Source organism: Glycine max, chromosome 15 (genome assembly GCF_000004515.6).
Source record: "Glycine max cultivar Williams 82 chromosome 15, Glycine_max_v4.0, whole genome shotgun sequence".
Taxonomy (NCBI): Eukaryota; Viridiplantae; Streptophyta; class Magnoliopsida; order Fabales; family Fabaceae; genus Glycine; species Glycine max.
In genome coordinates this window covers 53,330,081-53,402,169 of record NC_038251.2, presented here as the reverse complement: position 1 = coordinate 53,402,169, position 72,089 = coordinate 53,330,081, and the positions used below count along the sequence as shown (strand labels likewise).

At 32.9% G+C, this 72,089-nt stretch overlaps 4 protein-coding genes across 4 annotated transcripts in view; all 4 read left to right on the top strand.

Moving 5' to 3' along the window:
• Positions 1-1,890: 1,890 nt before the first annotated feature.
• LOC100796446 (polygalacturonase) lies at positions 1,891-6,853 on the top strand. Its single transcript, XM_003545937.4, has 9 exons — positions 1,891-2,227; positions 2,327-2,452; positions 2,560-2,727; positions 3,123-3,143; positions 3,479-3,686; positions 3,774-3,855; positions 4,092-4,200; positions 5,898-6,014; positions 6,400-6,853. Exons 1-9 carry the CDS (start codon positions 1,973-1,975, stop codon positions 6,631-6,633), a joined length of 1,320 nt encoding a protein of 439 aa, XP_003545985.2. The 5' UTR covers positions 1,891-1,972; the 3' UTR covers positions 6,634-6,853.
• A 30,423-nt stretch (positions 6,854-37,276) lies between these two features.
• On the top strand, positions 37,277-38,951 carry LOC100101869 (xylulose 5-phosphate/phosphate translocator, chloroplastic). Its single transcript, XM_003545936.5, has one exon. It carries the CDS (start codon positions 37,527-37,529, stop codon positions 38,781-38,783), a length of 1,257 nt encoding a protein of 418 aa, XP_003545984.2. The 5' UTR covers positions 37,277-37,526; the 3' UTR covers positions 38,784-38,951.
• Positions 38,952-40,608: 1,657 nt separating this feature from the next.
• LOC100794341 (BRISC and BRCA1-A complex member 2) lies at positions 40,609-59,756 on the top strand. The gene is made up of 12 exons (XM_014767799.3): positions 40,609-40,643; positions 45,518-46,024; positions 52,665-52,755; positions 55,393-55,428; positions 55,546-55,644; positions 55,727-55,857; positions 55,966-56,014; positions 56,138-56,227; positions 56,314-56,367; positions 58,656-58,721; positions 59,238-59,335; positions 59,413-59,756. Exons 1-12 carry the CDS (start codon positions 40,609-40,611, stop codon positions 59,474-59,476), a joined length of 1,320 nt encoding a protein of 439 aa, XP_014623285.1. The 3' UTR covers positions 59,477-59,756.
• Positions 59,757-63,197: 3,441 nt separating this feature from the next.
• Positions 63,198-72,089, top strand: part of LOC100793104 (cellulose synthase A catalytic subunit 3 [UDP-forming]) — an 8,935-nt gene continuing 43 nt past the window's right edge. Inside the window, exons 1-15 of the mRNA XM_003546840.5 lie at positions 63,198-63,739; positions 64,019-64,252; positions 64,384-64,579; positions 65,322-65,539; positions 65,688-65,799; positions 65,915-66,092; positions 66,437-66,703; positions 66,833-67,178; positions 67,290-67,427; positions 67,796-67,921; positions 68,006-68,218; positions 68,384-68,648; positions 69,366-69,568; positions 70,267-70,617; positions 71,183-72,089. The exon at positions 71,183-72,089 is cut by the window's right edge and continues 43 nt beyond it. Of these exons, the coding sequence (XP_003546888.1) occupies positions 64,229-64,252; positions 64,384-64,579; positions 65,322-65,539; positions 65,688-65,799; positions 65,915-66,092; positions 66,437-66,703; positions 66,833-67,178; positions 67,290-67,427; positions 67,796-67,921; positions 68,006-68,218; positions 68,384-68,648; positions 69,366-69,568; positions 70,267-70,617; positions 71,183-71,767 (3,222 nt within the window). The 5' untranslated portion in view covers positions 63,198-63,739; positions 64,019-64,228 and the 3' untranslated portion in view covers positions 71,768-72,089. The remainder of the gene's footprint in view (positions 63,740-64,018; positions 64,253-64,383; positions 64,580-65,321; positions 65,540-65,687; positions 65,800-65,914; positions 66,093-66,436; positions 66,704-66,832; positions 67,179-67,289; positions 67,428-67,795; positions 67,922-68,005; positions 68,219-68,383; positions 68,649-69,365; positions 69,569-70,266; positions 70,618-71,182) is intronic.

The window sequence follows — 72,089 nt, the reverse complement described above, 5'->3', positions numbered from 1 at the left end:
TTACCCACTCTACTTATAACTTATAACATAGGAGTTGATTTGAATTCTTATTCTTAGAAGGGAAATAATTGCTATACATATTTCCTCGCTTATGCAGGCACATACATGTCTGTGTTTCTTTGTTAAATATGTCCGATAAACCTTTATATTTAATAAAAATCATACCTTTTTTTCTTTTTGGTTAAAGGATATTTAGGTTTATTTAATAATTTTAATTAATTTTAAAATTCCAATTAACATTTATTATAGTGAGTTTTACAACTCATCACTAAAATAATATTATATTAATTAAACCAATTTTATTTTTTTTAAATAGAACTTTGAATATTTATTTTTCATTAAATATTTTCAATTTCTTGTATTTTATTTGTATTTTTAACATGTACACAATGCAGAATATTTTTTTAAAGACAAAATAGGGAAACTTGCAGTTAGAAAGCTATTGACATTAGTATATTTAAATTCCCGGATTAGGAAATTCAAAAAAGAAAAAAAAATCGGATTAGGGTCTTTTTTTTAGTTCGACTCAGGAAATAGTTTGAATTCACCCTTCTTGAGTTCCAATCTCGGATTAGAGTCTTTTAATTTCTTGTGTTTTATTTTTAATTATTTATATCTGTACAATGTAAAAAATATTTGTTAGTATATTTAAATTCTTGGATTAAATAATCTACGGGCTGAGTTAACATAGTCATATAAGATTTTATTATTTATTATGTTTACACCTAAAATAATAAAAAAGTTTGTGTTCGATTTTTTTTGGACCAATGTCAACTATCTATGATACAAGACAACAAAAATCTAAGATTACGCAGTCCAAAAAATATAATAAAAAATCTTGGATTATGGTCTCTCTCTCTCTTTTTTTCCAGTTCCACTCAATAAATAGTTTGAACTCACCCTTCTTGAGTTGCTATCTTTTTTGTCTCAGTACTTGAGTTCCTATTTAATATTTGATATCATTTCCAAAATATTTTTTTCATATCATCATCCAATAGTATATTGATAAATGATTAAAATATCAAATTTTATAATACTTGTAATAGTTTAAACTAAACTTTATGTCACTTATATTTTTGTTTTCGGTTATATAGCCAGAGGCATAAGATTTTAAAAACATTACTATATCATATTTTATTTTTTAAGCTTAGAAAGTGATAAAAAAAATTCGTTACAAATAAAAGTGATAATTTTTTAAAATATAAAAAGGAAAGCAAGTACAATAAGAGATTTGGAATTTTTTTTGTCAAAAAAACAGAGATCTGGAATTTATAATATGAATGTTGTTGAATACTGAATAGGAAAAAAATACTAAACAAATCTCTTGAATTTATTTATTATTTTCTTAATCTCCACCATTTTTTGGTCAATTTTCGATCTGAATAAATGAATGACTGAATTGGATGTTATCCAATTTGACCCTTTTTCTTTTGTTTTGTGGAAAAAAAAAAAACAAGAAAAAAAATCAGATTTTCCGGGGGAGCAAGCAGGGTATCCTGTACATCTTTTTTTTTTCTTACCATATTATAGATGCGGAATATTCAATAACTTACTAATTTTTTCGTATTTGACAACAATAAATTTAATATTGCTTGCTAATCTGGTCTTAGCAGCCAATCTGAACATACTTGATGAATAGCAATGTGCAGCACAAAATGTTTGATTGTTGGTAAACAAGCACAAAGCACCCGAAAAATAACTAACTAAGATTTGATTTTTCTTTAAGAAAAATGCATTCAATCCAAATTCTGGTAACACCCCAGTATTGGTTTCGTCTCAGTCTCTAGCATCCTCTAAGGACACATTGCTTCTATCTTACAATAAATTTTTCTCTCTCTAGAAAATCAGTTCTAACTTCCCTATAAATACATAACTCTTCCTTTGGCATTTACCACATATCTTTCTACCATCCTTACAACTTTTTCTCCCTTTCATTCAGTTTGTTTTATTGCCGGCCGTAAAGTGAAAACATATGAGAATGTCTCCACAAAGTGTAGCTCTTCCATTTTTCATCACCATGTTTGTCTCATTTGGGGTTTGTTTTGGCTCTTTCCTAGAGGACACATATCATCTTACTAATTATCAACGTTACTCCATGAAGCCAAATAATGAACATTTTGGTATCATGACAAGGGCTTATGGATCTACCCCATCTACAAGGTCTCAAAGAAGGATTAATATTGATGACTATGGAGCCAAAGCTAGTGATGGAAGAGATGACACTGAGGTAATTAACGTACAGTTTAACATGATTATTAATGATATTTAATTCTATTCAGTTATAATTTATAAATCTCTCACTTAATTTTCCTTTTCTTTTTGTTAGGCATTTGAGAAGGCATGGGATGAGGCATGTTCTACAGGGGGAATTCTTGTAGTTCCTGAAGAAAAGATATATCACTTAAAGCCAATAACTTTTTCAGGACCTTGCCTAACCAATACTGCCTTCAGGGTGAGATCAACATTTTCAACCAATGACTAGTTAGAAATTGGTTAGAAATTAGTCAGAGATTAGCTGATTTTATTTTACCCACAATTTGCTTTCATCATGTTAATTAGGTCTATGGAACAATCAAAGCATGGCCTAAAATGTCAACATACCAAAATGATAGACTACACTGGATTAAGTTTGAAAATGTCACAAATCTCAGAGTTGATGGGGGTGGCACTATCAATGGCAATGGGAGAAAATGGTGGGAAAACTCTTGCAAAAGGAATGAAAACCTTGTAAGTTATTCAATTTGACTCTAATTGACTCAAATTCCTGCTCCATTCACATTGTCGTTTACATTATTTTTTATAACCACCACAATTATAGGTTTTAGCTCTCCGATGCTATAAACTTTCGTCAATTGAGCCTAGATTGTCCCAAATAATTCATCTTGTACTATTGTCAACCGAGTCACATTCATTAGATTTATATTCTCATATAAATCAATGAATATTAGATATTTGGATAACCATTTATTATTATTATTCAATTCAGAAGTTTGAATTTTAATGAACCAATATTTAATTATTCTATATCTATATTTTTGTTCTCATTTTTTTTTATTCCAACTTTTTGTTTTTGTGATTTTCGATACTGACCATGATTTCTTTACTCTCCTTTTGTTTCACAGCCATGCAAACCTGCGCCAACTGTAAGTTAATTTTCTTCTTCATAACATGATGTTTCATTGTAATACAATAACAATCTTACACGTTGATGCACAGTGCTCTATTTTTATTTATGAAGCACCGACACTGACACGGACACCGGACACGACACGAACACAGACACTGACACAGACACGTGAACACCTGTCAAATACATCAAATTCAACCCGGACACGGGTGTCGGTATCGTGTCGGTGTCGGTGTCAGTGTCGTGTCGAACACCGGACACGACAAGAGACTGAGGTGTCCGTACTTCATAGAATTTTCTATACTGACTATTTTTTTTCTTTAATTTCTGGAAAAAAAAATTGTTGCATAGGCTGTGACTTTCTATCAATGCAACAACTTGAGAGTGACAAACCTGAGGTTCAAAAATGCACAGCAAATGCATATAAGGTTTCAAAAATGCAACAATGTTACAGCTTCGAATTTGATCGTGAGAGCACCGGGGAACAGCCCCAACACTGATGGAATTCACGTCACAGAGACACGAAATATTCTCATAAGCAATAGTATCATTGGGACAGGTGAAAACCAAAACCAACACAAAATTAGAAAAAAATCACTTGAATTTTAAATTTTCTAATTTGCTTTTCTCACTGTTTTTAATGAAGGTGATGACTGTATTTCCATAGTAAGTGGGTCCCAAAATGTACGAGCCATAGATGTCAAGTGTGGACCAGGGCATGGAATCAGGTTTGTAATTATACCGCAAACATGTTAAAATAAAAAAATTTGATTGGCACAAGTAAAATAAAAAGTATGTTGGCGAATAGGTAAAGCGTATATGCAACGACAAATGTCATATAATTATATATTGTTATGAATGTTAAGTTTGATGTTTTTTATAATAATTACATTAACATTATATTAATATAGAAATTAAATTTAGTCAATTTTACATTGATTGCTGATGTTTTATTATGTTGCAGCATTGGAAGTTTAGGAGCTGGTGACTCTAAAGCTCAAGTGTCCAACGTGTTAGTGAACAGAGCCACCTTTACAGGAACGACTAATGGAGTTAGAATAAAGACTTGGCAGGTAATTAATTGTGTTTGACTTTGCTTCTAAACAGCACAATTGGTGTTACTAAGTCCTATTAATTTTGAGATTACAAAGTTCAAACAAGACCTTCAAGAAAAAATTGATAAATCTTGACGTCAATTAAGAGCTAATGAGTAATGATCACACATTGCCAAATTTTAGGCTCAATAAGACTAGTGCGTTAGGAAGTTGACCAATGTTATTGGTAATTGGATACATGGAGCAATAGTGCACCCAAGGTTTGCAAATTCCATTACTTTTTTTTTCTAACCACCTTAATTATGACATTTAGGTTTTTTGGTGGAATTCAAGATATTCTCATTAGTTTTCGATTATAAAGCCGATCATATATGAAATTAATCTTTGATTTAAAATTTAGTCACAAATTTAAATTTTTTCTCACAAACTCAATATATGTTAACAATTGAGTTACATCCATTTCATAAATTCCACCACTTAGTTAGCTTACTTTTCTGCTACCAGGGGATGTTTCATGTTTTTCTTTTTTTTTTTATGGTTGGTTATTATCAGCTCTAAGTTCTAACTGACCAAACATTGACCTGCAATATTTTCAACTAACTGGGTTCGGCAACTTTATACAGTCCACCAATTCCTAACCTTCTTCCCACAAGTCAACAGCTTTTTATTTGAAAATTTTTGTACTTCAACTTTCTTATATCCTTCCTCTTAACTAATTCCAACCAACCGTTTTTTTTTTTTTTCATTTGTGTTTTGTGGAATGGGATGACAATTACTGTGGGAAAGTTCTTTATGGTCTATAATGCCAGAAAAGAGAAACATTTTATATGGTGTAATGCTTAAATTAAAGCATTGAATATAATTTATGATTTTATGCTTCATATAAGCGGTTCTTTCTTACATTGATGGTGCGTAAGGTTATTTTGCATGACGGATTTATATAATTTCATTGAATTCTTCATCCTTATATGGTTTAAAAGTTTTTTTTTTCAATTTATATATCATTCCTCACTTTTTTCTAAAAGGCTAAAGTATAATTTTTATTAACAATCAATAACTTGAGTAAAACCACAAAAGTGGCCTACCAAGCAAACAATTTTATAGTTAATACATCAAAATCTCATATTCTTGGTAAACAATTTGACCAGAGCATATAACACCATTCTCTGAACCAATTAATGACCCTTTTGCTGATCAAATTCGTGAAAATATCTGCATAAATATCACAGAATCCTTCCGAGGAATATGACGAACTGCATATATATAGCCATCAATTGCATTCCATATCCAAATAAATCGTTCCTTACTTTGTTTTGAGGAGGAAAATCACTCCTTGTTAACGGGTGATTAACGTTATACGATAAGGACTTTCTTGAAAACTTATTGTAGTATATGGATTTATTGACCAATTGTGATCTGTCAAATAGATCATCAGTTTATCTTAAATTTCAAATAGCTCCATCTAGTTTAACAGAATTTTAATAATCACTGGCTAATGAGGAAGGACAAATTAAAAAATAGTAAATTAAAAATATCAAATTATATTGACTTATATATAAAAAAAAATTAAAGGGACTTTCAAAGTAATATAACAAAACAATTGAGAGATTCTTCATAATATACAACAAAATAATAATTAGTTACAATGAAAAATGTTTTTCTTTTAATTTAATTTTGGTGTCTTACATATTTTTCTTTCTATCACAACACTGCAGGGAGGTTCTGGCTATGCGAAAAATGTAAAATTTGTGAATATAACAATGCGAAATGTGACGAATCCCATAATTGTTGATCAAAACTACTGTGACCAGGACAAGCCATGCCATGAGAAGGTGACTTCTAAAGCTCTCAATCTACAAAGATAGAAATTGTTTATATTGTTATAAGGCACAAACACTTTTTTATTTCTTACAATTTAAACTTTTTTTTATTTTTATCCTTGAAAAAAATTAGTTTTAATCCTTGCAAATTATATTTATTTTATTTTTTTATTCTTAAAATGGTTCAGATAATACTTTTAACAATGAAAAAACATACTAATTATTTTAAGGACAAAAAATAAAATTAACATAATTTGACAAAAATAAAAAAAAAATTATAAGGAGGAAAAATAAAAAAGATGTTAAATTTTAAGAACTAAAAAGTATTTAAATCGGATTATAATTTATAGTACTGAATAAAATTGTCGTGATGACAACCATTTTGGTCAAATGTCAGGACTCAGCAGTGAAATTGAGCAACATTGTATACCAAAACATCAGAGGAACAAGTGCTTCAGAAGTGGCAATCAAGTTTGACTGCAGCAAAACTGTTCCATGCAAAGGAATATACTTGCAAGATGTGATTTTAACACCAGAAGACCATGGTGGTGGTGGTAGTAGCACCATTGCTACATGTGAAAATGTTAGATATGTCCATCGGGGAAAGTTTTTTCCTCCATGCTCTACTTGATCAAAAAAGGAAAAAATATATATAAATGTTATTACGATATGTCAGTAGGGTAAAGTTATTAGAATTGTAAATAATAATAATATATACCAAATCAGTTTTTTTTTTTTTTCGGAACTAGCTAGCTAGGCACAAAGGCATTTACATGGCAGTCCAAAAGTAATTGAAAGCATCATTGTAATATTTAATATTTCGTTTTAGTGAATTTTAAACATTTCGTGTTGCTTTTAGTTCCCATGTTTGCTTTGCAGTTAATGGAGGGCCCGAGGGGGAAAGAAGTAAAATGCTGTGGAAAAGTAGGCATAAAACAGAGATGAAAGCGATGCTCAAAATACAGTAATAATTTTCTTGGGTATTGCCGAAACATAACCAAATCATAATCACTAAATCAAGGAATTTGTGATGATCTCTGACGAGTTTTTTTGTCAGAACTATAAATTCATTGATGCGCACAAGAAGTGCAAAAAATGAAATTACAAAGTCAGCAAAAACCCCACTTTCCTAAAAGCAAGAATATTTTTTTATTTAGCAAAAAGGGGTTGAGCTGAGACAAAGAAGTTGCAATCATCCCAACTACATTGGCAGTACTACAACAACCCACAAACAGCACCACCCGATTCCATTCAAATAACGAAAAATAGATAAGAGGCCATGGGGGCAGAACCAAACCCAGGCAAACAAAAGGAGGACTAGCTAAATCTGTAACAGGAAAGATCCTGCTTGAAGGAGGACTTGTTGTCTATGAAAACTTTCACTAGTAGGGATCATCATGATTTGGAACAATCGATATGTTTGTGTCTTTTTCGTCAAAATTCTATGGTAGAGGTTTTCTTTTAACCGACTCATAATTTCTTCCATCATGTGTGGCGGTTAAGATTTTCTTGCATGTCTTTTTCGAGCATTGTTTGAAGGACTCTTGCCGGTGAACCCTCTTGCTATGACATATATCACCTCGTGCTTTTGTTGAGGAGAATTTGGCCTTCTCTCTAGAGAATTCAACTTGTGCCTCAACTCGGATCCATCAGAATGTACAGTTTGCACATGATTTTCCACTACTCTCTCTGGTGTCCTATGCCAAAACCTTAGAGATTGTTCTCTAGAACATCCTCTTCTTTGGTGCCAATAAGGATTTTTTGACCTTTCGCGTTGCTCATCGTGAGGCGACCGATCATATCAAGGTCTGAAGTTACCTCCCCATCCTTGCACATATCTATCCAATTTTCCCTGGGCAAATGAGGATTTTGAAAACATTTTTAAACTAAAAGTAATCATCAGTGTCATGTCTAGTTGCTCAATGATAGCAGCAATATTTTGACTAATCTTTTCCGCCATTTCCAGCCTTCAATGGTTCAAGAACATTAAGACCAACATCCTTCAATTCCTCATTCATGATTTCATTCAATATTCTTCCTTGAGACACATCCAAGAAAGTGTACTCCTTGTATTTCGACCTGACTTTGTAAGTCGATTTGTCATCCAACTTAAACAGTTTGTCACTTTTTGCCTGCGTCGTGCCTATTTTTGCATTATGATTTTTGGCCATTTTTAATTTTTCGGTCTCTAGGACATTTTCATACTTGATGTACTTTTTCGCTTTTATCAAGAGCTCCTCCAAGGTTTTAAGTGGTGTTTTTGAAATGGATATGAAGAAAGGAGATCCTTCCCTCACACTGTCCTTAGACAACATCAGTACAACTCCTGGCTGTAGGTTGTCCACAGCTCTTGCTTCTTTATTAAATCATGAGATGTATCCTCTGAGCGGTTCCTCTGGCCTTTCAAATTAGTTTTAGGTTGACCTTTGTCTTTGGACTTTCTTTACTAAAGTTGCAAAGGTAGACCTAAATTTCCCCCTAAAAGCTAGTCATGAATCGATGGATCTCTACGAAAGAGATTGAAACCACTTTAGCATTGTAGATTTTAGCGACAGCAGGAATGTGCATCACATTATTGAGGTTGGAGCTACTTTGTACGACAATGCCGACTTGAATGCCAACAAGTGATCGTTCGGATCGAACTATCTGTCATACAATTCCATAGCCGAAGGTTGTATAAATTGTTTTGGGATCTAGAGCTCCACTAAGTGTTTTGAAAACGGTATGTTGAAAGGGATAACTTCAACATAATCCACCTCTTCCTCCACATTTGTGGCGATAGTGATCGGAGATTCTCTCTTTCTAGACTTCGATGGAATTTGTGATTTTGATATGCTCAACTCGTTTTTTGTATGTTTTATCTTCACCAACGAGTTTCCTTCATCTTGTACTACCTTCAAATGTTCATTTTGTTCAACATCCTTTTTTGTTCATTGATTTGCAACCAGTTTTTTGAACGTTATTTTCTCCTCCATCCTTGGAGAGGTCGTGGTTTTTGTCACAGGTGAAGAGTGTGTTACTGCTACTATGCTCATCATAACAAAGATCCACAAACTATTGATCCTTTCATACTAGAGAATCAACGTTTCGCACAAGCAATGTCATTGTTATGATGTAAGGCACAGAGTGTGATTTGGCTTGTGCAATGTGAAGTAGGTTGAGAGAAAAGGAGAGAACCAGAGAGAGAAGTTAGAGAGAGTTTAGAGAAAGAGATCTTTGACGTCTCATAGTATTGAGTTATGTTGTGTCTCTTTTTTGTGATTACATAATGTCTAATTATAGTGTTTACCTTCGTAGTGTTATCAGTCACGTGACTTATCATAAGTATTTGAATCAAATATCTTATTCTAAAGGTTACATCAAGCTTGCCCAAAGTCGATTGGCCACTAGGGTGCCTCTTTCTTCAGTTGGTTGCTTGAATTTATACCAGATTTATAATCTTTAAGTCGTTTGTGTTAGACCAGTGACTTCAATAACTTAAGAGGGATAGACTTAGAATGCAGAAGAAACAACAATCAATTTAATAATGTTATTTAAACATGCAAGACAAAATTGATTGCAACAAAATAAATGAGATAAGGGAAGAGAGAATGCAAACACAGTTTTATACTGGTTCGGTAAAGTTTGTGCCTACGTTTAGTACTCAAGCAACCCACTTGAGATTTTTCACTCCCTTTGTAAAAATTCGTTTACAAAGTCTAAACCATATAGGGACAACCCATCCCTTGTGTTCAAGAATCCTTGATCCTCATTCCCTTACAATTGAAGTTCATGGAGAAACTCTTAATGGATTTGCAAGTGTTTGCCCAAAAGTTTCTTTTGAGAGAGCATTTGGCAATGAAGTTCTCTTGGAATATCTCTCTCTTACATTTTGTGTCCCAAGTCACTTATTTATAGGCCTTTGATGACCATTCAAAAATCTCTTGAACAGATGTGACTCTCAGGAGTTATTTTCTGAAGAGTTGTGACTTTTGGGAGTTATTTTCTGAATTTTTGAATTCTTGACTTGAATCAAACTTGAGAAGCACTTATCTTTGGCATCATCAAAATCATGTATACATGCATTCACATTCTCCCCCTTTTTGATGATGACAATCAAGTGATTTCTTTTTGACATCATCAAAACAATACATGATCCACATTCTCTCCCTTTTTAATGATGACGCTCATTATCCAAGGCTTGATCTTTTTTACATCATCAAAATCTTCATGATTTATAGTTTGTCATGTGTTAGGTTGCATGTCGCATGTTCATAACGTGTAAGGTTTATATTTACCTAGAACAGTTAGTCAATAAAACGTCAGTAATTGACATAGTATATGAGAAGATATACTTTTCAAAATTAAAGAGAACAGCAAAAATTGATACATTCTTGATGTACAAAACAAAAACAAAAAGCGTTTTCTTAGTTATTGTTTCAGCACGATAGGAGTGAACCATATGCCTGCGTCCATGAAAAGAAGGGATGAGATTGGTAGAATAAAATGGGGAAGTTGGCGGCAATAATTTTGGTTGAGGCAGAGGCGTTTCTGAAAAGCGATGAAACAAGGTAAGAAGATAGATTGTTTTGGACCTAAGGGAATGGGATTTGCGTGTGCTATTGGGGGTTGAAAATAGAAGTAACATACTAACATATTAGCCGTGACCTACAAAACTTGCCGTAATGTGCTTTTGAAATAGGAAACTAAGCGTATACAGGAATGGGCCTTAGCTTTCTTCCCAGTTTCAATTATCTCTCACAAGAAAGCTACCACGTTTATATCCTTAATTAACCTCAAACTCAACTGAACCATTCATTTGCAATTAATGTTAACTGGTATTGTTGTTGGGGCTTGAAAAAAGTTCTGTGTCATTTTCTTGTGTTAAAAAAGATTCAAGCAATTTTTGGAGGTCACATCCAATTTTCCATTCTCAAGTTAATAAACTCTATGTACGGTATTAGTTTAGCTTTCATATATAATATAAAAGAATTTTTCATTCTTAAGTTAATAGACTCTAACGTACGTATATTTTATATTTTGATTACTACCTAAACTCAATGTGTCATTCTCTCCTCATTTTTAATTTAAATTAAAAATGTTAATTTATTTATATATATATTATAATCTAATTGTTTTCATATTTTTTGTTTTTTTATATATTATAATCTGAATTTTCATAAATTAATTAAACTTGTTTTGCAATTGATTCTTAAGTTATCAAACATAATATTATGTAAATTTAAAATATTTTTCATTAAATTAATAATGAATGAAAAGCTGAAAGAAAAATATCTTGTTTTCTACCCTTTAAATAAAGGGATCAATATGTTAAAATGTGAACTTTTAATTTATTGTTGCTCCCTGGATCGTGCTATTTAAGTTTCTCTTGGTCATTATTGTCAAATATGCATATTTTTCTTTATGTTATTTAAAATAAAAAATTCTAAACTAGTGTAATACAAGAAATTTTCTGGAATTTAATCACTAGTTCCTAATTTGATTTATGGGCCTTTTCATCAATATTTGCAAAATTTGGCTTCAAAGGATCTCTCAAGAATGGCTGAGCCAATAAAGGAGCTAGATAATTTGTTGAGTCAAGTTCATTTCATTAGCTTGGTTCTTATATTTTAGTTCTTATTTTTCTAAATAATTTGCTTAACTTTTACTTGCTTTTCAGATAGCTGCTGGTTTGCCTTTAGATTTTGTGCAAATCCTCATTATTTTGAGCTTGATAATGTTAGGTAAGTAGTAATGAGTTTCACTTTAGGCATTTCATGTTGCTTTTCTCCCTTCCATTATATAATGAAGCAATTTTTAAAAGTTCAATTAAAAGAAAGCACATCCAAAAACTATGTTTTTATTCTTTTGTTTAAGTCTTCTATATATAAAGGGTTCTCTTTGGATATAAATATAGAAAATAAAGGTTAGGTTAAATATGTTTTTACTCCCTATAAATATAGAAATTTTTGGTTTTATCCTTTAATTTTCTTTTTGGAGAATGATAAAAAGAAATATTAATGAAGTGATAATACTATTTGTATTTTTAATGAAGATAAGTTAGTCAAATGTGTATTGTTATTGATACTATTTTATAATTTTTTTTATCCTTATGAGTGAATAACCTTGAACAATGTATATTTTGAATGAAAGAGAATAGTTGTTATGTCTCATAGGTTATTTGTCAATTTTCAATTTTGAGGTCTTTCTAATATGTTATACCTTACAGTTTGATCATTATCATTTAAATTTGTTTCTAGATTAATATTATGAGAGTGTAAGTAATGTGATATTGTAATGAAAATAATATTTTTAAATATTTTAATTTAAAATTAATATATTTTTTATAAATTGATTCTAGTTGGTTTATTGTAAAACAGATAAAATATTTAAAAAATTTACATAAAACAATATCGGTTGGTTTAAAATCGATGTAGAAAGTGTCCTTAGAATATTGATTTTGCAAAAAATTGATGTTGTAAATGCACTTTCTACATCGGTTTTTTCAAACCTGATGTAGAAAGCGTTTCAGAATATCCAATTTAACATTGGGTTTTTTAGAACGGATATTGTTATACACCATAAAACATCGGTTTTGATAAAAAATGTTTTACAGTTTTTGCTTTTTTTTATATATATATTTCTTACTATATGACATCAGTTTTGGTAATAAACGATTTCATGTAGTATATGTTAACATTAGTTTTTTTTTTAAAAAATGATTTGATAATGTTAGCGTCGATAGTTTCAACATCGGTCAAAAACTGATGCTAAAAGTTGAAAACAACCGATGTTGAAAGCCTATTTTCTAGTAGTGCCAATAACTATAATTCAGTTGAAAATACATGCAAAATTTGTGAGAAAGAACTTGTGTTTGATCATGTAAAATACATTCTTGGAGAGGGATCAGAAACTTTAAATATGACTAAATTCCAAACCAAAGATTAGTATCATTGTCAGGTCAAAGGGCTAGAGCTTGTTGGGAACCTCGGGGTCCCACTAAGGAGGCAAAAATCCTAATTAAAGTGGTTATAAAAAAAAGTGATCTTTTGTGTACAATTCTTACATCTATGTGGGGTTTCAGACTCACAAATTTAAGATAAGTAATCTATTTAAACAAAAATGCATTGTAGATACTCTTATGTGCTTTATTGATTGATCTTGATGAACATATTTTGAGTTTTAGATTGAATTAAGCTTAATTACATTTTCCAGCATAAAATAAATTCGATTTTTTATTTTATTTTAGACCTAACTTGAGTTCTTGATCAACCAACAAGTTGATTCGAATAAAACTAGATTCAGATTATTTAAGTAAGGTTTCAAGTTTAACTCTTGTGCATGAAAAAATATAATTATAAAAAGAAATCTCACTAAAGTGGTTAAATATATTTTTTAATAAAAATTAATCATCAATAAAATTAATAAATACTTTACTTCAATAACAAATAAATAAAAACTAAACTAAAAGTTCAGTTCTAGACACTAATGAATGTGAATTTCACCTTGTAAGAAAGATTAAAGGGAGCTAAAAAGAACTATCATGTAGTGTCCCAAAGCTGGATTGGACAATAGGCTTAGACATTGACCCATATTTAGACTCACGTGCCGAGACTGTTTTGGATATAAAATATATATTTCTCGACTTAATCCAAGTTAAATGAATTAAGTGACCGTTTATTTACGGATAAAAAAAAATTAGTCCTGGGATTACATTAGTAAATAAATTAATATCACGATTGTTATGAAATAATAAAATAATTAATTTTGAGTATATTTTATTGTTGTAAAAGACATAATCTTATGTTTAACAAATATTTAATCTCATGTTCAACAAATATTCTTGGAGAGAATAAAAAAAAAATATTTTCATGTGACGAAAGTTTCTTTTCGGGAGTAAAAATTCAGATAAACCCTCCTTGTTATTACACTACCCTCTCAATGCTCCTTCATGTTAAGCAATATAATTTTTTTTCTTTTTCACAAATTTTATTCCTGCATGCTGTGCCAATTTCATTCACCTTATCGCCAATTTAATTCCCTCTCAATGCTCCTTGGTGAGTATCTTTCCATGTTATATGTGGTTGGGGAATTACTGAATTGTTCCTGTCATTGGGAATGTATTTTGGAATTGCCTGTGTTATGCAAAGAGCGGAACATATGTGTACCCTTGCTACATGTTTTTCCAATTTTTGGCATCTCTTGTGCATATCATGTGTTGTTTATAAATAAAAGTTTTTAGCCTAAAATAAGGATATGAACTATCTTATGTTGGGAGTGGATGAACTTAATATACCCAAATGTTTTGGAGAAAATTGGTACATGACAAACTCTAGTGGCTTATAGCTCAGGGGATAAATGCCAACAAGTTTGTTTTAACGGGTTGATTTGTGTAGCTATGAAAAGTTTTATTTCTTTGGTGGACGTTATTAAAAAAAGAAAAAAAAATAAGGGGGGTAGTGGTGACCTTATGCGCGTATATGTTTTTTGTAGTAAAGTTGCACTATTTTTTGGTACTTTAACGTGGGTTGTTACGTCCTACTTCAGACACCTTGTAACTTTTTAACAAACTTTAACAAGAAAGATATTTAAGTAATTATAATATATATTTCTAAAAAAATAATATCAACCAAAAATATATTAAAAAATATTTCCAACTATTTTGAATAGTTAAACGAACAATATTTTTTTATAAAATATTTAGGAATAACATTCCCATTACAAGAATAATATTCCCGGAATTAAAAAAAATCATGAAACCCTAAGCATCAAATTAAAGTAGAAAGACATAAGATTAGTTTCGTATAATTAATATTATTTTATTCTTGCATTCGGTGGAAGTTGTATGGTTGAAAATAAAAAGAACAAAAACACCTCAAACAATATTTCTAAAGCCTTTGTTACACACTTCATATTATTATATGACTCTCTTTTTTAATTTTATAATTTTCAATATATTTAAACTAATAAAAAAGAATATATATATATATATATATATATATAAATAAGTGTATATTAAAAACTAAAATAAATATATGAAAGAGTATATTAAAAACTAAAAAATGTTACTAACACTTCTCATTTAAAAATAAACTGTCATTGCACGTTTACGTAGCCCTTTCATGCGTCTACAGGGGACTTTCCTTCTCGAGATTTTATTTGAATCAGGAAAATGCACAGATCATCTATTTTATGAACTATTTAATTTTAGGTTTTGGTTATGCACTTCTGCTAAACTTGCCACGTAACTTGTAAACATGGTAGGTCAAAACACTGATGATAAATCAGCTTCTTTTATTGTCTTTGTAATCCTACAGAGAAACAATATTTTTTCCTTTCAATCTATTTGCTAGTTCTGTTCAATAAAGTTTGTTAACTAGGTTGTTTGCTTTGTCTTTTTTAGTTGCAATATTGCAATAATTTTAAAATATTTTCCTACTCATTTAATTTACAGGAAAGATTGAGTATATTGAATATAGTACGTGCTCTAAACAATTTCACATCACAAATGACTAACTAGTATAGCAAATTTAGAAGTTTCATTATGAGGTGTTTGAGTTGCAAAGGGCTTTAGTTAAAGGAGTGGAGGATACATACAATTGTCAAGAAATCAAACATGCTTGCAGAGATATGCTTTGAACAAAATTTCACCCTTTAGAAGTAGGACAGTCAATTCGAGACTAATGCAAGGGTGATGGAGAGCTAGGTTATATCTTCCTTTTACTTACTCTTTTGTGTGTCCTCCCTGGACAGCATTGTCTCCCCCAACCATAGAGGTGCAACAAAAGTTTCAGCAAAAAATTGAGAGCATATGGATTGTGTTGTTTGAGAAGGGGCTCAAGAGTAAACCCCAGGACACTCATTAATGCCAAATGTTATGAAGTTCAAATTACTTAGCCATTCAATATTCAGAATTTGTACCCCCTTTTCTCTCCCCCTCCCATTAATTTGGCATTTAAAGGAAGAACAGGTATACAATTGAATTATTAATTCTAAAAATTCACGGTTTGCATATGAAAAAAAAAAGTATAAGTAAACTATACAGCAAATGTCAAGTTGAAATTGACCAGTCTCAACAGCTGAAGACAATGTGCAAGTTTAGCCAGTGAACCTTGTATGTACATGGGATAATGAATTTAAGGATCTTAGCAATCAATGAATATGCAATAGAAGCCACTTATTGACCTCAACAAAATGTAAGTCGACCACTTCCAAGAATCGTAGCCTTTATTCAATTTACACTGGAGTACTCATGCATGTTGCTTTACCAAGGTTAGTTCATAAAAATTTCGGTTTTTCTTATGGATCCTGCCTGCATTGATCATATAAGTCATTTTAGCAACAGCATCCTATTCCAATGTTAGATTATTCTCAAAGTCAAATACTATACAACAATTTACAGAAGTCGATCGCCTAACTCGGGGCAATGTTAGAATAAAAATTTGTCATCGAGAATGAATAAACAAATAAGATCCACAAATTAAGAGTGTTTACTTTCATTTTTTTAGCAGTAATAATATATGCAAATCCTTTTATAATGTACTTTTCTAAAGGTCCTTCATAAACATCTAAGTGAACAGGGAAAATACAATCCAAGTAATTAAGTATGGACACTCAATGGCCCTAGTGACGAGATGTACTATTGATAACCTTACACCAAAAACCATATTAAAGCAGTTAGCCAACAATATCTCGTTTTGGAAGAAAGCAACATGAAGGCATGAAGCTGATTGCAAAGTGCTCCCCAATGTTGCTCCACTTTTCAGCTACTACAAGAAAAATAACCTATGCTTACCGACGCTTTTTTGCTACAGACATAAACTAGTGTAGGTAAATCTCAAAAATACTTTTACCTATAACTGACTAATGTAGGTAAAACTCAACCACTTGTACCAACCATTATTTGGTGTAGGCAAATTCATTAAAACTAAAAAAATACTTCTACCTACAACTATGTTGTGTATGTAAAACTCCAAAAAACTTGTGCCTATGGTTGATTAGTGTGGATAAAACTCAAGAATTACTACCTACAGAAGCATAGTGTGGCAAAATTTTAAAGAACTTATACCTACAACTACGTGATGTAGATAAAACTTCACAAAATCTGTGCCTATAATTGGTTGGTGTAGGTATAACCTCAAAAGTCTTATATCTACGATTGTTGGTGTAGGTAAAACTCTTTAAGACTATTTGAATTTGAATACTAGTCTCTTGTTTTTTTTAGTAAATACTCAATCTCAAAAAATAACCATTCAATTTAAATTAATTTTTAGTTAATAATTGTTCAAAATTTTAAAGATAAAATATATTAATTAGTAGTATTAAATTTTAATTTAGATTAACATTATTTTTATGGATTAATTTAGATTATTTGTGTTGCAGTGTAAGAAGACAGTCCTAGCGTAATTAGCGCTTCCCCCACGCGTACGCCTACAGCATCTTGCTTTCTGCACTCTCGAATTACTTCCTGCAATTCTCATATTGTATATTATTATTTTGTTTTTTGAAAAGGTATTTTTCTTAGTAAAACTATTTTTTAATTTGAAAGTTGAAATCAGAATTTCAAAACCCTGAACCAGACTCGCTACCCTTTTATCGCAGTCTCGCACCTTTTGTTCTCTGCTCGCCGCCACCTCCGTCTTCTGTTTGCTCACCGTTCCGATTCTGCGTTAGCCTTTCACATACAATACTCCAAAGATACAACAACGTACGTAACTCGCCCTAATTCTTTATCACTTGCTACAATTCCTGATGCAGCAAATTGAATTTTGTTCCTTACTAAGGAAAAATGACTTTATTCATATAGATCACTCTTATCCTCTGCTAGGGTCCACAATTGTTTGATATCTTTCTTTGCAAGGGCCTCTCTCTTCCTCATTGCTTTTCACATTCTCTGCCAGGTATCTATCTCTGCAATTTCAACGTTCAACACTTGTTTGATTCAATTCATTGTTCCTAAGTTAGACTTTTATGTCCCTTTAGATTAACATTTGTTTATTTATTTTGGCGAATTCAGGTTTGGAGGAAGTAGTTTAGTGTGAATGAGATTTTGATGCAGAATTGTGTTTAGTGTGATACAAATAGACAATCATACAAGCATCAGGATAATTCGCTCTAAAGAAAAATTGTTTCCTCCCCAGGTTAGTAACTCATGTTCTGGATCTTTCAATTAGAAGAAGAAAATGATTCGTGTGAAGTATAATAATTGCGAATTTGAGTTTGGTGAAGGAAGAAGATATCGTAGTTTTGACTTGTGACATGACTTGGTTAACCCTAGGTTATGATAGTGATAAGTGATACTATTTGTTTGATGTTTCCTTGTTGCTATTTGAAATGTCAAGGAATGAGGAATGATTATGTTGTTAATGTCAATTTGAAAACAATAGTTCATTGTGATAGTCAAAAGGCCTGCCTACGGGGATCAAGTAACAGAGCCTCTCTAGTTGCTTGAGATGCTTCGCGTGACTTTCTTATTGATACTAGTACCTATGAAAAATCCAAAAAGGTTCCACAATTTACTCACTGTGATATTGGATATGGTAAAGTAGCCAAAAGCTTTAAAAGTGTCTGTTATTGGGACTGTTCTCAGTCGATATTTTAAGGTTTTGTAAATTGAAAATTTTGGTATTTTGTTTTTACCATGGATTGATGCTTGAGTTGTTAATCAATGTGACAGATTAGTTCAAAATATATAGTCCAACACTAGTGTTTTCGTTTTCTACTTTTCCTACTCCTAATGCCTTTTTTGGGTGAAGCATAGCTTGAACTTTTGTGCCTCTTTCTAGGCTTGCTGTTCCCACTAATATAACATGTCTTCATAGTTGGGTTATTGTGAATATTCTAAATTTAGCTTGAAAATAATTGCCAGCTTATGCGAATATACTTTATGTGAGGATGATACTAACTTTCCCTTTTCCATAATGCTTGAATCGGTTACCCTTGGGACAGCTACAACTTTAAATCTACAGGCAGTTATGTGCCAGTTTTATATAATTACTGAGTTTTTTTTAATATATTTTTAATTACAGGCATTGGCAGAGGAGATCAAGGCAAGATATGATAAAGCAGCTGTCAAAGTTGTTGACCTGGTAAGTTGGATCCAAATGAAATTTTGGTCATTCCTATATTCTAGTCGTCATAGATATGTGGGTCAAACATTTTCTTTGAAATGTTAGATTCCTCACTAAGAGAGCTCTAGAAGACTTTTGGTATCATTGTACAGGAAGTCAGGAACTTCAATATAAAATTTAGGTTTAGCTTAGTGTTGACTGACGTATATTTAATTTGAACTAAAGATATGAGAGAAGGTTAAGAATTTAAAGAAAGCTAAGAACTAAAGATATTTAATTAGTACTCTCAATTTGGTTCTTCAAAATTACTTTTCATCATGTTAGGTTTTTTTTAATTGTCATTAAATTAATCTTGTTAGGTTTTTTTAATTGTCATTAAATTAATCTTGTTAACATATATATGTTATGCTTGTATTCTTGTGTTTTATTTTTCATATTTTGTTTCCAGCTAGTCAATTAAAATAATTTGTCCTTTTCACTGCTAACATTATTAATTTTATAGTTGCTAACACGGTTGTGATTGATTTATGCCTGGATATTTTAGTTATATTAAGCACTAATTTATTATGTCTATTTTATTCTACTTTTTCAGTTTATTTTATCAAATGGATAAGAGTTGGATAGACTACAATTCTCTTAATAAAGAGAAGTATATTAGAGGAGTTTTAAATTTTCTAGATTTTGCATTTGCGAAATCATCAAAGGATGGAAAAATTTTATGCCCTTGTACCAAATGTGTCAATTGCAAGTGGCGCTCTCGGATGAATGTTTATGAGCACATTATTAGTAATGGGTTTGTAAAAGGATATGTTACTTGGATCTTTCATGGTGAACAAGTTGGCCCATCTAGTTCTTTAGATACATCCCAAGTGGAAGGGGAGTTTGATCATGACATGGATACATTGGTTCATGATGCATTCACAATGCATGCAACTAATGAGAGTAATGACACAGATATAAATATGGAGGATGGAGATTCTAGAGAATTTATGAATGCACCTAGTGTTCAACAATCTGAAGACAATAATAATTCAGATAAGTTCTATCAGATGTTAAGGGAGGCAGAGCAAAGTCTTTATAAAGGTTGTAAGAAGTTTACAAAATTGTCATTCCTTGTACATTTGTATCACTTAAAGTGTCTAAATGGGTGGACTGATAAAAGTTTTTCGATGTTGTTAGAGCTATTAAGTGATGCATTACCAGAGGAAAATACTTTGCCCAAATCATTTTATGATACAAAGAAGATTATTTCAGGGTTGGGTTTATCTTATGAAAAAATTTATGTTTGTCCCAATGAATGCATATTGTATAGGAAGGATTTGGTTGATGCTGAAATTTGCCCTAAATGCAATTTGTCAAGATGGAAATATAACTCTGATGATGTTGAATGTAGAAAAAAGATACCAGCAAAGATTCTTCGTTGGTTCCCTCTTATACCTAGATTGCAAAGACTTTTTGTATCACCAAAAACAGCTTGTTCTATGATATGGCATGAGGTTGGTCGAACTAAAGATGGACTCCTGAGGCATCCAGCTGATTCATTTGCTTGGAAGGATTTTGATTGTCAGTATCCTGATTTTGCTTGTGACGCTCGTAATGTTCAACTAGGTTTGGCTACTGATGGCTTTAATCCTTTCAAAACGATGGCAATTTCCTATAGCACTTGGCCTGTTATCTTGATTTCGTACAATCTTCCTCCATGGATGTGTATGAAGCAACCTAATTTTATACTTTCATTGCTTATTCTTGGTCCAAAAGCTCCAGGTATGAACCTTGATGTTTATATGCAGCCTCTTGTGGAAGAATTAAAGGAATTATGGGAAATTGGGGTAAAAACATTTGATGCATGTAAAAAAGAGTCATTCTAAATGTGTGCTGCAATTATGTGGACTATTAATGATTTTCCTGCTTATGCAAATTTTTCTGGTTGGAGCACTAGAGGCCAATATGCTTGTCCATGTTGTGGTTTTGAGATTGGCTCAAAGTGGTTGTGTTATGATAAAAGTTTTTCTATATGTGTCATCGTCGTTGGTTAGAGCCCGATCATAAGTGGAGATACAATAAAAGAGATTTTGATGGAACCCAAGAGTTTAGAGCTCCACCTGATCTACCTAGTGGAGCTTTTTCTTTGAGACAGATGGAATATCATGGAGTTAGGGATTGGTCACCATGGAAAAAGAGAAGTATTTTGTTCACATTGCCTTATTGGCAACATAGTGTGCTCCGTCATAATCTTGATGTTATGCACATAGAAAAGAATGTGTGTGATAACATTATTGGGATGTTGTTACAATTAGAAGGTAAGTCAAAGGACAATGATAAGGCACGCTATGATCTTGTTGATATGAATATTAGAAGCCAATTACATCCAAAGATGCACCCAAGTAAAGGCAAACAATATTTTCCTAGAGCTTGTTACCAAATGACTTCAAAAGAGAAAGAAACATTTTTGAAAGTTCTCAAAACAATAAAAGCTCCTGATGAATATTTGTCTAATATTTCAAGATGTGTGCAAGTGAAGGAACACAAAATATCCGGTCTCAAAATTTATGATTGTCATCTTTTAATGCAAGAGTTTCTTCCTATAGTTATGAAAGGTTGTTTGCCAGACAAAGCGAGTTTAGCTATATCCGATCTTTGTTGTTTCTTCAAGGAGTTGTGTGGCAAGGTGCTTAATGAGAGTAATTTAGAGCACCTAGAGCATCAAGTAGCTCTAACATTATGCCAATTAGAACAAATTTTTCCTCCATCTTTTTTCACCGTAATGGTACATTTGGTAATCCATTTGACACATGAAGCAAGAGTTGGAGGTCCTGTACATTACCGATGGATGTATCCTATTGAAAGGTATGAATACTTTTTAATCATTTTAAAACATTCTAGAGTTATAAAGTAAAATGATATTATCTTAATTTGTAACCTAAAATTTTCTTTTTAGGTTCCTTTTGACTCTAAAGTCATTTGTTCGTAATCGAGCACATCCAGAAGGATCTATTGCAGAAGGATATTTAGCTCATGAATTCTTGATATTTTGTTCAAGATATCTATCTAGGGTGGAGACTCATTTTAATCAATCTGCTCGAAATGATGACTCATGTTTTGTGGAAAATGTAAGTGTTTTAAATCCTAGAGGTAGACCATTGGGGAGAAAGAAGCAAGTTGGATTCAATGTGAAGAAGAGAAAAAGAGCTTCTCGAATTTCTCTTGATAAGAAAGCATTGGTTCAAGCACATAGATATGTGCTTTTCAATAGCAACAATGTTGACCACTTTCGAAAGTAATACAATTTTTTTCATGTTCATTTAGTTATTGAATATTTGTATAATGTCCTTCTATCAATGATAACGCTTACTTTTTCTAACCTTTTTTACATAGAGCCCATACTGATCTTATCAAGAGACAAAATCATCGATTATCTCCATATGAAGTTGACAAAATTCATAGTAAAGAATTTCCAGATTGGTTCCGTGAAAGAGTAAGTTTAGGAAGCATCAATAATATTAAATTTTGCATTCATTTAAAATTGTAACCATTTGAAATAAAATTGTGGTAGGTTGCTCGACAGGAAGAGCAAGACAGCACTCTAGTGACAAATGATATCAAGTGGTTAGCTCGTGGTCCACTAGAAATAGTAAGAAGATATAGCGGGTACATTGTTAATGGAGTTAGATTTCATACAAAGACACGTGAAAGGTGCTTGAAGACTCAAAACAGTGGCATTGTTGTAATTGTTAAGACATTAAGTTATGCCAATTCAAGAGATAAAAACCCAAAGGAGGGAGAAATCCACTACTATGGTGCACTAACAGATATAATTCAATTGGACTATTCTGGAAAATATAAGGCTATACTTTTCAAGTGTGATTGGATTGATATAAACAGGGGTTGCAAAATTGATAACTTCGATATGACACTAGTGAATTTCAATTATTTGCAACATACAGGGAATGATATATGTGACGATCCATTTGTTTTTGCATCTCAAGCTAAGAAAGTATTCCATGTGGAGAATAAAACACAAAATGGTTGGCTTGTTATTGTGCATGCTAAAATCAGAGATGTATATGATATGGGTGATGAGAAATCCAATGACACGGATCAAGGGAATGAACAAGTCTTACTAGAGATAAATCATAATGATTTGATCAGACCAGAAGCCGATGATAGTGATGATATCATTGAAGTTACAATACCTATGGAGAACATTTTACCACAAGACAAGGATGATAATTATATAGATGATGATGAGAGCGATGCAGACTTCTTTTGATTTGTTTTTATTTGTTCTATTTGAACATTTGGTTATATTTTGAGTATACATGTATTGAACATTTTTTCACATTTATATACTCTTATTCCTTTCTTTAGTTTTTGGTTCTCATTATTCATTACTCTTGTGTTTATTTTTTGTTATGTATAAAAATCACTCACAATATAATGATGTTATCCGTTTTTTTTATCAAAATTTGTTTTGTTGTTTCCTCAATAGTTTGATTCTTGGTGATTGGAGATTGGTGAAAAAATAGCTTATAAGCAATCTAAATTCGCATTTTAGGTAATTACTTTATTCTTCTTTTATTTTTTGGCATGGTGTTTAAAAAAATCATAGTCAATAATGTAGTTATATCTAATTTTTATTTTATTTTATTTTTTGGATTGGTTTATTCAGCATACTATGGGAAAGCGCAGAAAGTTGAATATCATTCAGAATGATGGTCAATCACAAGAAAAAGAGCAATCAATTGAAAGCTCTACTGAAGTGAACCAAAATAACAACTCTATACTTGAAGAAAATGCACTATTTGAAGGAGGTATAAAGATTTTATTAACTTAATTTCTTTATTTTATATTAAATTGTTTATAACACAATTGTTTATTCACTAAATCAACAATCACAAACAGAACAACACATACAAGAAGATAGTCATGTTCAGTCTCATACTTCTCTTGAAAGTGCAAGTAAAGTTCAACTAAAGGTATTTATACACATATGCTTTTTTGGGTTAGAATTATATGTACAATTCTGTTTGAGTTGAATATCTTTTAGAATATGATAAGATTAAATTTACTAGTGAGTTTCTTTTTTCCATATAGTTCAAATTTGTGTGTGTGTGTGTGTGTTTGATAAATGGCATATCCATGAATGATTTAGGTAAAAAGAGAACCAGAGGTTATACACATATGCTAGATGTGTGGGACTTTCCAGATGGAGAATTCATACTTGTTGAAGTACATCATTGGGGCAATCCTATGGGTTGGGAAGGGAAAACTCTACTGAATGCAATTGGGAGCTTGGTAAGGAGACACCAATGTGCTCCTATCAATTTTCTTAGCTGGAAAGACATGTCTAAGGACTATATTACTGACATGGTTGAATTAATTCAGGTCTGGTATAAAACTTTATAAGTGTTGTTTCATCTTGCTTCTTCTAAAATTTTATGTCTGCTAATGTCTAACAAAATGATCTTTTTTGTTTGTTAATGATACTCATAATAGAGTAAGTTTTGATTTGTTCCTGAATTAACTGAACAAACAAAGAAAATATTGATTGATGACATGAGTCTGAAATGGAGGCAATTTAAATATGAACTTAAATCAAAAGGATATGATGAGAGCAAAACTAAGGAGGAAATGATTGCTCAAATCTCAGATCCAAGGGTTGATCCTTCTCAATATCGTGATTTAGTACATTATTGGTGTTCTGAGAAAGGACAAGTATACATGACAATGTCACCAACCTTTTGCTAACATAACAATTATATATTATATGTTTATTTTTATTATTGACTTTTTATATTTGTTGGTTATAGAAAATAAGCAACATCAACAAAAGGAGCCGCTCAAAATATAAGGACTTGCATTGCATGGGAACCAATAATCTTCCAAGATAGATTCATGAGATGGTTTGTCTTTTTTATATTTTTTATTATTAAATTGCTTAATACAAATAGCATGATTGATTTTTTTGACTAATGTTAGACTACAAAGGCTAAGGGAGTGCAACCTTCTAGGGCAAAAATTTATATTGACACTCGAACTCGAAAAGATGGAAGCATTGTTATTGAAAAGGCTGCTATTGTAATTGTAAGAATTTTAATTTTTATTTCAATACTTTTTCTGTGTTTTGCTCAATATGGAGATGAGTTTTGTTTAGTGATGGGGTGAGGGGGAGTAACTAATATGGAGATGAGTTTTGTTTAGTGATATTGAAGTATTCAGGATATTGATGTATGATAATAATTTATAAGGTGTATTTATGTAGGATGAACTAAAAAAGAAAATGGTTGAAGCAGAGAGTTCGCAAAATTTACAAAGCACCCAGGAATCTACTAATTGGACAAATGATATATATTCAAAAGTCAAAGGACCTGAAAAAAGAGGACGTGTGCGTTGTCTTGGCAAGCTTCCACATCAAGCAAGTTCATCTCAAAGCTCTTATACAAACAATAGGATTCAAAAGTTGGAGAATTTGCTTAAAAACCTTGTAGTTGTGCTTAAAGTACGATTTGCAGAAGATCCACAAATTAATCAAGTCTTAGAAGCTATAGATCAAGAGGTATGAATTTATAATTCTACTTATTCAATGATTTAACTATGACATGATACTTTACAAAGAAAAAACATTCTTTTAATTTACGTACCTACAAATGGTTCTACCAGTAAAGATCATCAAACTACAAACAATCTTAACTAGAGGTGAGTTGAAATTTAGATGGTAATGAAGATGCGAGTCGGCGACAAAATGTTATTTCAGGAACATGATTTAGATGGTAATGAAGATGTGAGCCGGCGAAAAAATGTTCAAGTGTTTGGTTTTTACTTTGTCTATTTGTCCAACAACTCGAATTAACTCTTTTATACATTTAGAAATTTAGAAACTTGTTACATTTTAGTGATGATTCCCTACATGTAAAGAGGGTCATGGTGCACCAAAAATATACACTTAGGAAGGACTATGCACATGGTACTAAAAAACAAGGCAAAGTGAATTGGAAAATTTTCTATAGCACTACTAATGCTAGATCATTTCACAGTGACAATGGATCAAGGGCTGCAATATGTTAAAAAGCACACAATCTAGTTATAATAATCACAAATTAGGCTAACAAAAATTTAATTGTATGTAGCAGGTTGTTGTAACTTTTCAAAGGTCATGTTGCAACAGATCTCTAACTTTGTGCAGCATAATAATAAGCTCATGTATATTTAATTAAAAATTATAATCAACAAAGAGTGTAATTAGGAACTAGTTTTATTATTATTATGACATTTACCTACATAAGACCGTAGGTACAAGTAAATTGATTTTTACCTACAATTAGAGATTATAGGTATAAATTAATATATTTTACCCACACATTTGAAATAGTAGGTGTTACCTATAGTGATAGTTAAATTTGACTGTAGGTAAAAATATATCTGTAGGTAAAGCCTATAGTGACGGACTATTAGTTGTCACTGTATACCCCCTCAAAGTTGACGCAAAAAACGTCTGTAGGACAAAGTCATTTATACATCTACCTATGGATTTTGGACTTCTAGTGATAGATTTTGACTGTAGGTATAAGTCATTTTCCTTGTAGTGTGCTATGCAATATTACCTAATGAAACTCTTATAAGGAAAGGAGGTCCTTTGGGAGTTCAAACCAGTCAGTCATTGATGAATGAATGAATGAATGAATGGGTGGTTGTTTTTGGTGGAAGGAAATGAAGGAGATCGGCAAGGGACTAGGCTCGAGTGTTAACAGGAAAGTGGGAAATGGAAATGGTTTACATATGCTTCGTCTAACAAACACAAATAAAAATTAAAATAACAAAAAGATAAATAACCACCTTGATTCTTGAATGTATAAACTTAGTTACATATTAGTCCTTAAAAACAACAAAAATTTTAATTCATCAATGTGTAAAAAGTGTGAAGGTTAGTTTTATTAGTAAAGGATGTCAAACTTTGACTCTTCGCTTAAAAATACTTTTGTAAGCATATATCTAACAACTCACTCTTAACACGACCAATAAAAAAATTATACCTAATAAAATTAAATAAAAATACTACCTTCAGTCTTTTATATGTGTGTGTGTGTGTGTGTGTAAAAGAAACAAAATACAAAATTAAAATATATGATTATTTTATTATTGAATTTTTTTTATACCTAATTAATTGTAAGGTCTATTGATGATTAAACTCATTTTCCCATAAAAGTTTATGTATTTATTGAACTATCAACAAAAAAGAATATACCCATTGGTTAAAAAAGAACCACCTTTTAAATCATTAATTTTATTGAAAATAATCTTGGAATAAAAATAAAGTTTGTGACAAATTAACTAATTTAATCACTTTTAGTGGTCTTTTGTTTTTAGGTTACTTTTATTGGTCTGGATGAATTATGTATTGTTTCTTATATACAAGATTGAAGGTAGTATCTAACATGTAAAATAAGAACAAGAAAAAAACATTTAAAATTCTCTCCATCTCATTAGATTTACATATATCTTCTTCCTGTGATCTCTTTGGCTGCCTATCAGTATTTGTAATCGATCATGAGGTACAACACATTTTATCTCTCTGACTGGTGATAAACCGCACACTTGAAGTAATTAACACATCCCATGGAACCCACAAATTAGTCATCTCATATGATTTAATTTCTATCTCTATCGTAAATATTGCAACTTTGGGAAATTTTGATTCTACCTTCTCATTCAATTGTTTCAGACCATTCCTTGTTCCAAATTCAAATATTTAATTTCTTTTCCCCAATTCCTTCTCCCATGTTGAGTGGATTAACTATCATAATGCAATTTGTATTTTACCTTTCCTCCCTTCCGTTTCATTGCTCTATTCCTTGATGTGAAACTTTCACTAATCAAATTATCTCTTGTGCAAATTAGATTTCAATGGGTTGAAGATAAGGTGTAACCAATTAATTTCATGCTTTTTAAGTTAATGATTATTGTTTCTTTAAGGTATGAATTTTAGGCAAAGGTGCATGGCAAATGTGTTGATTGATAGCCAACTAGATCATGGGGGAGAAGATAATGTTAAAAATGGGGAGGGAAGAATTGTTTTTTTTTTAATGTTTGATTTTTATTTAATCTTACTTTACACGCTGGAATTTAAGTGAGGTTCTTCGCATAAAAAACAACTAACATGATTATTGGTTTTGAAACCAAAATTACCAACAATAACTATATTATTCTATCCAAACATTTTTCCAAAGAAACAAGTTGAAGTATGATATGGCTTATTCCTATGATAAAATTCCTTTTGTTGATTTCTTTAAGGTCCTCCACTCCTTTATTGAATTTGCTTTGTCTTGGTATTTTATAAACATTAAATTTATCAGATTTTCATATTTATTTTGTGACGTTTGTTTGAAATTTTAGTTAACTTTAGATCTTATTTTGAATCAAATTAGTTCTAAATTTATTTCTTACTTTGTCTTAGGTAGAATTATATTTTTAGTTATTTTTAATGAATTTTTTTTATAGTTTTTCAACAAAAACAGGTCATTATGGCAAGAGCTCACTCAAGCACTCAGAAGCTCGCTTAAGCGCTAGAGTTCTAGAGGCTCAAAATTAGCAGAAAGTTTTGAAATAAGAAATTACGGAAATTGAAGATAAAAGCAAAGAAAATCACAAGCAATATATTTTTCAAGGATAAATCAGTTGAAGAAGATAATTACTTGAATTAATTAGAGATATTATTTGTTTGTAATTTCTTGTGATTATCTCCTTAATTAAACCTAGTTACAATTCTATAAATAGGAGGCTAGACATTCATTGCAACGTGCTAGAAGTCTCAAGCAGCTCTTAAATTATATTTTAGACTTTCACCTACTAAACGCTCTCATTATTCCATTAGACACTCTAGGTTTCATTGTATTATTTTTATGAGTGCAATTCCTTCCACCTAGGAGAGGAGAGGATGAACCTTTTTTCACTTTAATTCTATCAATTCAATACTTCATCTTGAGTTCTTTATTTGTTTTCGTACTTAATGTTTTTATTTGATTGATCATCTTATAGATGAATTTTAGAATTGACCTGCACTTTGACGAGCCTTGTTGAAATCCGAACATAAATCAAGTTCTTAATTGGGATTATCCCTAGGGATAGAATAATCTTGGTTAAGCCTCATTAATTCTTAACCATTAATGTTGATTTTTTGTGTCGATATGTCCAAGGGATTGAGTATCGGGCAAGTAGTTTAGAATTTGCGATCATGTGGGAGCTGGGGTAAAATACATTAGTGAATTGAGAATAAGCAAGAGAGATTAGTAGAGAATTATGAAGTTACAGTGGATCGAGCGAATTCCTAGTTCAAACCTAAACATTCATTCATCAAGATCGACGTCACCATCCAAGTCTAGTATTTCTATCTTTACTTAATTATTTTACTGTCATTTAATTTTTATTATAATTTATTTTATGTTATTTATTTCGTGAAAATCACTAAACAAAAATATAAAAACCTAGTTCTTAGTTAAATAATTACATGAAATCTCTCTTTTGCTCCTTTGGAGACAACCTGGACGACAGTTCAATTACTACATCATGATTAGGTTACACTTGGCCTATAAGTTAAATCTAACGTGAAATAAAATCGTAACAGTATCATCATTATAAATTCTACAACAATTGACCAAGGTAGAAAACAAGGTAATCTCCATGTATCCCACAACTTGCTTGATGTCAGGACATAAACTATTCTCAAACTTTGAATATCTGGAATGCCAATCATTAAATCATTGAAATATGGACAAAACTTTGATAGTTCATCAAATTTCATTTCATACTCCCTAACAATCGTATTGCCTCACTTTAGATTTAGAAATTCAATCTCTTTTCGCCTCTTGAGATCTTATGGAAAATACTTCTATAGAAATCTCTATTTGAAAAATCCTCAAGTAATCTATCTTCATTCAAGCTCCAATTGTTGCTTAGTTATCCTTCGCCACTTATCAACTTCCAATACCTCCAATTTGTTCTGAATAGTGTTGACCAACTTAGGTGTTTAAGATTTATCTTTCTAGAGTTGTATATATGTACATATAGTTGTGCATACAATGTTGAATCGACATCCCTAGTTTTAATTATGACAAACCATTAACGATGCAAATTGTAAGGATGATGGGTTTTATGTGATTACTAATATTATGCTTAAGTGTTTCAGTGCTAAAATTATTAAGAAGAAAATATGTACATTCATTATAAAGTGCTCACAATGATGATCAAAAAGGTTATCTCAAACTGACTATCAGGAGTAAAGGACTCAGAAGATTCCTTGAAGCCCATATGCATGATGAAGAATGCTTCCCTCTAAGTACTTTTTTTTTTGGCAACGTACATGACAACAAGACCTTGTATAAAAGATACATCAAAGGCTACAAACAGAGCATCCAACATCAAAATGAAGTTGTATCAAAGTGATATAGATCTTGACTCTGAAGACTAAACTTCATAATGGAGTTCAAAATGCACCTCAAAGAGAACATCATGTCTTCCATATGATGCCGCACCAATAGAGGGCACGGCAAAAGACTGAAGTTGATAGCATTTCACTTTCCATATACTACCACATATTTTAAGGACATATCAAAATATGAATGCTAACCAAGTTGAAAGCTGAAATTGTCCATGAGAAGATCTGATGTGGGACATCAAAATGAAAGACTAAATACATTATGCAGTCTAACCTTGGGCAGAACGCTGATACACCAACAATTGTACCTTCACTTTATCTCTATGAAGCAATCTACTTTTGAGTGCCCTATGTTGTGAAGATGTGTTAAGATTGATGAAGTTGTGTTTCTTTATAAAGCCATATAAGTTGAACTTCATCAATGTGATTTACTTTCATAAGGATCCTTTCTCAGCTAACATTAAAATCATCATTTTGGTGTACCTTCAAAATGCTCATTAGAAAGGTTCCTCATAATGACTTTGTAATCTGTCTTGAGCTGACAATTGTCACATTTTTTGGCTTCCTTTAGAAGTCTGTTAGTTGAGTGGGCTCAATTTCAATGCTCTTCTTTGGAGCATTAAGAGTTCATCAAAGAGCATCATGAAATTAAGTTAAAGCCTTCTAAGTGAGAGAAACTCAAGCCAAGTTCTCTGTGTGAAAAATTTGTCATTATTGCCTCAACCCTCTCAATAGCGAGTGACCCACTTCTATAAAAGCTTTTAAACTGAAATAGATCTCAAATAAAAGTGTGATATTATAATTTCCTGAGTGGAAACCCTATTGTGAGGAGAAATCAATCTTTGTTCAGTTCAAACATAGAAATCCTTGGCCGTTGAAAGTCCAGCAAATGGCTGGCAAAGATTGTAACCAATGGTGTTGTTGGTCTAGCAATAGCTAGGTGGGAAGTCCACTAGGTTGTTGGCAAGTTGTAGAAATCTCGTGGTTGGCTGGTCCAACAGTGACTGCTGTTGTTAGTGAAATCCCATCTTAAAGGGTGAAGACTGGACGTACATAGCCTAAGTTTGGGGTCAACCAGTACAAAAATCATTGTGCATCATCTTCCTTCTCTCTCTCTCTCTCCCTTTACACTATTTTTATATTGTAAACTGTTTACTATTTTTACTCTCACTAAGTTTGAAAACTCCTTTTCAAAATACACTTAAAATTGAAACCTTGTGTTAAAGTTTTTTCAACCAAACAACCTTTTGAAAAAAAGCTTTGAACTATGAAAACTCTTTTTCTAGAATTGCTTGCATTTTCATTTTGAGCTGAGAATAGTTCTTCATTCTGAACATTTTCTTTCTGAAATTATATCATAACACTCTTTATTTTTAAAAGGAATGAAAGTTTTTAAAAACACAATTCAACCTTCCTTCATGTGGTATTTTTGTCACTTCAATTGGAATTAGAGCTTAACTCTCAGGGTTAAGAACACTTGACAGTGTGAGAGGAAGATCTTGGAAGAAGTGATGGCTAAATAAGCTCCAACTACATTCATACTTGAAGGTGCTTCAACCAACTGGTCTCCAAGCTTTCATGGCAAAGACTATTACTATTGGAGAAAAAAAATGAAGGTATTCCTGTAATCACAAGATGTTTATCTATAGGACATCATAGAGATTGGTCATTACAAACCAAAAAAATGAATTGAGGTTGGACTAGTGATGGACAAACCAAAAGAGAAGTAGACCCTAGATGAGAGTGTTGATTATTAGACGATGGACAATAGAGATAGAGTGGATGAAAACCTTGGTCATTTCGCCTAGTACTCTTGTTTTCTGTGTAGGTCGTCTAATCCTTTGTAATCTGCTGGAGCGTGTAGTCCTGTAGAAGAAAGCATTCAGTTTGATGGTTCATTAGCATAGGTTATGTTGTAACCATTTTTTGTTAGACAATTAGTTGTTGTCTCCTTTTATAAGGAGCTTTGTATTCTTGGTTCAAAGAGCCTGAAGTTGCAAACACTAGTTTGCCACCAAGAACAAAACATGGGTCTAATATGCAAGAAAGTTATGCAAGATCTTTAAATGATACTATGAAAGATATGTAAAGAACAAAATATATGTGTTCTGATGAGTTTAGAACAAGCTCATAATGGATGCCTCAACTATGCTTTCAAATGAGAAGCTTTAGAAGATTTGAAAAAATCTCATATGTTAATGAAGTCAGTGTTTCCCTCTAAAGATCTTAATCTTATCATGCGGCAAAGACATCAAGAAGGCCTTACTCAAAGATCTATCAAAGGCTACATTGAGAAAACAACATCAAAATGAAGTTGTATCAGAGTCAACATCAAAATGGTATAATTGAGGACTCTAAGAATGGGAACATCAAAATGATACTCTGATTACGGACCAAAATCAAGACGAGAGATTTTGAGATAACTACATCAGAATAAAATTGCATCAAAGTCTACATCAGAATGATGAAGATCTTTACTATGAAGACTAAACTTCAAAATGAAATTCAGAATGGTTCAGATTACAACTCAAAAACAACATTAGTTCTTCCATATGTTGCCACACATACAGAGGGAACATCAGAAGACTAAGGATGAAAGCATTTCACTTTTCATATACTACCACACACACTGAGGGCATATCAGAAAGTGAATACTAACTGCATTAGAATATGCACAAGTGGAAAACTAAGAATGTCCTTAAGAAGATCTGGTGTGCAACATCAGAATGAAGACTAAAGAGACTTTGTGAAGTTTAAACCAAAGACAGAACACTAACATAACAACAACAACCTTCACATGTTACCTATGTTGAAGAATGCTACTTTAGAATGATCTGTGTTGTGATGAAGTGTTTGGATTAATGAAGCTAATTTATCTAAATTGTCATATCATGTTATCTTCATCAAAAGGAACCTACATCAAAATAGGTCCTTCCTCATAACATTAGAATATATTTTTGAGAGACTATCAGAAAACTACTTAGAAATTGATCATCAGAATGGAAACATCAACATGGACTGATAAGAAAGGAGCTAACAACTATAAAGATAAAAGCAATCAGTCTAATTCAAAAAGAAGTCACCCTAATGAGTGTCATAAAGTTTTAAAATCCCCTCAAACACATTCTCCTTGTATGTAATTTGTATGTATCCCAAATTAATCATGTGGGTTAAGTTTGGATATGAGAGAAGTGATAAGGAGAACCCATGAAAGGTAGGTAGTTTAGAGAAAACCTCTAAGATGACAACCTGAAGAAGCTAGAGTAAAATAATACTTGGATAGCCTAGAGAGGTGAAAGAAATACTTGTATTGTCTCTCCCATGACTAAGTGTGTGTCGTGATTGAGTGGGTTTTGCTTTTCAAAAATGAGGAGAATCGTTCTGTGTGTTAACCCCACCTGAAGAGGTGAAGAATACTTGGATTATCTCTCCCATGGTGTTGTGAGATGGGCTATCTTCAAGCCAAGACCAAGTGTGAGGTTGCGGTGAGGGAGATGTTGTGAAGTCCAACAAGTGGTTGGCAGTTGTAAAAATCCAACATGTTGTTGATTGTGTTAAAGGAAATCTCATTAGTTTGGGTGAGGACTAGACGTAGTCCAAGGTTGGGGTGAACTAGTATAAAAATTCATGTGTTGAATCCTCTTTTTCCCTTCCTTTTTACATTAACTTATTTGTTGTCATATAGCACATAGAGAGTTCAACTTTCTAAATGGTTAATCATAACACTCATTATTGAATGTTTGATAAGATTATGAGAAACTAATGTCAATGTGCATTTTCTCATGTTCAGAAGATCATTACATAGATAAATGTGTGTCTTAGTTGTTATCAAAACACGAATTATCCAACAAGTGGTTGATTGTGTTAATGGAAATCTCATTAGTTTGGGTGAGGACTAGACGTAGTCCAAGGTTGGGGTGAACTAGTATAAAAATCCATGTGTTGAATCCTCCTTTTCCCTTCCTTTTTACATTAACTTATTTGTTGTCATATATATTGCATTTGCATTAGAACGTTTTGAGCATCAAAATGATAGATATCATAATGCATAAATAAGAAAGTTTTCATAACAAGCTTATTTGTTTTGTAAAATGACATATATGAACTAAATCATGTGTGTGATAACAAGATATGTTTTAAACCAATTCTATTATATGCATCAAAGTATGAAAGCTTTCATAAAACATGAAAACAATTTTGTTTATGAAAAATTAGAAACAACATTTTGAACAATGTCATTTTGAGTACAACATTCTGAGTATTGCAGTCAGCACAACAACTTTCTGTGTGTTGAATCATCATTACATAATTTGTGTTTTCATAACAACTAAGACATACATTTATCTATGTAATGATCTTCTGAACATGAGAAAATGCACATTGACATTAGTTTCTCATAATCGTATCAAACATTCAATAATGAGTGTTATGATTAACCACTTAGAAAGTTGAACTCTCTATGTGCTTGAACCTTTATGTCAAGACTTTCTGAACACCAAGGTAATCTTGAACAAAAGTTTATAAAGGTTAAAGTTTCAGGAAACATTGACAAAATCACAATTCAATCCTCCTTCTTGTGACATTATAGTCACATCACCATGGTGGAATTGAAGTTTGATTATGTTCATCACATTTATGTAAGCATTCAAGAGATGCACTAAAAAAATGACTCCCTCAACTATGGACTTCCAAGAATTCAAGATGAAGATCCAATGAAGTCCTGCCATATATTGTGTTTTGACGAAGACAACAACAAGTTAAAGCACTCTTAACAAGTCAAGCCAAAGCCAAAAATAAAAGAAAGAATCAATGAAGTCAAGGTTCAAGACCAAGATTGAAGAGCTAGAGTCTGTGTCTTGTGTATGTCTTGTAAATTCTTCAAGTATCATTAAGACTAGCATCAACAATTCATCTAGGGTTTTAATAATCAATCTACTTAACATAAGCCGTTCAATGTTTTTTTCTATATATTTAAGTGTTCACTTAATTGAAAGCATCCATCTAGTCTGTATAAAAATTATTATTTTTATATCATAAATGTTTTTTAAGAATCTAGTATACTCTATATTGCTTATATTCTTGGACGAAGTGTTTTCTATGAGATAAAACTTTAAAATTCTTCTTTTGTAAATGACTAAGTGTTGCAACAACTTTTCGAATGTTGTGTTGCATTTATTATGAAACAAGTGTAGCTAGCTTTGATATTGGCTTCGATCTTTGTTCATAATAAAGAGAAAAGCAAATAAGCTTATCAGAATAAGTAGCAAAGTTTCTAAAGAAAAGGGGGAAATGCAAAATGTGCCTTACGAATGTCAAGAAAAAGAAACAACTTTTTGGTATAATCTTCCATTGTTGTTGGAGGTGTTAAACTTTCTTTTCCTAAACTTTGCGTGATGTTATGTCCCATTTAAGCATGCTAGAGCAAAAAGAGGCTTATTTCACAATGAAGATATTCTCAAGCTTCTACAAGACTCAAGAGCCACGAAGAACGAAGTTACACACTATACATTCTAAGACATTCTCGTTCTTTGGCCAACTACATAAAAGCTCTCCAACTTTCATATTCTTTGTAAAAATGAAATTATTGTATCTCTGCTTAACTTGTAAAAGCTCACTTTGTAAGTTATCCTTTCAAAGACTTATCTTTGTGAAAGCCTAGAGAAGCTTAGTAAAAAGGAATACTTGAGTTAAGTTATCTTGGGTTAACATAACTTTGTTGTCCAGCCTAAAGAAACTTAGAGAATACTTGTATTTGAAAGCATTTTTCTTAGTGGAAATGTTTCAGGATGAAGAGATTGGATGTAGCTCTTAGTTAATAGTGAACCAGTATAAATCGTTGTGTTCTCTTTCTATAGCTTGTGCTTTTTATCCTTTTTGTTGTTGTTGGACAACTCATTGTGAAGTGCTAGTATACTGGAGAAAACTTGTTCTGAAAAGTTTTAAAAAAATCATAATGCACAATTCAACCCCCTTCTTGTGTGTTTCTTTGTTTATTTCATGTGGCACCAGTGTACACATTTAAAAGGTCTTGAACATGTACAACGAATAATTAGGCATAGTGCACAACAAGATTATTGGCATAATATGATGGACCACAACTATGCCCCAATCTAGAGATGCAAAGAGATATCTATGGTCGACCAAACTCCAATCACATATATACTAAAATGGACCTCATGAGAAAGGGTCAACCAAATAGATGTGGTGTGTGTCACAATGAAGGTCATTCAAAGAATAAATGTCCTACAAATACTAGAAGTTCAAAGCAACCAAAACATTTTTTTTCTCTTGTTATAATTTATGTATTCTTTATTAAAATAAATTACAATGAATTTGTTCTTTATTTGTTTTTTTCTCCCCCAATGTTAGTTATTTGTGTTAATTAAGTATAACAGTATAAATAACACAAACAAATAATGAACACATTTATTAAATTCATTGATTTAATAATTATTTTTTATTGTTGTAATTTATTTAATATTTATTTAAATTAATTGTTATAAATAATTTAATGATATTTGTATTTTTTTATTAAGACTTAGCTTAATTAACACATAAAATTAACAAATTAACTAAACAAATAATTATTTAAGTCATTTTAACATTTAAATTAATTTTTTTTTAAAAATGAAAATTTAACTTGAAAAGAAGGGTTGGCCAACCCCAACTAATCAATGAGGAAAAAAAAAGTAAATGGATAAATAATTTTTTGGAGAAGGAGATAATCTGGGATTTGTTTAATTTTTTTAAGGTTTTTTAATATAAAAAATCACTGAACTCATTTTAGGGACAAAAATTGTACCTTTGGGCTTCGTCTGTACTAGGTTTCGTGGAATGGCTTGTTTACAATTCACACACACAGTTCCTCTTGTGTGCTCTCAAAAGGACTTGAATTCAATCCCTTTGAGTTGGAAGCCTCTTAAAGCCTTTAAATCTGTCTTTTAGTTCCCTTTTCAGAGTCTGTCTCAATTCCCCTTCCCATTATCTCAGTTGTCTGTGCCTGAGAGCAAGAACAGCCACAGAAACTGAGAAGAAAAGAAAAAAAGAATGCTATCTTCAAATGTTGTTCCATCATCATCCCCTGTCACTTTCTCCAAACCCAATCACCATTTTTTCATCAATGCATCTCCCAATCCCAAACCAAATCTTCTCAGGTTTCAGGCCCAACACAGAGCCACTCCTCTCAAAAGTTCAAAACTTTCTTTTATGCCAACGTCTCAGATCCAACATTCAATCGCAAAGTTAGGCTCTTTCAGCAGATTCCTCTCACACCCTTTTGGGCTCTCATCAAAACCCAGATACCAAATCGTTAAGGCTGCATCAGAAGCCAATCCTGAAGGAGAAAATGTAGCCCCCACTGAACCTAATTCTAAAAATCTCAAACTTGGTCTTGTGTTTGGGCTATGGTACTTCCAAAACATTGTGTTCAACATTTACAACAAAAAAGTGTTGAACATATTCCCTTTCCCATGGCTTCTTGCATCTTTTCAGCTCTTTGTTGGGTCCATTTGGATGCTGGTGCTTTGGTCCTTGAAGCTCCAACCTTGTCCAAAAATCTCAAAACCCTTCATCATTGCTCTCCTTGGACCTGCTTTGTTCCACACAATAGGCCACATATCAGCCTGTGTTTCATTCTCCAAGGTTGCTGTTTCCTTTACACATGTCATCAAATCTGCAGAACCAGTTTTCTCTGTCATGTTTTCTTCAGTCCTTGGAGATAAGTACCCCATTCAGGTTTGGCTTTCAATTCTGCCCATTGTGCTTGGTTGTTCTTTAGCTGCTGTTACTGAGGTGTCTTTCAATGTACAAGGATTGTGGTGTGCCCTTATTAGCAATGTTGGTTTTGTGTTGAGGAACATCTACTCTAAAAGAAGTCTACAGAATTTCAAGGAAGTTGATGGCTTGAACTTGTATGGATGGATTACCATACTTTCATTGCTTTATCTGTTTCCAGTGGCTATTTTTGTAGAAGGGTCTCAGTGGATCCCAGGGTATTACAAGGCAATTGAAGCTATTGGCAAAGCATCCACATTTTATACTTGGGTGTTGGTGTCTGGGGTGTTCTACCATCTTTATAACCAATCATCTTACCAAGCACTTGATGAAATTAGCCCATTGACTTTCTCTGTGGGGAACACAATGAAAAGAGTGGTGGTGATTGTGTCTTCGGTTTTGGTGTTCAGGAATCCGGTTCGGCCTCTTAATGGCCTTGGATCTGCCATTGCAATTCTTGGGACTTTCCTGTATTCTCAGGCAACATCCAAAAAGAAAGCAATGAAAATTGAAGGTGAAAAGAGTAGTTAGAGAAAAAGAAGGAAAAAAGAAGCATTACACAGAGAAAAAATTGTTTGATTATTTGAGTGCTACTCTTAGCCTTGTTAGAATTAGACATTAAATAAGATCTTCCATTTTGGTTTCTTTTGAACTATTGCTATGGTTTTTCTATTGATATTTTAAAGCGCCTTTTCTGTATTTGGGTTTTTTTATGAGTATAATTCCTTCTTGCTTGATTTATGTTAAATAGATCGGGAGGATATAAGAAATTGATTGCAATATGATGGTAAATTTCAATGTTTCTTTACTACTTCAGGTATCCTATAGGATTCACCTGTTGGCTGAAAGTGTAGTGACTGAATGTTGTGTCTGTCTTATCCAATTTTATTTCCATTTTCATGTTGTTCATTCATGCTTGCTATCGTAATTACAGGTGATATTCTTCAACTATCATTTTGCTTAGGACTTGTTATTACCTAGTACTACAAATCATCAAGCCTATTTCTCATTTGGTGACTGCATAGCATAAGTGTAAGAATGTTTTTCCAAATACTGCTTTTTGTTCCCATGGCTTTCAAAGAATCTGTTTTTTTTTTTTTTTTTCAGATTCAATAAGCCTATTTCTCATTTGGTGACTGCATAGCATAAGTGTAAGAATGTTTTTCCAAATACTGCTTTTTGTTCCCATGGCTTTCAAAGAATCTGTTTTTTTTTTCAGATTCAATTATTGATCATCAAAGTGAATTGACAATTTAACATTCTAAAAGCTTTTGTAGAATGCTTGCTAGTACAAGCTATGAAGCATGGACACCTCTCTTGTTCAAAGTGTTGTTGTGTTGAACACATTTTTGACACCTATACACCCTGACACTTGTTCGACACTTTTTATTAAGTGTCTAATTTGAAAATTATTTTTTATTGGCTTAAATACATAAGTTGTCACATTTACACGACTCATACTTGAAAAAACATAAAAGGTTGGTTTAAAAAAATGAATATACCATCAATTTAGATATTTTGTTATATGTTAATCATATTTCATTTCATTAGAGTTTCTTTATTTGTGTCTCTGGTAGAGTTTGTGCTTCATAGGGTACAAGTCCACTTTTATTTATGTTTTGCTCAGCTGTATACTATTGTCATGGAATTTTTAAGTTGCTTTTGGGTTTTAACCAGTCAAACATTTCATACTAAATAATTGGTCTGTCTGAGGCTTTTCATGTACTTGAGTGGTATTAGCTGTTCTTTCTTGATTTTAGGCTTCCTTGAATCTAAAGCTTAGTAGAGCATATCATGAATTTGACATGCTAATGAAGATTATTATGTTTTAGTGTAGCAGCCTGCCCTGCATCATCAAATAAAATTATCAATGGATCGAAGTGACACTGACGCATCATTTCTCACTAATTAGACAAAATGATGTACCTTAGTTAATGTAGACTCACCCTTAGGTTTTCTTTGAGTGGATGAGTTTGGACAGAGAGGGGAGGGGTATTTTTTCATTTTAGGTAAAAATTTCCATAATTGACAATTTGTTAAAGTTACAAAATGATAGATTATCTTGTAACCATCCAATCACGCTTCAGTACATTTTTATAAAATTTTATATCTTAATTAATTTTGAATTGAAAAATTACCCGTGATAATTCCTTTCCACCCAACCCAAATATACCCCTTCGACGGTATCTAATCAAACAGATTGATTTTGTGTCAAAGCATGAAGAGAAATCCAGCTAATAGGATAGTCAGAAACTTCTGTTTTTATATCTTCATCGACTGTTCCAAACTTTTGCTACATTAATGCAAAATCAGTCACCCGGTATGTGTTAATTAGTGAACTTCCAAACATAAGAAGATGGGTGAGCAACTATCAGCCTCCACAGATAACAGGTTAGCTACTGCTTATGAACTAGTCCAGGAAACTGTGTCAAAAGCCCTTGCCACATCAACCTGTCCCCATATCATAACTAAGAAAGAAATATAGGTCCCATTTTACATAAATTTGTCGACAAATAGAAGAAGAAAATTAAAATCAAAATGAATCAAACTTTTTTCCATGAAGTTAAATTTTTCTTGTAGACATCAACTTTTGAAGAAGTTTGATAGGAGAGCTTTTATGAAAGTTGAAGTTTATAAGTTGATTTTTTTTTTAAATATGTTTTTTGTTCTTGTAAAATTGACAAAGTTTGGATTTTATCCCTCCAAATTTTTTTTTTAGTTTTTTGTCTTCATAAAATTATAATATGTTCCTTTTTGGTCTGAAACTATGTTTGGATGAATATAAACTTATGTGGTGTTATTTTTATTTTACATTTTAAAATGTGATTTTCAAGGATTAAAAATTGTCACAAATTGCATAATTTTTTTTATAAAAACAATAGAAAATTAGAATACAGTTTCTAGTGGTTAAAAACTCCCACAAATTGTAGGAAAAAAATATGCAAGAATCATATTCATAAAACCACCACACCTCAAACACCATAATTGCCCTTCCCCTCCTCCAAATTAGATTCACCATAACCACTACACCTCCAAATCATATTCACCATAACCACCTCCAAATCCCTAACCCCTAAATAGATTAAATTGAAATTTTTCAAAAACCCTTTCACTGAGAAGACTAAAATCCCAAACCCATAACAAATTCAATGTCCATGGCAACATGAATAAGAGGAAAACCTACAACATTGAATCCTTCCCTTCCTTTAGGTCTGCCTCTAAACCAATCAAACTCACCCCCAATCGGAGCAAGACATCCCTCCTCTGCCATAACCCGCCCAAGACCAACCCATCGCAAGCACACACTCTTCTCCCTTCCTTACCACCACCGCACGAAACTGTGAAACGATATCGTCATAGGGGACTTGCAGAAGCACTATATCTACTATCTTTATGGTGAGAAGGCTCTCAAATTAGGCTAGTTCATTTTGCCAATGTAGTCCTCGCCTTTCACCGTTGCTAGAGGTTTAAGTATGTTTTTCATACCTATAACATATTAGGGGTGTAAATAGTCTGGGTTGAGTTAAGTTTTGTTTATTTTTCAACTCAATCCCATTAAACTTAATTGAGTTGGATTGGATTGAGTTTATCTTTTTTATTTTATCAATCCAATCCAACTTTAATGGGATTTGATTGGGTTGGTTATCGGGTTGGACGATTAAAAAACTATTACTTCTTTAAGTCTTGGAAAAAAATAAAAAAATTCCTCAAACTCAAAAATCATAAGGATATTTTTGTTTGACAAAATAGTAAGAATATTTTTAAAAAATTAATATTCATAAAATATTGTACTATTCATATGATACACAAAAAAATATAAATCATAAATATATATATATCCACAATATCATTCATAAAATAATATATTACCTTAAAATAAACAAAAAAAGTCCAAAACAATATATTACCTTAAGATAAACAATGAAGTGTGTGTAGTTTAAGATTTCTATATGAGTAATTTAATTATATGCAAATTAAGTTGGATTTTGATTGGGTCCAAAACTCCCTATGATGCCCAACGACTCCCACAACCCAACACCACAGCTCAACATCTGAATCCTACAACCCAAAAATAATTTAAAATGGTTTTTAAAATTGAAAAAAAAAAGAAGTTAAATAATGTGGAAAATAGAAAAATACAACTAAACAAACCCAACATGATGTGGATGAAGTCTCTTTAAATGCACTCACAATCCTCTAGTTTTAAAATGAACATTAACCTTCCTTCTTTTTTTATCCGTCAATATTAATTATTAATTTATTAGTTTTTGTTAGTGGGAGAGATTCAAACCCACAACATCTCTCTTCACCCTTCTCCCTTCAATCACCAAGTCACTCTTATAACTCCAACATTAACTTCCCTTATTTGTATCTCTAAGTGACACACACAATCTTTGTAACACAACATCATTTATGCACTTTCAATAGAAGTCAAAACACTTAGGGCATGTTTAGCGGCAGTTCCTTCATAGGTTTCTTAGCCCAAGATACCATTCCTTAACTTTCACACACATTGGAGCTTGTTGACTTGGCAAGATGCATTTCTTAAAATTAAGATGGACATCTTATATAAGCAATCCAACTTCAAGATTTCTTAAAAATAAAAACTAATTTTTCAGCCCAAATTTATTTCAAGGAGATGCATTTTGAAATAGGCACTATTTAAGTGAAATAAAGAATTTAAAAAATACAAGTTGCTTAATATTTTAACCAATGAAACAAATTTATATGTAAATATCTTAAATGTAATGTGATATAGTAGCACTACTAGAAAATAGACTTTCTACATCGGTTATCGGCACCTTTTTACATCGATTATCACGCGTCATTGTAACCCGGTGTCGTTGAAACACAACGACGGTTGAGGGACCGATGTTGAAATCTGACATTCTACATCGGCTTTCAGGACAACCGATGTAGATTTCTACATCGGTTGTCTTGAAAACCGATGTAGAATGTCAGATTTCAACATCGGTCGTTCAAATAACTGATGTAGAATGTCAGATTTCAACATCGGTCATTCTAATAACCGATGTAGAATGTGTAGAATTCTACATCAGTTTTGACCTGAACCGATGTAGAAAGCTAGACATATCTTTTAACTCTTCATGGTGTTTTGCCAAATTCTTTTTAGTGTTTTTATATGACAGCAGAGTAGTAGACACACAAAATTGTTGTCAACGAGTGTACTCCATAATATTTCACAATAAGGCCAAACAGACAAGCATTCATGTGACAGCAAATGCACAAATGTGAAAGAAGTGAAATTTTGTTATAATTAGTAAGCAACTCAAAGCAGTAAAAAAATCAATTCAAAAAAAATTATTTTTTTCTATGGTTTCTACAAGCTGGATTTTCTCTATATATCTCTGTCTCTTTGGTTTCTACAAGCTTCATAATCTCCAATGTGATGTATTTTGCTGGGTAGAATCAAAGAACTTGCCTAATAGAGGGTTAGTCCATAAAGATATTAAACTTAGCAATTATCCAAAGTCCAAAAATTAAAAAATCCCGATCAATAATAAATTTTATACATGATAATATTAAATATAACAAAATTAAAGACTAAAATATTTAAGAGGTTAAAAAAAAGATATTTAAGAGGAAAATGAAATGAAACGTATCATTAATTAAAGATGCAAAAAAAGATATTAAAGCGTATCATTAATTTTTGTTGACTAGTGTATGTCGGTAGCAGAATAGTATTAGCTGTATTTTACATTGTTTATTAGCGTTACTAATTAAAAGCAAATGGATTAAAATACCAAATAGGAAGCAAAGTAAACCATAACACTAATCTATGGGCTATATAACAGTTGATTAAAAAATTGCAATATAACAGTGACTTTAGGATTATTATAGACAATTAAAAAATACTAAGGAATTTGCATGCAATTGCTCTCACTTAATCAAAATGCATGCTAAAGTAACTTTGGTGTGTGTGAAGAAGAGATTATTAGATAATCTCAAACCATTACATATCTAACTCTGAAAAAATTTAAAATACTTAATTATATGTTACATGGAGATTAGTCGAAACATGATGCTTCCAGACAATATAATAATAATAATTTATCAGATAAGGGGGTTGAGTAGATATAAGTTCTAACCTCCATTGAGCCAAATGACCAAAGGTTTGGTGAGAGGATTTAGGGCAACTTCAGTGAGCCAGTAAAGGAGAGCTCTACCAGCAACCTTGTTAACAGTAACATAGCCAGAAATCTGTGTACAAAACAAACATAAAAACATTAGATGTTAGCTTAGTTAATTATTATATATATTGTTAGTTTATAATAAAAGAAAGAGAATAAAAGAAGTTATATGAACCTTTGTTGGGTTTGCGAGGCTATTCTCATCTAATGCATTCTTAGATGTGAGCACTGTCTTTGTTGCCTTAGTTGCATTTGAGCTCTCAAATCTATTAAGACCAAAATATAGAAAGGCATAGTAATTTAATTGCCCCTATAATTCCTTTTTTTATTTTTCTTTGATTGGTATTTTTTTTTTCTTCTAATCATAGTTGTTAGACTAGCTCTCAAATAAGTAGTGATTAAATAAAACCTTTTGTAAGTCAGATTCTAAGAATTTAATCCCATGCCATTGTAGGTAAAGTTTGTCTAAGATCATTTTCTGCTTCCACAGCAACCAACAACCAATCATAGTTGGGCATCTAGCACCTTAAGAAAACAAATATAAATAACTAAAGCAAAAAGTATGAATCACCTTTATTTTTAAGTAAGTTTTTTTATCTTGGAGATTTTTCCAAAGAATTGCATATGCATCAACTGAATCAGGGTCAGGCGTTTGAAGTTGTGATTTTAAAAATGTTGCTCCATTTGACTCTCTACACATAAACTGCACCCTATAGCTGGGAGTTCCATAAACCTGATTGGAAAAATCTTTTTATTTCTCTTTCAACAAAACGAGTTTTATTTCTCTTTCAACAAAAACTGCACTTGATTTTAAAAACAAATTCTCCATACCTAGAGATCATCAAAATGAGTTTTATTTCTCTTTCAACAAAGAGAATTAAATTCCTATCTACATACTTATGAAAGTCAACCATTTAAGATCTTATTGGTTAAACATAAATCTCATAAGTGTTTAACATATTTTGATTTTTTTATAATAATAATTATTTAAGCACAACCTTCATTCATCTCAATTTTGGATGATTCATCTTCAAACACAACAGCAATAATTACAAGAGTATCAATTAATATAAATTAAGCTACAATTAACCTGTTTCTTTCTAATCCAATAAGGAATCCAGCTTCGAACACAGCTCCCAAAAGGACACTTTCAGCGAAAGGGAGGTTGGTTCTCCAAACCGGCGCCTCCACCACAATCGCCGCACCCACATCTTGGGGTGGCCGTTTCTGGGGCAGAACACTCTGCTCCGAAGACTCCACCGACAAATTCTCCTGTGTCACCGACGACTGCGGCTCCGGCAAGCTCAAGTGCTCCGGAAACGGCGCTGCGCCGCCTGCCACCCTCGCCGAGTTCACCCTCGACAGAGCCGGAGGCCTCGACTTCTTCGACGTGAGTTTAGTTGACGGCTACAACGTGCCGATGCTGGTGGTGCCGCAGGGTGGCTCCGGCGAGAAGTGCACCGCGACGGGGTGCGTGGGAGATCTGAACGGCGCGTGTCCTTCGGAGCTTAAAGTGATGGGAGCGGATGGGAGAGAGGGTGTGGTGGCGTGCAAGAGCGCTTGCGAGGCGTTCAACTCGCCGCAGTATTGCTGCAGCGGCGCGTACGGAACGCCCGACACGTGCAAGCCATTGGCTTACTCAGCGATATTCAAGAGTGTGACACCCTCTACCCCGACATATATATAAATAAACAAAATATATAAAAATATTGGTAACCAAATTCACACGGGTAAAAGGTTCACATTCACTTCACTATTATTAATTAAAACTTATTAAAACATATTCGGCTCAAAATAAGGCCGTCAAAATTTACATAGATATTTTATTAAATCAGTGAAATAAAATAAAATAGACTAACATCATGCAACTAATATAAAAACTTATGTCCCACTGTCACATTCTATCAGAGCGTTGTGTCTCGACGTCCTTCAGCATAATGTTCCTTAAAGCAATTCACCTAGTCATCTGCTCCCCCAAACACAAAGTTCAAGATCATCACAGGATCCAAACACAAACAACACACAGGGAGTTAGTTATCACATTCCTAACTAATAGAGAAACAAGACAGCTAGATATACATATCATATAAACCAAATAAAACTTACTTACACGTAATTCATGTAATTCCACCACTTTGTCATTCAAAGTTCACTTTTCATCCATCAATCACACTTTTCAATCATCAATCACATTACACAAGAATCACACACTCTGATCAAGACATAATAACACATCAATTTCATAATAAACAATTAGCAAGCGCATGGAACATGTATGCTAAGACTCAAGCCTATATGCAATGTGGTACCATGTCAGTGAAAAACCTCGTCGGGCGCCTAGGAGTACATGACAAGACAAACCACACACTAGCAAGTCAAGTCACTCTCACTAGGTAATATCATAGGGAGACCAATCAGGGTCACAGTGTTTTGCGAGAATGCTCCAACCATATGTGATCAACATAGGCTTAAAGGAGCACTCAAACCGTGTAACCCCCAAGGCCTACACTCCGAAGAGTCCGTTAGGGCCTCTCCCTCCTGATTCAGGTCCAACCCAGAAAATATTTTAGCACACAGACTCTATCTATGAATTGTACAAAACACACGACTCCTCAATTGTTCTCAAAATAATTTTAACTCGTCGCCCTTTAAGGGTCTTATCATTAACTCGTCGCCCTTAAAGGGACTTAACATTAACTCGTCGCCCAAAAAGGGACTTAGCATCAACTCGTCGCCCTAAAAGGGACTTAGCATCAACTCGTCGCCCTAAAAGGGACTTAGCATTAACTCGTCACCCTTGAAGGGACTTATGATCGTGTGATTGTACAATTCATAGTTCACAACTCAATGCACACAACACCTCAATGCACATATATATCTCAATCATATACATACTCAATTTATCACATACACTTAATCCCAATCACAATGGTACAATCTCAATTTAACATGTTATCACACATCATGAATCATATACACTTTACCTATGAACTATGCAATACACACATTTACTCGATTGTTTTCAAAATCATTTTAACTCGTCGGGTTTCCACAGTGGATCCCATCACAATACTCGTCGCCCTTAAAGGGTCTTACAATTGTGTGATTGCACAGTTCATAATTCACAACTCAATACATACATCTCATCTCAATACACATGTATTTCATCACCCGTCACATGTTCAATTTATCACATACGCACAGTTTGAATCTTCATTTCATAACCTAAACATAACAATTTATACAAAAGATTTTATCACAACATGGGGTGTAAAACCTCTGAAATAGTTTCTCACAATTGTATCAAAATCAATTAATCAAAATCATGGGTTAAACACAAAGACATCAAGAGCACTCAAGTTTATCAATCAATTCTCATCAGGACATCAATTGGTACATAGAACACAATAATATTGTATTTATAATCATAAACGAAAAATTATAATTCAATAAACATCCCAAAATAAACCCAAATTTAGTTCTCTAAGGATCCCTACACATGTTCATTCTAACCCCCAATTGCGATAAACTCATCCCTTACCTCTAAGCGGACTCACGTGTCTTCCGATAACGATAGCGGCATCTCTAGCGGTTCCCTGAGATTCCTCCAGTTTTTCCTCCGACTGCTCCGATAGAATTCTCGAACGTCAGAGAGACGGAGAAGAGATTGAAGCCTCCACTTGTACTGTCTTCATGCGATTCCTTTTTCTCCCACCATGAATATTATCTCGCAAAACAAAATATCCAAATTTCATGAAAATCCAACGGTTAACGAAACCGGGATCGTAGTTTTACCGAGACAGTTTTGGGTTTCTGTGGGAAAATAAAAAGCTACAATGCGAAGGGTTTTCCTCTAAGCTCAGACATGATTTTGCAATTCTCAACGGTGAGAATGCTCGAAATTGGGTTGCAAACTTGGTACTCAAATTTCACGATGATCCAACGGTGAATGAGTCCGAGATCATTGTTTTTCTGAGACAGGTTTTGTGGACTGCGGGAAAAAGAAAGGGTTTTGAAAGGAGAAGGGGAAAAACGAAAATGAGAGGCAGAGGAGGCTGAGGAGTCAATCTGAAAAACCTAGCATGTTGCTATTTATAGCTAGGGGCATTTACGACCTATTATTTACTCTATTTATTTATTTTTATTATTTTTACTAAAAAACTTTTTAAATTTATTTATGAAAAAAATGGGATGTTACAAAGAGCGCTTGCCCACGTGCTAATAGCTATGCGTACGACGACAAGACCAACACCTTCACTTGCGCTTCCGCGGATTATACCATAACCTTTTGCCCTTCCCCTACCACCAGTTTCTCCTTCTCCCCACTTCAAACAACACTTTTAAATAAACCATGAATAAATATTGAGGTTTTTTTTTCTTTTTTTTTGGTTTTGTTATTCTGAGCTAGAAGAGGTTTTGAAAATTTTGGTGAACATGAGAGCGAAAGGGAGGTGTCTCTCTCGAAACCTGTTGGGAAGAGGAAGAATTTTTTTACAAAAGAATGCATTGAGAAGAGAAAGAGGCGGAGAATAGGAAGAGAAAGAGGCAACTGATAGAGGGAAGAGAAAGAGAAAGAGGAAAGAAGGGCGCGTTGCATGATGCGATGGAAAGAGAAAGTCACATAGCAAGAAAATTAAAGCTAATAGCTGTCTAATAAATGAGAGAGAAAGCAAAAAAAGTGCAAAGATATAAGGGATTATGACGGTTTTTTAAATAACCGTTTTTAAATTCATAATTTTAAGACGATTTTTAAAAACCATTTTTGTTATTAATAAAATTATTACAATATTATCCTCAGATTTTTTTTAAAACGGTTTTTATCAACTGTGGTAGTTTACACGTCCTAGTAAATGGTTTTTTTAGTAGTGTAGGTACCACTTAAATTATATTAATATAGCATAAGATACTAAAGTAGATTTCTTTAAGTTAAGATCACTGGAGATGCTAATAATGGTTTAGGGGACAGTTCTGCTGTCTCCTCAATCTTAAATTCTAACTTGCACTGTCTCCTCAATCTTTAATGCTAACTCTTTAGCAGATAATTTAACTCGGTGATGGTTGAATCATAACGTGTAGCATCAAGAGTGGCCACGCCCTCCAATAGAAGCTTTGGATATCTTCACGTGGGATTCTATTTCTCTTTTTTAATATTTTTTTCTTCGCTCTTACTTTACCAAAAACAAAAAGAACATATAGTAGGTTTTAGCATTCAACTTATCGTGTTGGTTATTTAACCACCAGTGAAACTAATTTCCATAACCATATCAAACTAAATTGGAGTATTTGAAAATAACATACCAACTTCAGGGAGCAATTTCAGAAACGGGTTGAGAATATTTTTTATAGAATTGAAGAACGGTGATGAACGATTTCAAAAAGAGAGTATTCTAGAAACAAAAAAACGATAGTGGGCGATATCAGAAACTGAACGGGTTGCAGTTTTTTCCATCTCTCACGTTTAATTAACAGTGTTAACCATCGACATTCATATATGATTGTATGGTTCAAATTTACGATTCTGATTTTGCACTAGTTGTTCCCTATATATCTGTGTGCGTGTACCTGCGGTTACAACCAACTAAGCATGAAATATTAAAAAGAATTAAATTATCAACTAAAACTTCGGGTTTGGTGATGGTATGTCACCATTTGTAATTATCAGCTAGAGCCTGTAGTGGTTGGACTTGATGTACACCTCCATTCTGTCTTTTTAGTATGGATAGTTCTCTCTTGTAAAGTCCGATGGCCTTGTGAGGGATGCTCCTTCCATAATGAACTGATTGTTGTTGTTATCTAGACATTGTTTGGTGTTGAGAGGCTCAACTTTGATACCAAAATATAAAGACAAATATTTCAAGAAGAGATAGTTGAATTGTGATTTTTGAAATTTTTAAATCCTTTTTGCAATCAAACAAAGTTCTAGTCTGAAAGAAAAAACTTTGTAAAATAAATAGTAGATTTTTAACAATACAATTAGACAATGAAAAAAAGATTTTGCCAAGTAAAAGAAGTTTTCAAAATTCTAAAAGCAAATTTAAACCCTAGGTTGGTTAAATTAGAAAGAAATCAAATAAGGATCAAACATAGAAAGTTATACTAGTTCGTCTCTACCACTGAGACTACGTTCAGTTCTTGACAAAATACCAAGTTCCACTAACTTCACAAATTAAAAGTATTATGTCACGACCACTTTTGGCTCTACAAATTAAACTCTACCCCAAGCTTGATAACACCTAATATTTTTTGTCTATACCAAGTCACTGTTGGCTCTAAACAAATCATAAGAGATTTGTTGATTGTGTTTGCACAATAACTAAATCTATGATCGTCTTAAAGACAGATTTACAATCACCACTTAGTCTTTTCTCTCAATATGTTCAAGGTATTTTGAGAGCTTTTTTTAACTTTACAAGAATATACATAATTCTTTTTACAAAAAGAATAATAAATGTTTTTGCACAAGAGTTATTTTTATCTTCAAAGCTTTTGGTATATATATAGACCCCATCTTCAAGTGTCTATTATCTCACAACGGGTAAATTTTTTCACTTGTTCTTCGTCTGATTAATATGGTCATTGGAGCATTTATTGCTTGCATTAAATTTATGTTCTTTCTTCATGCAAAGAGTGCACTCTTTGTCGTTAGTGTATTGAACACTACAATAGGAAATCACTTCCTTTTTGTCAAAGCATGTTTGTGTAGCTGAGCTCTTCCTTTAGTGGCGATTGAGGAATTTCATGTATTGACTTCGTTTAAGCTGCATAGGATTCGATAGATTCTAGGAAAATGTTTCTAAAAAACATATCTCAGACAGAGAATATTAAATGAAGTTTTAAATGTCATCTTTAATTTCATATCAAATCATGCTTCTATGTGTCTATGGTCTAAAACATTAAACCCAGATTTTACGAGGCATGTTCTGATAGCGCATGAGACTTAACTTTTAACCTTTGTGTTTGTTTATATCTAATAAAAATTATTAAGGGTTCTGATTTGTCTTAAAGACACAAATGTCTTTTGACTTAACAATTTCATCAAATAAGTGATAGATGTGAAAGTTTGAAAACAATTCCAATTTGGTATCAACTTATCTTCATGATCTAATGCATAAATCCATTGATTCCATGTAAAAATGAGTTTCCAATCAAAGGATCATAATGGTGATGACACTTAGAGGTTATAAAGCTCTCTCCATGAAAATCACAATAAAAAATATGAGAGAATGGAATCACTCAAAGCTCTTTTGAAAAACTCATTTTTATAGTGTCAAAATAGAAATAGTCAATTAAGTCATAGAAATAGTCGACTACATTGTTCTTCGCATCACCTAGGTTTCCTGAAGAAAAAATAGTCGATTATATTTTCATGTAGTTGACTATTTGCGAAAGTGAAAAACTCTTTGGACCCAATATAGTCTATTAGACACTTAAGATAGTCAACTAAATGCGAACCCATCTCAATTCTATTTTTTTTAAGGTTTCCTAAAAAACTCTTCAGACCCAATATATTACTACTATATTAATTATTTTTTTAAGGTATTAACTAAAGGGAGTGAATTAGTTAAAATAGTTATAAAGTATTTAAGAGTAAATCAATTTGAAATCATGTTTGATTGCTCATGCATCGTGACCTGTGAATACTATTTTCATGTTTTGAATAGAAAAAATGTTTGGTAGACATCTAATATACTATCCAATATACTATCCAATATCTAGAGAGTAAAAATACATATATATGATAAGATTTATGATGTGACCAAAAAAAACATTAATGGATTGTATAAAATTACCATAGATTCATATTTCATTATTCTTTGACCGCTTAGATTATGAAAAAATAAATTTTCTTGTATGATGCACAAAAATGAGAAAGGAAGACATTAGCACAAAAGGGTGCATTGTTGCTGAAAATGATATCTGGTGACCGCAAATGGTAGTCGATGGCAGAATAGCAGAACAGAAGAAGAAAGACATTAGTAAGGCATAAAAGATATACCATGATATCATAAAATAAGATAAATTTAAAAGATAATTATTTTTTGTACCTTATAGACAAAGAAAATTTACTTTTCAACCAAAACTTGTGGCTTCTTAGACTAGTATAAGTGTGGGAATCAGAGAGAGAGACTGAGGCTGTCAAGGCAATAAAATCATCCCTTTGAATTTCCATTTTCCATTTCCATTTTTTTACAATTCTTGGTTATGGTAATTTTGTAATGGTGGTTTTGTTGTGACGTACATTTTCTTTCTGCCTTGACAGGGATCAATATGTGTTGTATCAGAGGAAGCGCGTCGGAGAAGTTGACGATGACCGGTTAACATTCGAAGCCAGCACTATCTTGTCCAGGGAGGTAACTTAATTTCAATTTTACTTTTCTTCATTTGCTGGCAATGTTCAGAAATCTTAGTTTCCATGGTAAATTTCATTTCATGATTACCACGTGTTACAGGTGTTAGGGGAGGGGAAAGTAATCCTCTCCAATGGAGAAAAGTTACGTATGAGGATCTCACTTTTTATTCTTTTAAACTTTCAATTTATAATGGAAACTGTTGGTAGTTGATTAGATGATAGTTGATAGTTGATAGTTTTAGAGAATTGTTTTAGAAAGAAGGTTATGTCATTGATTTCTTGGATTGATCAATTACAACATACCAATTGCCTATTTATAGGCTCAAGTCACCAACCTCTCAATGGTGGTGAATGTTTCTACATTACTTTAGGTCTTTCTAGAGTTTTCATGATAGATTCGTATCATGATAGTTCTAGATTCTTCTATCTTATACATACACTTATAGTTCTAGATTGTTCTACCATATTCATATATATTATATTTAAGAATATTCTAGAAATTTGTAGCAATTTCAACACTCCTCCTTGATGCAATTTTTTGACTCCGAGCATAGCTCGTAATTCTTCAAATCTTGGTCTCGACAAAGCCTTCGTGAATATGTCTGCAATTTGATCTTCTGTTCTGCAGTTGTCGAGTTTGATCTCTTTAGTTGCTTCAGCTTCTCTGATAAAGTGATACTTGATTGCTATGTGTTTTGTTTTGTTGTGATGAACTGGATTCTTCGCCATTGCAATTGCTGATTTGTTGTCGCAGTTGATTTTAGTAGGCTCATCTTGTTTTTCTCCCATGTCTTCAAGTATCCTACGAAGCCATATAGCTTGACTCGCTGCTTCAGCAGCTGCCACGTACTCTGCTTCTGTTGTTGATTGTGCTACTGTAGTTTGCTTCTTCGACGCCCAAGAGAACATTCCCGATCCTAGTGAGAAAGCATAGCCAGAGGTACTCTTCATGTCATCTGCCGAACCTGCCCAATCATTGTCGGTGTAGCTAAGTAATTCTGAGTTGGTTTCGGTAGTATACCATATACCGAACTCTTTTGTTCCTTGTAGATACCTCAAAATTCTTTTTCCTGCTCCAAAGTGTATTTGACTTGGGCTTTGCATGAATCTTGATAGAAGACTTGTAGCATACATTATGTTAGGCCGTGTAGCTGTCAAATATAGGAGGCTTCCAATTAGACTTTGATATTTGGATGCATCAGCTTCTGGTGCTCCATCATTCTTCTGTAGTTTCTCATTTGTTATGAGTGGAGTAGCAACAGGTTTGCAACCATACATCTTGAATTTCTTAAGTAAGCCTTTTGTGTATTTCTTTTGCGAGATGAATATCCCTTCATTTCTCTGACTTACCTCTATGCCGAGGAAGTAACTCATCAAACCAAGGTCAGTCATCTCAAAGGTCTTCATCATGTCTTCTTTAAACTCCATCATCATCTTAGTATTGTTTCCCGTGTAGATAAGATCATCTACATATAGAGAGAGTAAGAGAGTGTACTGACCTTGAGACTTGATGTAAAGTGTAGGCTAAAAAAAAAAAAATTGTTGGTAGTTGATTAGATGATAGTTGATAGTTGATAGTTGATAGTTTTAGAGAATTGTTTTAAGAAGAAGGCTATGTTATTGATTTCTTGGATTGATCAATTACAACATACCAATTGCCTATTTATAGGCTCAAGTCACCAACCTCTCAATGGTGGTGAATGTTTTTACATTACTATAGGTCTTTCTAGAGTTTTCATGATAGATTAGTATCATGATAGTTCTAGATTCTTCTATCTTATACATACACTTATAGTTCTAAATTGTTCTACCATATTCATACACATTATAGTTCTAGATTGTTCTACCATATTCATACATATTATATTTAAGAATATTCTAGAAATTTGTAGCAATTTCAACAGAAACATATGATGATATTAGTAAATTATTGTACGGAGATAATGTTAGGAAGAGTATGTTGTGGCATGTTGATTATGTGATCTTAGTAGATTGTATGTTGCACATGTGTGAATTCACTTCAGCTCTTATAAGGTTGTTGAACTTTGTTACAACAGATTTCAGATAACTAACTGATTTTGTAAGTGTTTCCATTGTATATGTCAATAGATTGACTATGTGGCGACACTGGAGGTAAGAAAGTAGCATACTTGACAGTGAAGTAAAACTTGCCGAAGAAACAAGGAACCGAGGTCTTGTATTAATTTGATCCAAGAGATTGCGGCAAACAACAGTCAGCTGTTATGTGTAGATGAAAACATCTATGAACTATGCCAAGAACTTAAATATATCTTCTAAAATTTAGGTTAAATCTAGCTCAACCCCAAAAGCTAGGACTAGATATCTATGATATGAATGATCCAGTAAAAGATTTAGGATAGGACATGATACCACCCTTCCATCAAATCTTGGTGATTGATTGACATTGCCTACCTGAACCTTCATAATGAGATGTCCTTGTTGTATCTGACTTTGATATAAATAGTTATTGGTGGCATTAGCTTGTGCAGTGTGTACCCTTCCAGCCCTTTGGTTTGAAAAACACACCTGAATTCTGAAGTATACTTTGTTTAACGGGTAAAATTGATCTTTTACTTAATTGAAAACATGACCTGATTGCACAATTGTTCTGCTGCAGGGAATAGAAATGCATATGAGTTCTGGTGCTGAGAAGGTATTTCTTCAGAATAAATGTGCTAATATTTCAATGATCTACTCATGGATGGATGACCAAATTAATGTAGCCTTTGACCTATATTCTCGGCTTCTGTGACTATACATTTTAGTATAGTCAGAGGAGGTTAAATTTGCTGTGCCCCTACTGGACATGAACATAAACAAGATGGTGGCTTGCTGTCCCTGGAGATATTCCCAGAAGATATTCTTACAGGTTGCTTTTGTTTCTCTCTTTAAATATTCTTCTGAATTTTCACTCGCTTTCAAACAAACAACTTATGATATGTTAACCCTAGGTTGTATATCCTGTTGGAAGAAAATATATGTCAGCGCCTTCAGCTGCTCGCCTGAAGTTAGTATCTTCTCCTGAGCTGAAAGCCGTATTTTCCATTGATGATGTCAAGCTACCTCCTTGGTTGGATGGGATGTAAGCTTTCTAATTTTTTATTATTGTATGTCCCACACAGCTGCATATACAAGATTGAGATAGTTTCTTATAATATTTTTGCTTTTATGGTTGATCTATTTTCCAAAGGTGTTTGGCAGAATATCTCCCAAATCTGGAAGAATATCTTGGGAAGCAGGTTAGCTAACATTATCTTTACTGTGTATTTTATTATTAGTTTAATATGCACTTTCTAATGCTTAATGAACATCCTTGTTTATGTTAAAACTAATATAAATATTTAAATATGCTTTGAACTTAGGTCTTAGAGGCTGTTTCATTGATTGAAGTTAGAAGGCACTTCATTGAAGCATTATCCAGTCCGTTTGGAAGGCCAGTTGAAGCTGATGCTGTATCTTCCCGTGACACTTATTCTCAAATTGCTAGGGTTGCTTTGTTTTTATATTAATTGCTAACTTCTGATTTTTCTGTTTCTAGGTCTTTTGCAGGAAGGCAACTTTTCTTGCTGCATCTGGTGTTTTCACGTTCCTGGTAATATATGACACTCATTACTTGATGTCTGTGTATTTGTTGTGACATAAGCATGCTTTTGAAAAATTAAAATGTTTCCCCCATGAAATTTATCACATAATTTAAGGTTAATTATGCGATAACTTCTTTCAGTTAAAGACATCGGTAACAATAACATGTGACTAGGTTAGGGCAGAAATCAATTGTTGGTATCTTTCTTTTGACATGACAGAAGTCTCATGTCTGGCCAAAAGAGAAATTTGAGTAAATTGCACTCACGTTCCTTGAGGTATAGAGTAAGACAGTAAGTACATGTGGTGCCCATTTGAGAATTACCCACTTGCCCCTAGTTTTTGCACTGACATGACAAAATTCTCTTGCCATCTGTTAGCCTCGAAACTGGAAAATTCCTACCAGTTGTGGGTATATCATCGTCAAATAAAAAGATAATATTATCTCTTATTTTCATAACCCATTTCTTGAAAAACCTGTCCGAGTAATTTCCTTTCACTCCGTTGTAGATTAGTGCAGACCATGGCTCTATCTGTGAATGATGTGGCCATTTAGAGATTTTGGATGTTATGTAATATGTGTGCTGCCATTGAGCAACTTGCAAGGTTGAAAGATCAGTGCCTAAGGATTATTACTATTAGCAACAACATTGTCTTGTTCATGTGCAGAAATTCATCAATGTACTAAATGATGGAGACTCACAGACTTTCTTTTCCTTGTTGGATGAGATTCTTCTAATGAATGGGCTCGTTTGCAGAAGCAGAAGAAATACCGTGTGACAGAAATGTTGGGATCCAATTGCAAGATATGGGACTTGAGTTCCACATTGGAAGTAATGAGATTCTAATGTGGGTTTTATAAGACCTTGGGCTCTCTGACTACAATGATTAGCTTTTGTGGTATGATTCACTCAAAGTTCTTATCAATTGGTATTAGAGCTTTTCATTATGTCTCTCAGCTACAAAACAGCAGCGTGGGTGATTACATCCACATTGCACTGTTCAGTCAGGACTAGTCGAAAGGCCCGTGCATAGCCAGCCTACATGGGCACTAGGACTGCAGAGTATGGTGGGATGTTAGGATCCATTTGCAAAGTACGGGACTTGAGTCCCACTTTAGAAGTATGAGATTCTTGTGTGGTGTTTATAAAGACTTGGGCTCTCCACCTACAATGGTTAGCTTTTGTGGTGTGGTTCTCCTAAGGTACTTATCAATGGTCACTTCTGTTAAAAATTGAATACAACAAAAGCCTTTTTTTTCACATGGTGAGGTTGGCAACAGGGATCAAATGAGGCCATACTCTGTCAAAAACTATTTTCAGAAAGGCCATTTAGATCATGGACCAAACTAATCTAATTCAGATAACCTATAAAACCACTAGAATATCTGCAAAAAATGTCATTGTTATAAGTTTCTAACTCTAATTGCTACTTATTGTAAAATTCCCTCTCTATTCTGTCAAGCATAAGCTAACTGCTTTTCTCTAAGTTTCATGTCATGCATATTAAAAAGATGCTGCATGGTTTATTTGACACAGCCATGTATTTTTCCTGCAAAAGATGGCTTTCATTGCATATCATAGTATGAGGAACAAGAGGAAGTCTGACAAAATTTTCAAGTTTGATGATGATTCGTAAAAGTATTTAACCGGAATACTATTAGTTATTTGGGTACTGTCTGGAGGAAATACCATTGTATGACAGAACAAGAGGAACAATAGAGGAAATATTCACTGTTGATTAGATATAACAGGTCTACATGCAAGCTTGGCAGCGCCAAAGGCCCAAAGAAAATTCATTCATTCTGTGCTCAGAATAGTTGCTAACAAAATCTATATAGTAAAAGAAAGCAAAAGTGAAAGGGCATGCTTCAGGTGGAGAATTCATTAATTCTTGGTAAAGCCATGAAAATGCACAGGAGAGATAAGGACAGAGGCACGGCTCTGTGTGTGTTAGAAGTTTTGCAATTTCCCTTAACTGTGTTTTACAATACGAACTATTAGGAAGGGTATTACTATTTACAAACAAAAGGGGTACCAAATGCAATTACTCTTAACCTCATGAGAGTATTATACTTGCTAAATGGCATATAACCTAATATCAGTGTTTCTGGACTCGTCATCCATACAAGTGGTACTGCCTATAATTATAAAGTTGAATACTTGAATTCAGTCTTCTGATAGTTTTATGTTCTAAGGCTCATGCTGATATCTTGTATGAAATTTTTCTTCATTTCATAGGTTCTTGTAGTTATTGATTTTGCACTTGACCCAAATTCTGATGGTTTTGTTTATTTAGGTACACCTCCTAATTCCAACTCAATTTCCAAAGCAACAGCCGGCTATTATGCTTCAAAGTTCACAGGTTATATTTGTTTCCACTTTCCTACATGTTTTTGTTTGAAAAGTTAAGATTGAGCATTATTTTTTGTATAGAAATGAAGGTGACTGCTAAATAAGCTGTTTATACTTATATAGCAATTTAATCAAGTTGCAGAAAAATGTCAAATTTCTAACACTGAATTCTTTCAGTCACGTAGTTAATGTACATAAGTTTGGTGACCTAATTGTATTGTTAACATGGTATAGTTTTTATATACCCACCCATATATCTTTTGTTGGAGATAGTGAGGGATATGTCTAGAAAACATCGATAATATGTAGATCTAGAAACTATTGTGCTCTTTTTCTTCAAAAAATTATTGCATTGTACTTTAAAATGGTTAACATGGACGTTCTTTTATTTGACAAGGCAAGTGATTATTCATCTCTCCTCACAAATTATTTTGTTTGGATGATTAAGCTGGATAGTAGAAAAAAAATGTATGTTTCTGATGTGAGCATGATGTATAAGTGATTTCCTTATTACCTTTTTGTGTAGCATTTTAATTCACAAATGGCACCTATGAAGTCACGTGTTATGTCTGATTATCCATGGAGTCCGAGATGGGAAACATCACTGATGGCCGAGCGTATTTGGTGAGTGTTTTGTATTATTTGCTTGATTTTTGCCATTATGCTTAACACTTCTTTTCTTTTCCAATCGTTTTCTATAGTGAGTTACTGGCAGATGAGGCCTTGAATTTCAAGAGGCAATGCAGTGAGGGTCAAGTTCAGTAGTAACATGGACAGAGCATGTTCAGCTCAATTCCAATGTTGTGGCAACCTCTAGACCTGTTAATTGAAAAATGTCTTTTTACTCCTCTTGGTCAATGCAATTTTATTTTGGATTGAGTTTAAATGAATTGCCGTGGGAATTTTTCTTGTATTTGTGCCATTGTCATTTTTTTGTATTTCGTAATGTATGTATGTCTTTGTCAAAAAAATAACTTACTAGGATGCCTGGGTGTATTATCAAAAAGGCATATCAACATGGGCAAGAAAGAAGGGTTTATAGTTTTTTTTGTGTTGATATATTTTATTAATGATTGTAAAATGTCTTAATTTTATTATTTTTGTTAGGATTCTAGGAAAAAAATTGAGAATGTTTTATTGTTTTCACTATTTTCCATAAAAAAACTGAAATAGAAATCAAAATGAAACAAAATGAAGAGAAATGGACTAAGACAAGAATAGGAAATAACTATTCATTACCTGGTCGAGATTTTTGTTTAAATTATTCAAGCCACATTTGATTAATTGCAGTCCATAGAAGGTTTTTTTATTTTATTTATTCAAAACTTATTAGTTTTTATTTGATTGTCTATTCAAACTTTATCTTATTTAACTCCAAGCTTCTGATGAAATGATTTGTTTAACAATTTTTAATTAAGTTTACTCCTATATGTTTCCTTTCCTTATTCTTGAATGAGAGTTAATTTTAACATTTTCTTCTTTTTTTTCCCTTCATTGAGCAACATATTGATAACTATTGAATGAGACACATTGGAGATATAAGGTTGATTTAGTAGTATAATGATAAGGGAGAGAGAAAAATGTGTGTTTAATTTTTTTGTTAATAAAAAATTAGTTATTAAAAATTAATATTTGTTGATAAAAAAATTAATTCAGACACATTATTATTTGTAGAACATTGGGATGGTTTGTGGATTTGGCTCTTTTAAAAGAAGTTAATTGTTTATTAGAAACTTAACATGAGAGAATCGTGATGAAGTAATATTCAATGGTTTTTAAACTTAATCTTCTGTTTATATAGTTTTAATCATTGGAATAATTGATGTGACAGTTCTTGTTTAAGAATAAGTCACATATTCGTGAGACAATTATAGAACTTATTTTAACTTTTAAGTTCACAAGGATTGCATCTTTGGAAAGAAGATTTGTTGAAGTTTTGTATCATGGGAGATGTTTTAACAAACTCTGAAATTAATTTTAAGCTCAATCATTGATCATTGATTTTTTTTGACAGAATATGAATATATGAATCTAACTTCTAAGGGAAGCTATTTACTTTTAAGATTATAAAATAAGTAATCTCAGTCGGTAATAAAAAAATTAACAAACAATATTATGTGTAGTTAGCTTTTCTAACAACATTTGGAATTATTTGCTTTACTTTTATTGGCTTTAGAAGAGTCAACATGTAAATAAAAATTAGTGTTGAGTAGAAAGGATGTTTATGTCTTAATCAAGATTCTTATTTATTTTGATTAGATATATATAAATACAAAAGTAAGAATATTGTGTGGTTTGTGTCTGATGTCTTTATAACATCTCCATTTGATGTTTTCAAATAATAGGTAATAAAGTCATGGTTTGATGTTGCATGTGATGTAACCTTTAAAATTGCATATATTAGTTTGTATTTGAGATTTTGTTTGCAAAAATATTCTCTTAAGATTTGTGGAATCATACGAAGAATAAATGAAATCAAGATCTAATATGTCATCTTCACTGTCAAAAGAGTTCAACTAGGCAGAACCTGCTCTGACATAAAAATGTGACTACCTACTAAAATCTCTTGTAGATGTAAGTCTTAAACAAAAATTTCATTGCATGAGAAAAGGACGTGCATTAAATGCACCCAACGACCCTTCTGATTTGTAAGAGCCAGAAGTAGTAGTTGTGACATAATAATTGTAACGTGTGAAAAGTTAGTAAAACTTAGTGGTTTACCAAGAACTTGATATAGTCTTAGTGATAAAGATGAACCAATATAACTCGTTGTGTTTGTTTATTCTTTGCTTTCTCTCTGCTTTTGGCTGACCTTGAGTCTGAATTATTTTTCAGTCGTTTGAGGATATCTTAGATTTTTGCAAACTCAATTTTCTCATTATCTAAAGTGCTATTGTAATAAAGTTTGTGATTTGTTATTACAAAGTTATCTTTATAGACGAAAAACTTTGTTGGTTTAAAAAAGGTTTTTAAAAACACGATTCAACTCCTCTTCTTCTTGTAATATTTGCCTTTACAATTAGCCATATAGTTTTTGCATCGATTTGTGTAGTTGTCTTTCACAATATTTAACAATTCATTAAGTATTTTAAACTTTCATACTAAATAACATAAAAACAATATTAAATTTTCCTTTAATTTACAATCTAATTAGTTTCTTTTTTATTCTATTTTTAATCAGTATTTAAACTTATTTTATCAATATTAAATTTATTAATAATCACAATATTAATTTTTATTTTTTTATTTTCTTAGAATTTTAATATTTTTTTATCATGACATTAATGTAAAGTATTCACCAAGCTTTACTAATAACTAATATTTGTCGAAAAAATCAATTGACCAATTTTAGTGGAGTCTCCTATCTCAATCATATATTTTTATTCAAAAGATTGAAATGCGAGATCTTACTTAAGGAGGTCAAGTCTAAATGTCTAATATCACTTGGACCAACAACTTATTAGTTCCCCATATTTTATTTTGCTCTTTCATTCTAATTTTCTCCCATATTAATTGATATAAAATAGTAAAAAATATTAAGTGCCATTTAATATTTTTATTTATAAATGATCCGTGCTAAATACAAATATTGTCTAGTTAGTGTATTATACAGCTAATGAGTATTATTAGGGATGGTATTTTCGTACTTACCCTAGTTATTGAGTTGCCTTGCCGTGTTTCAATCTCCAGCTGTTGTCTACTTGGCAGTCCACCCTTCTAGACTCTCAAGTCTAAAACACAACTCCCTCGCTCTCTAAACAAAAAATATATTATGATGTTCGAATAAATCTAACTCCTCATGTTTCCCCTCCTACCATTTTTTTTTACTTATATAAATGTTGCATGAAAAGTAAATATATTGAATGTCTTGAAAATATAAACATTTATCATAAAAGATAATAGGAAAAATTGGAAAAAGATTTAGTGAGAAGGAGAAATGTTATACTACTTTCTTATAAATTTTAATATTTTATAAAAATATAAAATAAAATAAATATATTTAATGTCTTGACCAATACTTATCATGCAAAATAAATTGAAGAATTAATAGGTAGATGTAGTAGGAGGTTAACATATTTTTCTAGCTAACTCTCTAATCTCTATTAAAGAAAAATTACTAACATTACAATTTTTTAATACACTTTTTATCATTGACTAAAATGTATTAGAATTATCAAATTTCATGAGTTATATTTTTAAAAAATTATAAACTCTTAAATAATGCTCATTAAATGAGAAGTAGGTCTCATAAAATTTTCTAATTTCTTAATAAACTTCATCATTAATAAAAAAAACACATGATTAAAAAGAATATGTTAGAAATTATATTAAACATTTCGTCAAAATAAAAAAAGAAATTATATTAACATTTCTCTATACAATAATTGCTATCTTATTTGGATTCTTTTATAACTGCTTTTGTCATCTTATATCATATTCCTTATTAATAATGTTGAGATTTTTGTAGAGAAGAAAATATTGGGTTGGTGAAGTAAATGATTGAGGGTATGATGTAGAATGTAGATCCGTTAGGTTTTAAGCTTCAACTCCACACACTTTCCCTCTCTATGTTTATGAAGCTGTCGGTGTCGGCATATTAGTCAAGTTCGTAATTACATTGTCCCTTTCGTCATGCCTAAGCCATTTGAGTATTTTTTATATACATTTTACAGCTATGCACATGCAATGGAAGTAGAAAAAAGAAAGCTTAAACTTTGAGAATAGACACAACAGACAGAGAGAGAAACATTTTTCTATCATTACTCTCTCTCTCTCTCTCTCTCTCTCTGTCGGTCAATTTTTTTCGATCCGGGTCTCTTTTATTCAGTTCTGAACCTTGTGGAGTGTTGTCTCATTCCTTGATGGGAATTGCTGAATTGGGGTGCTCCTGATTCTGTCTCTTCCTCTCTCACTTTCTTTGAGTTTCATTGTGATCCAGTTATTGACTTCATTGGCCAGGAATATCATCTGGGGTTGTCACAATCTGAGTGATCCATCTACTTTTGTGGCAAAGATTGCTCTTTTGAGGTGAGTCTTTGATGCAATGTTCAAAATGTTGGTTTATGTATTGTTTCTTTGAAGTAGATTTGGCATCATAAGGAAAGAAAGAACATTGTTGCCTTTAGTGAGTCAAAGTGCATTGTTGCCTCAGTCATTAATAAGTCTGACCCTCATTTGATTTCAATTTTCATCTACCTTTTCTCATATACTTATTGGGGTCTTAGAGATCTTTTTTTTTTTCTATGTTGCAAACTGTTGATAATGATTGATGGAACCTAATGATCTGATTCACGGTCTTGTCCACAGGTCTTATTCAGATCCGGACTTCAATTTCTATACCAAGAGAAGGAGCTGCTTCTGAAGTTTGACTAGGAGTGTATTAGAAGAGAGGAATCTTCCAAACTGATCCGTGCAATTGGATAATACACAAGGCTTTTAAGTAATGTGTGCATCTTGTTGAGCTTCAACTATCTTTTGATCCGTTATTGGCATCTGGATAGAGCTTAGTAAGAGTCAATGACGGAGTCAGAAGAAGCTGGGGTGAGTTGTAATGTCATTATATAAAATTTCTGTTTGATTTTCCCTCAATTAGTATGAGAAGCTATTGTAGGGGTGCCATTATTATTTTTTGATGCTTAATGACACATTTTGGTGTCATTTCAAATGTGCAGGCAAAGCCAATGAACACATTGGGTGGCCAAGTCTGCCAGATCTGTGGTGATAATATTGGGAACAATGTGAATGGCGATCCTTTCATTGCTTGCGATGTTTGTGCTTTCCCTGTCTGCAGGGCGTGCTATGAATATGAAAGGAAGGATGGAAATCAGTCTTGCCCTCAGTGCAAGACCCGGTACAAGAGGCACAAAGGTAAGCGGGGATAAAGTCTGTTGTATATTACAATGTAATTTTCAATATTCTTTAAGCATATAATTCAAGATTTGTAAAGCAAAAGGGAAGATTTTGATATGCTTGAGAATATGAAGTTTGCTTGGTAGTAAACTGACCTCTTTCATATGGATTGAGCGAGAAAGATGCTAGGACTATATTCTAATTTTGGAGAAAATATATCCTTTTGCTGGAAGAGCATTTTCTCAATGAACTGTACTCAGACTTCTATAGCCATGACAAGCTTTAGACTAAAATCACTAAACAAAGCCTGTAAACCCAAGCAAGTACTTCACTCTTACCTTTTTATTCATCCCAAATCTGCAGAGTGTATAAATAGTTCATAGAAGAATACATCTGTATTTGATGACCTATTCAAACTGCTTAATCTAGAATTAGGAGAAAACACCAGCCACTTAAGTTATTGGCTTTGATAATCTTTATGACTGTAATTTCTTAACTACATAGTGCAAACTGCAATACAAAATCATAGAATAATTAGATTTATGCTTGAGAATTTTGCTTTCCACACTGGTTCCCCCTAATATCCTTTTGTTTCCACCACTTGGATTGTTTACCTGCAAGATAAATTTATTCTTGCACACAATGGATATGTCATTATGTAAAGTTTGTAGTTTTGATCTGCTATACCCAGTCCATATATGAAGAGTCTCTACCTTTTCATTCTAATTAGTAATTTCCCTGCTTATTTTAATGATTCTAGGAAGTCCTGCAATTCTTGGAGACCAGGAAGAGGATGGGGGTGCTGATGAGGGTGCTAGTGACTTAAATTACAATTCAGAAAATCAGAATGAAAAACAGAAGATTGAGCGCATGTTGGGCTGGCAAATGGCACATGGGCGAGCAGAGGAGGCTGTTGCTCCAAATTATGATAAGGAAGTTTCTCACAATCACATTCCTCTGCTCTCTGGTGGACAAGAGGTAGTTCAACTAGGTTCCACTGTGATGTTTTTCTCCATTCCCACACCCAACCCTTAAAAATGTCCACTTTCTCCATCATCCCCCTTTTAGCAAGTATCTTTGAATGAAGTTTGAAATTTGATTTTCTTTGGTCTATCTTAAATTTCAGGTTTCTGGAGAATTATCTGCAGCCTCACCTGAGAGGCTGTCAATGGCATCTCCAGGTGGCCGAGGGAAGCGTGTCCATAATCTTCAATATTCCTCTGACCTTAATCAATCACGTATTTCCTCCCCCTCTTGAACTATGCACATTTTCATGTAGTGTCATTATTATATTTCTTCTTTATTTAGTTGTTTGGTTGTGATTTTGGGCGTCTGGATATTATATTTGTGCAGCAAATATTAGGGTTGGGGATCCTGGATTGGGTAATGTGGCATGGAAAGAAAGAGTTGATGGCTGGAAAATGAAGCAAGATAAGAATGTTGCTCCAATGAGCACAGGCCAAGCTACTTCTGAAAGAGGAGCTGGAGATATTGATGCTAGTACTGATGTGCTTGTGGACGATTCCTTGTTGTGAGTACTTCTTTATTTAATTATAAAAATATATGCTGCTTAATTTCTGTTATGAGCTCTCTACTTCTAGCTCTGTCGGTATCAAAAAACTATTTTGAATGTCATGTATGATTTATACCATAATCACTGTTATTCTGCTTTTTGGCAGTTACGAATATCATCTCATTGAGTGATAATATATCATGACTGATACTTGGAGAGTTTGTAATTCCTGTTGTAATTTTTTGTATAATTGTGTTGAATAAGCAAAGTCATCCAAAAGTCTTGTTATGAGCCCAATGCTTGTCCCTTGTCTTCGGATTTCTGTGTGAGACAGGATTATATAATTTGTTTTTATTATGCAGGAATGATGAAGCTCGGCAACCCCTCTCTAGGAAGGTTTCTATTCCATCATCTAGGATCAATCCATATCGTATGGTCATTGCTCTGCGGCTGGTTATCCTATGCATTTTTCTGCATTATCGAATAACAAATCCTGTGCCCAATGCATATGCATTGTGGTTGATATCAGTCATATGTGAGATTTGGTTTGCCATATCGTGGATATTTGATCAATTCCCCAAGTGGCTCCCTGTGAACCGTGAAACCTATCTTGACAGACTTGCACTAAGGTAGGGCCTTTCTATGATCACAATTTTCTCTTTCTGTACAAACTTTCATTTGACATGTTTCTTTTTTTTTTTTTCTTTTTTTTCCTTTTCATTATGATACTTTTTTAATACAAGCATATGTGAGTGCAGATATGATCAGGAAGGGGAACCATCACAGCTAGCAGCTGTTGACATTTTTGTCAGTACTGTTGATCCATTAAAAGAACCCCCACTTGTGACTGCGAACACTGTCCTATCTATTCTTTCTGTTGACTACCCAGTGGATAAGGTCTCATGTTATGTCTCTGATGATGGTGCTGCTATGTTGACATTTGAAGCTCTGGCTGAGACATCAGAGTTTGCTAGGAAATGGGTTCCTTTCAGCAAGAAATATAACATTGAACCTCGGGCACCTGAGTGGTATTTTGCACAGAAGATTGACTACTTGAAGGATAAGGTTCAACCATCATTTGTCAAAGATCGTAGAGCAATGAAGGTGAGAGATTGAGTTCCAAATGTGGATCATTCTGTGGTCCTGTTATGCATGTGCCCTACACTAATGTTTCTTAGAGAATTTTTAAGGTCAATTCCTTTTTCTGCTTCACAGAGAGAATATGAAGAATTTAAAATTCGCGTCAATGGACTTGTTGCGAAGGCACAAAAGGTTCCTGAAGAAGGATGGGTGATGCAAGATGGTACGCCATGGCCTGGAAACAACACTAGAGACCATCCAGGAATGATTCAGGTATTTGCTTATTTGATTATCTTATTTTTTGTGTTGTTTGAATTCTCGTGATAACCAATTCTTATAACAACCTTTTGTGCTTCGTTCATTATTTTTGGAATTATCTGTCAAAAGTTTTGTTTCATCAACCTAGATGGAGTAAATGTTAGAGGGATGAAATTAATATCATCTATTGTCTCTAATGTCTACTCTTGTGAGTTTAAAAATTGTTTACTCTGGTAAATGATATTTTGTATATTTGATATTTCTTACTTTCTGTAGTTAATTACATTTGACACAGCTTATCCCATGCCTATGTTAGAATCTGATCGGGAATTCAAGGGAGTTATAAGCAGATCATTCACTAAGTTCACATTCTCTATCTGCAGGTTTTCTTGGGCCAAAGTGGAGGACTTGACACCGAGGGTAATGAACTTCCACGTTTAGTCTATGTTTCTCGTGAAAAACGTCCAGGGTTCCAACATCACAAGAAGGCTGGTGCCATGAATGCACTTGTGAGTAACTATAGAAAATGTGGAAATTACTTATCTGCATCCACGTATTTGTCTCACCACAGGTGATTCATATAACTGTTTCAGGTTCGAGTCTCAGCAGTCCTTACTAATGGACCTTTCTTATTGAATCTTGATTGTGATCACTACATAAACAACAGTAAAGCCTTGAGGGAAGCTATGTGCTTTATGATGGATCCCAACCTTGGGAAAAATGTTTGCTATGTCCAGTTTCCACAGAGGTTTGATGGTATTGATAGGAATGATCGATATGCCAATCGCAATACTGTTTTCTTTGATGTAAGCATCGCGCACCATATTAATATGTTTTCTCTTGGGTTTTAGGTCAAAGATTATGTTAATGATAGTCAACTTCTTGTTGCAAGGATGATCCCTTGTACCTCACATATATTGACTTAACTTTTTTGTGTTACTTATTTTCCCAACTTGTGTCTTTCTGAACAGATAAACTTGAGAGGTTTGGATGGCATTCAAGGTCCTGTTTATGTGGGTACTGGATGTGTCTTTAATAGAACAGCTTTGTATGGCTACGAGCCTCCTATTAAACCTAAGCATAAAAAGCCTGGGTTGCTTTCTTCACTCTGTGGTGGTAACCGAAAGAAGAGATCAAAATCTAGCAAGAAAGGCTCAGACAAGAAAAAATCTAGCAAGAATGTTGACCCAACTGTGCCCATCTTTAGTCTTGAGGATATAGAAGAGGGGGTGGAAGGTATGCCTGTCATTTTTATTTTTTATTTTTTTAATTTTTGGCCTTCTGTGTGCATTTCATTGGTAGGTCTGCCTTGTAAACTGTTTCTTGCCACATTTTGTTATATTAAGATTTTTATATCTATTACTATTCCATTTCTAAAAAGAAGAGCAACGGAACAAGATCATATTTTCAAATGAAACATTCAACAGCAACAAAGTGATGGATGATGCGGCTTTTCTACTCTGGACATGGTTAATGAGTTGGGAAAAGGATTTTGGGATAAACCACAACTACTGGTCGAGCAATCTTAGATCAGGATTTATGTATTAATGGAGGATAGAACAATATAACAGCAGTAGTAAATATACTCATTACTGTATTCAGCATTTGGTTTCTTCTAAGACTACATTAAGTCTGTTTTGAAACCAACTGTCTGCTCTTTTATTTTGTACACTTTGTAACTCTGGTACTTATATTAATATATAGTTATCTTCGCTGATAAAAAAAAAAAAAAAGAGCATGGTAGCTTGATTTTGGGGTTCTGCAAGAGTTTCAACTTAAACTTCCCATAATGTCTTTAACTGACAGGGCTATCTGTAAAATTGCATATACCTTATTAACCTTGTACATTATTCCTAGTTATTTTAAAATTTCCTTGGAGTATTCTTAGCATGGCAATTTATTTTCAGTTGTTTCAATTGATAAACCATTTTCTTATACAACCTTTCTATTTAGGTGCTGGATTTGATGATGAGAAATCACTACTTATGTCACAAATGAGCCTTGAGAAAAGGTTTGGTCAGTCTGCTGTCTTTGTTGCCTCTACACTCATGGAGAATGGTGGTGTTCCTCAGTCTGCAACTCCAGAAACTCTTCTTAAGGAGGCTATTCATGTTATCAGTTGTGGTTATGAGGATAAAACAGAATGGGGAAGTGAGGTATGAGTTACCTTATGTTTATTGGTCGTTTATGTTTCTTATTCCCAGTCGCATCCAGTTATCAGATTATTGGTAGCAGATTAGCACATTCAGAGACCAAAGATCCAATGAATTAAACTTAAATATGATAAATATGAACAGTATAGCGCTGTCCTGTTGGAGTTCCTTAATATATTACCTTCTTTATACAGAGTTAAAAGGGGAGCTTTAAAACCTTTCCTTTTCTAAGTAAGGTGTGTGAGATTTCACTAGAAGCATAATTTTTTCCAACCTTTTCTCTTATTGACTTATTTAATGAAACAGATCAAGAGATGAGGGTTATAGGCTTAGCAACCCACCCATTAGAAACACCGAAGTTCTTGAGTACTATGAACATCTCATCCACAATCTACCTCCACCATAGCTATGGGGAACTTTTCCTGCATTACCAATTTATTTTGTTAAACTCTTCTCATGGCCACTATGCATGAAAGTGACCTTGTCAGTTTGTGGTTTCTTCACTCTAGATAAAAGTTTGAAAGCTGATTTAACAGACAAACAGCAAATTTGTTTTTCTGTCTCAACCATGCTTTAGTTATTAGTATTTCTGCAGTAAATATGGAGACTGGTAATATAATGAGTGTGTTATTTAGAAGAAACAAGATGCATTAATATAATTATCTTCAAAGATAATCATTATTTTGTCTTCTGTTTCACAGATTGGATGGATTTATGGTTCTGTCACAGAAGATATTCTTACTGGATTCAAGATGCATGCCCGTGGTTGGAGGTCTATATACTGCATGCCCAAGCTCCCAGCGTTTAAAGGTTCTGCTCCTATCAATCTTTCAGACCGTCTGAACCAAGTGCTTCGATGGGCTTTAGGTTCGGTGGAAATTCTTTTTAGTCGACACTGTCCCATCTGGTATGGTTATAGTGGAAGGCTAAAGTGGCTCGAGAGGTTCGCATATGTGAACACCACAATCTATCCAGTCACTTCCATTCCCCTTCTCATGTATTGTACCTTACCTGCTGTCTGTCTCCTGACTAACAAGTTCATTATTCCACAGGTTTGTGATTTCTTCATTAATATAATTCAGTGTATAGCATATTCCTTGTAGTCTTAATTTGGATACGGTTCTCATTGATCAAATTCCCACATTACCTTACTGTGGTTATGATTTATGGGTGGGATATATTACTAAAAGCAAAATAAACAATAATACAGAGCTATTAATGTTTCTTGGTTCTGATTTGTCAAAATGTTGATTGTTGACTGTTGAGGACTGACAGCATGTTTATTAAAATGTTGAAAAATTATGTATTTCTTTAATGGAAGAAATACAATATAGCAGGATATAGTAAGCTTATCTTCAATTTAGGATGGTTAAACAAATGACTTACGAACAATGTTCAAGATGATTCATAAGTATGTTTTCTTGATTGGAAATATATCACCGAGGACATCCTATTATCCTACGTTGTCCTCCCAGAAATTGCCTTCACTACTAACGCAAAAATTTGAAACTGCCACTCTTGACCTTGTATATTGTAGCATCTCTTTAAGCAAACATATAACTTCTCAAAAATGCAATCGTGTGTAACACAATATTGTACCTTTTATCTTGTTTGCAGATTAGTAACATTGCAAGTATATGGTTTATCTCTCTCTTTCTTTCCATCTTTGCAACCGGTATCCTTGAGATGAGGTGGAGTGGTGTTGGAATTGATGAGTGGTGGAGAAATGAACAATTTTGGGTTATTGGTGGTGTTTCGGCCCATCTTTTTGCCGTGTTCCAAGGTTTACTCAAAGTGCTTGCTGGAATTGACACTAACTTCACCGTTACCTCAAAGGCATCAGATGAGGATGGAGACTTCGCAGAACTCTACTTGTTCAAATGGACAACCCTTCTCATCCCACCCACGACACTTCTCATCATAAACCTGGTGGGGGTTGTTGCAGGCATCTCCTATGCCATCAACAGTGGTTACCAATCATGGGGTCCCCTCTTTGGTAAGCTTTTCTTTGCATTTTGGGTGATCATCCATCTCTACCCCTTCCTCAAAGGTCTCATGGGTCGCCAGAACAGAACACCAACCATTGTTGTAGTCTGGTCCATTCTTCTTGCATCCATTTTCTCTCTGCTGTGGGTCCGAATCGACCCGTTTACGACAAGAGTCACTGGTCCTGATGTTGAGCAGTGTGGAATCAACTGCTAGAGAAATAAAAGCTGGCAGATTGAACAACAGCTTTCCACTCACCTGTGTCAACCAACAACATAAGCCTGATGGAATGTTGTGTTTGTCTTCCAATTCTTTTGTTTACAGATTTTGATATTTGCTTCTGCTTGTTTAAGTTATGTGCAGTTAATGGTTCATACAGAGGAAAACATGTTTAAGTATGTGCAGTTAATGGTCCATACAGAAGAAAACAGGCTTAAGTTATGTGCAGTTGATGGTCCATACAGAAGAAATCAAATTAGAATCAAATCATTTAAGGTTGCTTATTTTTTTGTAATACTATGAACATACCTTCCATTCT

What these genes read in the sequence shown, in the direction of transcription:
- LOC100796446 (XM_003545937.4), top strand. Translation starts at nt 1,973, where the DNA reads ATGAGAATGTCTCCACAAAGTGTAGCTCTTCCATTTTTCATCACCATG. An exon ending in TTAGAATAAAGACTTGGCAG is followed by an intron (nt 4,201 to 5,897) that starts GTAATTAATTGT and finishes ACAACACTGCAG; the next exon opens with GGAGGTTCTGGCTATGCGAA. An exon ending in ACAAGCCATGCCATGAGAAG is followed by an intron (nt 6,015 to 6,399) that starts GTGACTTCTAAA and finishes GTCAAATGTCAG; the next exon opens with GACTCAGCAGTGAAATTGAG.
- LOC100101869 (XM_003545936.5), top strand. Translation starts at nt 37,527, where the DNA reads ATGCTATCTTCAAATGTTGTTCCATCATCATCCCCTGTCACTTTCTCC.
- LOC100794341 (XM_014767799.3), top strand. Translation starts at nt 40,609, where the DNA reads ATGGGTGAGCAACTATCAGCCTCCACAGATAACAG. An exon ending in GCACTATCTTGTCCAGGGAG is followed by an intron (nt 52,756 to 55,392) that starts GTAACTTAATTT and finishes GTTCTGCTGCAG; the next exon opens with GGAATAGAAATGCATATGAG. An exon ending in TGAGTTCTGGTGCTGAGAAG is followed by an intron (nt 55,429 to 55,545) that starts GTATTTCTTCAG and finishes ATTTTAGTATAG; the next exon opens with TCAGAGGAGGTTAAATTTGC.